General features: G+C 32.7%; 2 protein-coding genes across 2 annotated transcripts; both read left to right on the plus strand.

Moving 5' to 3' along the window:
* The first annotated feature begins 10,401 nt into the window (after window positions 1-10,401).
* On the plus strand, window positions 10,402-14,930 carry LOC144573200 (BEL1-like homeodomain protein 9). Its single transcript, XM_078322916.1, has 4 exons — window positions 10,402-11,311; window positions 12,381-12,754; window positions 13,974-14,034; window positions 14,182-14,930. Exons 1-4 carry the CDS (start codon window positions 10,706-10,708, stop codon window positions 14,743-14,745), a joined length of 1,605 nt encoding a protein of 534 aa, XP_078179042.1. The 5' UTR covers window positions 10,402-10,705; the 3' UTR covers window positions 14,746-14,930.
* Window positions 14,931-49,500: 34,570 nt separating this feature from the next.
* LOC144573168 (transcription factor bHLH115-like) lies at window positions 49,501-52,033 on the plus strand. Its single transcript, XM_078322877.1, has 5 exons — window positions 49,501-49,858; window positions 50,404-50,472; window positions 51,055-51,132; window positions 51,228-51,390; window positions 51,479-52,033. The coding sequence occupies exons 1-5, from the start codon at window positions 49,740-49,742 to the stop codon at window positions 51,761-51,763; spliced, it is 714 nt and encodes a 237-aa protein (XP_078179003.1). The 5' UTR covers window positions 49,501-49,739; the 3' UTR covers window positions 51,764-52,033.
* The last annotated feature ends 208 nt before the right edge of the window (window positions 52,034-52,241 follow it).

Here is a 52,241-nt window from a genome sequence, read left to right on the forward strand (position 1 = left end):
CGTGCAGGTATCAATGACCTCTGCGAGACTGCCTCTTTTTTTCCTTTCCATTTACTATCTCTTTCTTTCTCTAACCTATCTGGATGAGCCCACCACTGGTCACTGGATCATAATAGAGACACTAACTCAAGACCGGAATCGGACCGCACCCAAGCCAAGCCCGGACCCGGACCCAACCGAGAATCCAAATCAGGTTCCCACCACCCACCTCACCTGCAATTTAAAGTGCGAGAACAGTAGAGAACAGTGACCGTACAGTAGACAGGTGGGCCCGGCAGATATTGCATCGTTATCTGTGAATCGACGGGAAACTCGGGCGCTCAAATCTCTCTCTCTCTCCCACCATCTCTCTCTCATTTCCTCCCAAGCAAAAGATCTCCTCTGTCACACCAATGCAATTACCCAAACCAGCAGAAATCCACGCACAAAAGTTTTAAAAAATACATTAATAATAACAAATAGAGAAGAAATCATTCTCTCTCCTTTCCGCCCACAGACCCACAGTAATAAATCCAGACTCAAGCCATACACTTCCCCACGTGAATCTTTTGACTACACCTGGTTTACGTCTCCTTCAATAATTTATTTCACGGAAAATCTAGACCAGAATGTAATAATCTTACGGATGTGACTTGCCAATTAAATGTTGACAAAAATTATGATTTTTCTACCGTAATCATTACTTGTGCAGTTTTACAATGTTTAGTCACAGTCGTTGAGACGTAAGCGTAAGTTACCTTGTCTAATGGCCTAAGAGGCTAAGACCAGGTCTACCTAAAAGATTGAAATCCGGCGGATTTGCAATCAAGCGACGTCACGGTCAGGGAGGAAACCTAAGAATTCGTATCTTCTGAGATATCTCAAACTTTACGTTACTTTATGAAAAATCCCAGTCGTTTAAATACGTTCTGCAAGAATCTCAAAGCACACATAATACTGACCCCTACATCACCTCCGAATAGGCACCCGGACACGTCGGTCACGCAAAAGTTCAGCTATCTTAGAGGGTGGTACGCACTCCAAACCTAACCCGTTTGGTTGCTTTTGCTTGGAATTGAATCGAACAGTGAGAGGGTAGTTTAGGAACAGTGCTAACAGTAGAGCCTAATCATACTAATCACTGAGTTCAGTACGAGAAGGTCTCCTATTGGATATCGACACGTGGCAAATGATGACTATGAACGGATCGCGAAATTAGTCCCAGGATCTCCGGACGCGTCCAGTGGTTTTCGTTCGTTCTCCGTTTTTTTCCCAGAGCAATTAATAACACTGGCTGTAATAATCATAGCTGACATTGATTTACACAATCCCGTACTGGTACTGTGTCTGTGCTTACAGGATTCTCTTTCTTAACGATATAACAGAGATGGTGAGGTAATATGTTGAAAGAGATAAAATTTGATTTACAGCACCATGCGAATTGGGAGGATGTAAGTTGGAGTAACCGAGTCGATTGACCCATTTTTTTATTTTCTAGTTTTACATTTAATTTTCTATATAGTATACAGTAAAATATTATGTTCCGTTAAATTGATTCTTATTTTTTGTATTTTTTATATAATTTTTTATAATCTCAGAGTCTATACTTGTACATATAGTCACAGAACTAGCGGTTAATTCACAAATTATTTGTGTTTTTTTTTTTGACGTTTTCGAACCGAACTCCGAATAAAACGCAAAAAGACATATAATACGTTTTATTCACGAATAAAATGCTAGTCGCGAATTATTTGGGAGACAAATGCGAAAAAAATAATTATAATTTTTTTATTTTTCTTTGGGTTTTTTTTCCTTCTTTATTGTACCGAATTATTTCCAAAATAAACCGACTTATATCCGAATTACGACCTTTTGACCCCACCGAATCGAATATGAACTATTTGTTTGTTACTATGCTTGTACACTAAAGAAGAATAAATGTTTCTTTTCTTTTTTTTCTTTTTTCTTTTTTCTTTTTCCTTTTTTCTTTTCCTCTCGGTATGTTTTTGTTCGATATTATTAAAACCTTAGGTTTCCGACAACTTATCTAGCCATTTTTATTTTATATGATTAATGTAAACGAGACGTTTTTCGTTAGACATAATAAATGAGGTGTTTTCCTCAAATATATATGAAATTTGGTTTATAAACATGTTTAATATGGATACTATGTTAAATAGTTCGAATCAATTGATTAAACTTTAAATTGAAGATGAAATATCTAAAGTATGATGAAGTATGAAAGATACGAGATATTTGAATCCTCATCGATAAGAAATATTAATATTTAAAGTTTATTAAATTTTAAAATAAAATTACACTTACAAACTTTATTACAAATTAAGGGTGTTCATTGCAATTTTTATGATAATGCATATTACTATTGAATTTTTCAATTAGCTTGACCTTTATGACGCTGTATTTATTATATGAGGAACGTTAAAATGCCTCGTCGTGTACGGTTTATAAGCATTACATGATTTCATTCAAACCATTTAACATAATATATGTATTAACATATACTTAGAGATCAAATTTAACTTTTTTTGGAGGTATTTTTTTTTAATTAAGTAGATGTTTATAATTAGTGATTATGTACATATCACAAAAAAATAAAAATAATAAAAAATTTGACCTCCGAGCATGTTAATATGGATATAATGTTTTATTTTTGTGATAAGCAGTGGGGAGCACCCATTTATTTTAATATATGAAATCATGTATCAGAAAACTGGTATCAAACATCTGGTACGCGGCTCCTAAAATGTTCAATCAAAAGTAAACATCACAAAAATTACATAATACCTAATTAGAAAGTACATGGTCTTATCAACAATTCAACACAAATAAAGAGGTCTATAGAAGAAGACAGAAATTTGCTTAAAGGCCCTGCAACTTATACAAAATTAATAAAAGTTTGATAAGAACTGAAATCATTCGAACAACTTAGCAATATTCGTATCACAACAGCTAAGTCGCTCGTTCCTTGATCCGAAGGGCTCCAAGATTTTAGTACTGCCCCTCAATAAATCTGAGAGGACAAAGAAGTTATATCAATGGGTATAATAAAGGATGAGTTGTGGTCTCCGTCTCATACTAACCATAGTAACAAGATTTGTGAATTATTTGTGTTTAATTCTTCTTCTTTTTTACGTTTTCGAATCGAACTTCAAATAAAACGCAAAAAAATGCATAAAACATTTTATTTGCGAATCAAACGGGAGTCATGTATTATTCGTGAGAAAAATATGAAAAAAAGCCAATTTTTATTTATTTTTTTTGCTAAGGATTCATTAGAGATATATTTTTTTGGCTTACTTATTGTACCAAATCATTTTCCGAATTATACTCATATTATGAATTTTTAAACTCGCCGAACTTAACCTGAACTATGATACTAACCACCCAAAAAAAAAACATATTGTTGGACCTTGACAACCCTTGTATGCTAATTTAGCTTTAGTATGAATTTTGCTATCCTTGACCAATCATCAAAACAATCTTATTTTGAGTTGTAGATGGTGTCAAAGTGTGATTTTGTATGCTACCAAAGTCTAGCTATTGATAAAGAGACAATACAGTGAATTTGTCATGATGATTGATGAGTCTATCTCCGTGACAATTTATCCATGTCTGTACAGTCTAATTGTACGAAGAAAATATCACGTAATAATTTCAACCATTCAACTGTATAATTACCTACAAGTTGTCTACATAAAGTTAAATTAGCTCCTTGATTTTGTAGATCAGAGAAAGTATACTAACGGAAGTATCATTGGTAAAATAAACAAGTTTTTAGCATGATGAAACACAAAAGACACACACATTTAAACCCTCTTCATATAATAAATGCATTGCAATATAATGGTCAAACTGACTGTGAAATTCACAGGAACATGCATCGTCGTGAAAAATTGCAATGAACGCCCATAATTTTTAATATAGTTCGTAAGTGTATTTTTTTTCTTTTAAGATTTAATAAATTTTATATATTAATCCTCCTATAGTTTAATATTTGATAAAAACGTGTCACCAGCATTGTCAAATTTTGGGTCCATCAAACCGTGCTTATCTTGCTATCTGAACTAATTGTTCATCAATGCTATGATCACTTAATTAAATTCATCACATTAACGATTAGAATCCTAAATCTATTATCGGAGATAAGTGCTGTAAAAAACGGTATGCGCTTGTTGGACAGACAGGGTACCGCCAAACGATTAATCGGTATGCAGCTGATCAATCAGAATTATGCAGACGATTAATCGTTTTTATTAAAATTATATGTATATATTCATAATTCATTAAAAATAATTTATTTAACCCATCAAACTTATCAAATAAACTTAATTTAACTTGATTCCGTTATTATAACATAACACTATGCTTGCTTCTTTTTAATAACAACACAGAAGCACTTTATATGGATAAGTAACATATTTATATAATAAAAAAAAATTAAAGAATCAAGCTTTTTTAAATACCAATAACATATTGTTTGAAAGAAATGAACAATTCCGATATAAAATCACTAAATTTTGTTTCTGATAACAACTTAATTTCATATATGAACATGGAGTAGAACTAGGGCGTTCTTAAGCTCACCAAAGTGTTGGGTGAGCGTAACTCCAAAATCCATCAAATCGGTTTCAAATGACAAATCCGAACTGTTGAAACCCGCATACCTTACGAGTGATACGCCTACATGTGAAAATTTTAAGCATTTGAATTAATCTAGTATAAAATCAAGTGGTCAAAAAACATTCAAAAAATGAATGCACTAAAATTATTTTATTAACCTTCTAATTTTGACCAATTGACTTTATATTAAATTAATTCGAATGTTAAAAATTTTCACATGTAGACGCATCGCTCGTAAGACAGGCGGGTTCCAACGGTTCAGATTCATCATTTGAAACAGATTTGATAGGTTTTGAAGTTAAACTCACCAAACACCCTGGTGAGCTTAAGAACACTCTAGTTCTACCCATGAACATGTCATACTAATTGAAAAAAATTTAATCAGAAAGTAAGAAAAATATATAATATATAACTAACAAAAGAGTTAGTCAATTCAAGAGTTAGTAATAAGAAAAAATAAATATAAAAAAGATTGGATGTATATCCAAATACAAATAAAACTACAATATATGATTTATAAAACTTATTATCACAAAAAAAAATGTGAAAAAAAAATATTTAATGGAATAAACAGGAATAAACGGATGATTAAATGGAAAACAGCCAATTAATCGTTTACATCTACAAACATGCGTTCGTTAAGTGTACTCGTAACGATTTGGTTGCTATTAACGAATAATGGCAATTTAATTGGCCGTTAAGTCCTTTTTTACAACACTGTTGAGATCAATTGCAGAAACTTTATCAATGAATTTATGTATTTCCAATTAAACTTAATTCCCAAAAAGGGACCAACATAAAATTCAATAATTCATCATCGAGTGAAGAAAATAAATCAATAAACGTTTAAATGTTCTTGTTGAGACTTGGCCCCCAGTTAGACACAGGGGCAATTAATGTGGCGTTTTCCTCCCGGGCCCCACAGATTAAATTAACATAGAATGGGACCCACTCACCAGACTCCATAATTCATTCAACCGCATTGATTAATCCGTACCTTAAATATAGACGGTCAGATAGAATTCACACATGGGGTCTGGGGCAGCTCGGAGAAACATTGAATATATCTTAGGCTGCATTATTAGTGGACTGTACCAGCTCAGTGTTGCGTAACGGAGTATTGGAATGACGAAGGGTAGAGACCCCACTTCACCAATCTCCACTGATTTAAATTACTGGAGATGTCCATTTCTAAGGTAAAGATTTTGTTATGACTTGGGAGTTGTTGGGCGTTGTCTCCCGTTAGTATTGAAATGGAGAGATCTGGCACCTGGCCCATGACACCTGACACGGCTTCAGTGCTTGAGATTCTACGCTACTTTATCTGGTGCGTCATCTAGTCGCCGAATTAGTAACAGGGTTTAGTCCTTAATACTAAGGCTTTATTTAATTACTTTCGGATCTTCTGTTCCCTGTCCCATATATTCATATGTAAAAATAAATCAAGTTTTAGTATTTGGAAAAATTATTAGAGAAATATAATTGCAAAAATTAAATACACATGTATATACAAATAACTCGTAAATAATGAAATTAATACTATGATGATTTGTACAATTTAAGAAACTAAAACAAAAATTATTTATATAATTTATTAGTTTAAGAACTTTCGATTGGTTTTAAAAAATACTAGCACTTTTTTGTATTATTTGCAATGTAATAATAGAATAAGTTTGTTTTTAATAATAATTATAATATTTTCTTAAAAAGAAAAATCTTCATAGAGTTGCGAAGCCCGTGCCCTATGCCCGGGGTACCTGTGCCCGAGCCCAGGTATAGGTCGGGTAAACAGGTACACGGGTAAGGGCAAAATATGGGCCGGTCACAGTTTTTGGGGTAAAAACCCGACCATACCTGGACCGAATTGTACCCGTACCCGACCATACCCGTGCTCGTACCCGTATATCCGTGTACCCTACCCGTTGTACCCTACTCGTATACCCGTTTAAAATTTGAATTTCAAAATTTTTCAAATTGCCCCCGATTCAAGTCACATCCGGACCAGTCAAATCGAACCCGTTTAAAATTTGAATTTCAAAATTTTTAGTTTACAAATACACAAACGGAAATACTTTATTTTATTTTCTTTCATTTTGCTCTTTTCACTTAGTATTTGATACGAACGGTTATGATTAAAGTATAATGGTAATTAATCTTGAGAACACACAACTCATACTTTAATTATGATTGTGCACATCATGAATAGATAAACATATGGATCTTATTGGTGGAAATTTTGATTCAGTTCCTATTTTTTAATGCTAACAAAAAAAAATTCGGGATTTTGCGGTAAATCAAGTATTTTTTTCATACTTTAATCATAATCGTTCATATCATGAATAGATAGACGGATGGACCTTGTTGGTAGGATTTTGATTCGGTTCCTTTTATTTAAAATGCTAACTAAGAAAATTCAGAATTTTGCGTAGAGCATGAGTAGTAAATCAAGTATTTTTCATACTTTAATCATAAACCGGTCAGATCATGAATAGATGGATAGATAGACCTTGTTAGTAGAATTTTGATTCGGTTCTAAAAAAAATGGGGATTTTGCTAGAGCATGAGCAGTACATGTTTCATCGCTCTGATTTTCTTAAATTATATTTTTGGAAAGGAATGAGCAGTATTTAAAAGCACACCCATCCCGCAGCTTATGATTCAAATATATGATATATAGCCGACTCCATTAATGGCAACTTTGGAGCTAATGGAAACGATGTGGTGTTGCTGACTTGAGACCAATTTTATGGTACTTGTAAAGCAATTGCGAAAATTAATAGAAAAATTATAATAAATTATAACCTTGAAATTATATATATATATACAGAGAGAGAGATAGGCTAATGTGTTTTTTGTAGCATATGGGCCGAAATACACACGGTCCAAATTTGAAATTTCAAAATTCAAAAAGTCGATCTGAACCGTTCATCTTGTTCTCCATATTAAGATGTGCTTGGAGACTAAATTTTACATTTTTCTGAATTTTTTTACTATTCATTAAGCCACTTGAAAAATTGTTGATCCAACGGTGGCTTAACAAAACAGTAAAACCGTCGGAATATCGATTTTCAAAGTGGCTTAATAAATAGTAAAAAAATTCAGAAAAATATAAAATTTGGTCTCCAAGCACATATTAATACGGAGAACGAGATGAACAATTTAGATCGACTTTTTGAATTTTGAAATTTCAAATTTGGACCGTGTGTATTTCAGCCCATATGCTACCAAAAACACATTAGCCTATCTCTCTCTCTCTCTCTCTGTATATATATATATAGAGAGAGAGAGAGAGAGAGAGATGGGCTATGGTGCATTGCAATGTATGAAGGGGTTTGTGCATTGGACCATAAATCTAAAATTCAAAATCCAAATGGCCGATCCAAACCGTTCATCTTGTTCTCCGTATTAATATCTGCTTGGAGACCAAATTTTACATTTTTCTGAATTTTTTTACTATTTATTATGTATTTTACAAAATTGTTGATCCAACGGTGGCTTAACAAAATAGTAAAATGAGCAGCCACCGTTGGATCAAAAATTTTGTAAAATACTTAATAAATAGTAAAACAATTCAGAAAAGTGTAAAATTTGGTCTCCAAGCACATATTAATATGGAGAACAAGATGAACGGTTTGGATCGGTCATTTGAATTTTGAATTTTAGATTTATGGTCCAATGCACAAATCCCTCCATGCATTGCAATGCACCATAGCCCATGTCTCTCTCTCTCTCTCTCTCTCTCTCTCTCTATATATATATATATATATACTTTTTTGTATGCACACCTAAACTACTTAATTAGCCTATAATTATTTCATTTTATAATTACAAGGGTACAACTTCATATTAAATTATTTAATAGTCTATAATTAGTGATGGGCTATGGTGCATTGCAATGCATGGAGGGGTTTGTGCATTGGACCATAAATCTAAAATTAAAAATTCAAATGACCGATCCAAACCGTTCATCTTGTTCTCCATATTAATATGTGCTTGGAGACCAAATTTTACACTTTTCTGAATTGTTTTACTATTTATTAAGTATTTTACAAAATTTTTGATCCAACGGTGGCTGCTCATTTTACTATTTTGTTAAGCCACCGTTGGATCAACAATTTTGTAAAATACATAATAAATAGTAAAAAAATTCAGAAAAATGTAAAATTTGGTCTCCAAGCACATATTAATACGGAGAACAAGATGAACGGTTTGGATCGGCCATTTGGATTTTGAATTTTAGATTTATGGTCCAATGCACAAACCCCTTCATACATTGCAATGCACCATAGCCCATCTCCTATAATTATTTCATTTTATAATCCACCCATGAAATTTTAAAATGTTTTAAAAAATCAACGAAGTATATACACTGTTTGTCAGAGTTTTAATTCAAAAACAGAAATTTTAACAAATGTTATAAACTCGTAATACTTCATCAAACAAAATAACAAAACATGATAAATCAAGTAAATGAAAATAAAATAAAATGACTCGGATAAAGAAATAAATAAATACATTTGTACTTAGACAAATAAACATACAAATTTTCGCAAGAATAATTTTTATATATAGGTTACAAATTTTATTTATTTAGGAATTATAAAGATGTGACTTGATAATTTTATGTGTATATATATATACTATTTGATATTGAACTACTCAGATTTTAAAAGTCGAATTATAAACACGTAATAATATCTATACGACACTGTTAAAAAAAGAAAAGAAAAAAAAAAGGGAAAAAAAACTCCGACCGGACCGCCCTGCCCCTCAAGGGTACAACGGGCACGGATATAGGACGGGCACGGATATAGGACAGGCAGGGCACGAATTTAAAAAAAAAATCATCGATACCCGCCCCGAGGTACCCGTCTACCCGTGATACCCGTGCCCAATCTCTACCCGTGTCTGTGCCCGGATTTGCCGTGCCTGCCCGACCCCTACCCGACAGCATAACACTATGTGTAGCTGATGTTTAGGTGTTACGGTCATTTGAATTGTGATGTCTTTTTTTTCTAGCTACCGAATATGATTGTTAAGTATAAAACGATTTCTGAAGTAAAATTATGTCTAAGAACTCTTTTAAAAAAAAAAAAAAATACCTGTAAGGGTATGTTTCTAGAAGAATAAATCATGAAATTATTAAAACATAAATAATTTGGAAATTTCAAGATGCTTTAAATAGTGACACTAACTACAATTAAAAAAGCAGTTTTATGTATTTTTAACAAAATAATGGATTATTATTAGTTCTTATCTTTTACTGAGGCGATAAGTTTCTCATGCCTTAGCTGCTACTCTTGTCTTTGACAGAATTGTTGCAATTGAATTATTGCTATTTTTCATCTATAATCGTTGTGCTGAAACTATTTTTCTTTATTTAACATTTTACTCGTCTTGGAAATTTTTTTTTCTGTAGTCAATATTTTGCATGTAGCCGAATAAAATTGAAATTTAACCTCGTGATTTCTGCTGTCCGACTGACAACGCCTATTAAAATTGAAGTTGAAATAGCCACAGTGCCACACCTGCTTCCACATGAATGCGTCTTCAAAGGGATCGGTATTCGGTAGCTGTTATTTGTTATAAAAAAAAAACAGTCAGCACACCGCAAGAGCAACTGAGCAAGGAACACAGGAACAGTAAACTTCCATCTTTGTAATAATTAATAACAATAAGATAAAGGGTCAATCAAACGAACCGTACCCGTCTCACTCTTCCTGTCCTTCCCGGTTCCCACACGAAAAGTACCTCCACTTCTCTCTCTATCTTACTGTTCCTCCAGCCTCTCTCTCTCTCTAGCCCTAATTATACCATCTCCTCCTACCCATTATTACCCTCCTTTCTCCTTTCGCTTTCACTGCTCCCCTTAACCCTTTGCAGAAAGAAATGAGAAAGAACTGAACATCTCCTCCAAAAAGCCATAGCCTTGCTTCACAGTGCAGAGATTTGATATACCAAAAAGCAAAAGCTCCTTCCATCCCCTCTCTCTCCCTACCTCCCCTAAGTAATTCACTACCTCCACCTTACCCCTTACAAAAGCAAATCATTTCAAAAAAGAAAACAGCCTACACCCCAACACGCCATGTCATCATCCACCACACACCCGTATCTTCCCGGTACCGACCGTGTTCCCGACCACCAGCAATTCCTTTTCCAGCAACAGAACCAGCATGGAAGTCACTTCTACCATGTACCACAACACAGCCGACGCGAGAAACTACGCTTTCACCATGAAGAAACCTCTCTTCCCGTGGCTTCTCTCTACTCACCTCACTTCCTTAACCATCCCGCTCCAGGTGTCCTCCCAGAAGCACTCCCTTTACAGTACAATCCAATAGGCACAAGTCAAACCGGTTTCTCTCTGTCTCTGTCTCCTTCCTCTAACAGTCAGAGGCGCCAGGTCACCAGTGGTGTTCCTGGTCCATATGGACCGTTCACTGGTTATGCGGCTGTATTAGGACGGTCTAGGTTTCTCGGACCGGCCCGAATGCTACTGGAGGAGATCTGTGATGTCGGTCGCCGTGATCTTGCTCAAGAAATGGATACAAGCAGTGGTGATGACGGGTTATTGGATTTGGATCCGAGCGAACGGGATTCGTTATCTGCTGTTGATCGTGGATTGGACAGCACCCGGGAAGGCAGTGAGTTTCACTGGAAGAAAACTAGACTTCTTTCTATGATGGAAGAGGTGATGAATCTCTTCTCTGAATATTTGCTTTTGCTGTTTTGTTTCTTTCTGCTTGATATTTTTATTTTCTTTTCACTGGTTATAATTTTGGAAATGAAAGAAAGAAAGATAGGTATGAGCTTTCATGTCAATGAACTTGTGTTTGTTTGGATGGGAATAATTAATACGGGAATCTGAGTTTACTGTGCATGGGTAAATAGTGGTCACATCATTGTTGCAATCATCGAGGTTTTCTATCATTACTCGCTAGTGTATATATAATCCTTTTTCTTTCTTTACTAGTCATATTTTCAGGGTGTTCCTTCATGTTTCATTGTAGCAAGCATTGTTGGTCCAATATAGATAACACGATATGCACCAATTAGAAAATTTCGAGTCATAGCATGCAAATTATTCAAATGTAAATACATGCTTCAGTTTAAAGAAAGAAACTTTTGTATTTGAGATGAAAATCAGGTGTGTTTTATTTTAGTGTTGCGTGCACATTTGACCTTACTATGGAAAAGCATCTTGGTTTTTGCTCCATCACTTAGATAAGAGGCTATTAATTGTGCACGTTCTAGATTAATTTAGTCATTCAATAAAGTAGCACATTTATGTCTGTCTTACTAGCAAATCTTTGTTGGTTAAAGAGATAGTGAAGCTTATTAAAGGAGATATAAAGTCATGATTCAGTGATAATGCAACTAAGCTAATATCTGTTATTTCTTAGTTAAGTAGACTTTTAAGTTTAGATGATTGGTCTTGACTCTTGATTATGAGGTTATTGTGTTCTTTTCATTGATGGCTGCCAAACTTTTCTAGTTTATCTTTAGAATATTAAAAGTAGAACTGTACCGTCTGCAAAATCATAGTTTTATCATTCTTTATTTTAAAAGGGAAGTACCACTGCATGCAAAAGTCTTAATTCCAAATAAATAATTCTCAAATCATCAAATACAACATGCAATTCCACGTGTGTGGACCTTAGACTTGAAATATATCAGTGTCATCTTGTTTTATTTAATCCATTCCCCCCTCCCCACCCACTTTTTAATATTAAAATTAAATTTTCCAATATTACTTGTAGGTGTGCAAAAGATACAAGCAATACTACCAGCAGGTGCATGCTGTGATCACATCATTTGAATCTGTTGCTGGCCTCAGTAATGCAGCACCTTTTGCATCAGTAGCACTGAAATCAATGTCAAAGCATTTCAAATGTTTGAAAAGTATGATACTTAACCAGTTGAGAAATGCTAATAAGATGAATGGAAAGGAAACCCTTAATCGAGAGGAGATGCCGAGCTTCGGTCTTCTAAGTGGCGGAGGTAGCGGCGGGAGTCAAAGAGGAAATAATATGGCTAGTTTTGGTCAACCACATATATGGCGGCCTCAGAGAGGGCTTCCCGAACGTGCGGTTTCAGTTCTTCGTGCGTGGTTATTCGAGCACTTCTTGCATCCGTGAGTGAATTTTATTTTCATATTCCTGACTATTAGTTTAATTACAGTCATTATGTTATCCACAGCTATCAAAATGATCCTTCAAAATCTAATCTTTGCAGTACTTCATCCAACTTTTATTTTAATTATTTGAATTTCCAGGTTTTATCACGCTTAGTTCCTGTGGGACAGTGGGGTACTACACTAATTGTAATTGGCACAACAAAAGTCATACCCGTTAGCTTTACGTGTAGTTCAAGTTAAAAGACATGAAAATATGATGTATAATAAGGTTATAATAGTGTCCTTTAGCTGAAAATGGAATGGTATCCTATATTGTGTTTATTACCGTCGTCAATTTATCACCCATTAATGGGCTTCCAGTTTCCTCAGCTGTTTCTCCCGTTTTTTCTTTTTACTCAATATGTTCAGTCTGGGCCCAATAGAATGACTGATCTCGTAAAAATCTCACAAGGTAATGAAGATTAATGCTAGTAGCACACAACGCATTAGTTAGTTTGCGTTGTGTACGCATTTTTCCATTATCAAAATCTTGAAAGTTTTATTGGGAAGGCCATCTTAGTTCAAGAATTTGATTTCTTTTAGCGCACATGTGTCTTCTGTTTTGGTCCACAGAATAACGAACAGCTTCTGATATATCTTTGGCAATATGTGTTATGATGCTTATTATGTGTGTCTAAGAGGCTGTCAACTTGGTGTGCTTGTTTTTTTTTTTTTTTTTCCCTTTCTCCCCATTGAGACAACACAGCTAAAAGACACTGTCACAAATGCCACCCGCATTTATAGGAAAAATCATAAAGTGATTCACAGGTCAGATTGTGAAAGACATGACTTGGTTAAAGCAACTCACTTTCTGACAAACTGCTATGGCAGCAAAACCTCCCTGAAAGTTAGTGTGTACTGTGCACTCATCTTCTTTGCAGCTTGCACATGCATCTCTACTATTTACTGCCATATAAAAGCCAACTTATGTTGTACTTCCCTTGCTCCATGCATCTCTCCATTTGTGATGTGCTAAGTGCTAACAGATCTGAGCAAGGTTTAGAACTTTAGATGACCTAGTTATGTCCTTATATGTATTATCACAAGCAGCCTTTTGGAACCAAAAAGTCCGTGCTCTACTATGTAATTAGACTTTATTAAAGTTTCTAAAATCATATGTTATAATTTGTATGTGCTGTTAGAACCCTGTTAACTTTTTATATTTGTAACATTGTAGATATCCGACTGACACTGACAAGCAAATGTTGGCCAAGCAAACTGGCTTAACTCGAAACCAGGTAAACATATGAACTCCTTTATTTTCTTGTTTCTCTCTTTACTCTGCAATATTATTTCCAGAAACCAAAAGGTGACACTGTTTTGTAACAAAGTTCAGTTTATTAAGGTCATTTTTAGTTATATAAATATTGTTTCTTGTCATTTAGGTCTCAAACTGGTTCATCAATGCAAGAGTGAGACTTTGGAAGCCCATGGTTGAGGAAATACACAATCTTGAAATGTGCCAACTACGTAGGCACTCGAGCAATGATAAAAACCCTAATCTAAGCTCTGGTGGCATGCTGCAAACGCAGCAAATGTCTGAATGTAGCGGGTCCAATCCGTCAGATTTGGTACAGGGCCAGAGTAGCCACACTAACCCTAATAAAAGCGCCAACCCTAACACAACATCCAGAAGCATACAAGCTGTTGAGTTGTCTCAAATACCAAACAGCATACAAGAGCCAATTAACTTCTCTTATAACAACAGTCTTGGAGCAGCTGGAATTGGTTACGGTGCTGGGAGTTCCAACCCTAGCGGAGTGTCATTGACACTTGGTCTCCAGCAGAATAACCGTGTCGGTCTTTCTGAAACAATTCCGGCCAACCTTGTTCATAGGTTTGGTCTTGAAGATTGTAACGACCCATATATGATGGGTTCATTCGAGGCGCAAGGACGACATTTCGGGAAAGACGTGAGCGGTCATTTGTTGCACGATTTTGTTGGATGAAATGATTTAGGTTCATTTCCCGGTTAGTACTTGTATCTTTAGAGTACATATGGAATTATGGGGTAATTCTTGGGTTTAATATATCAGGAATCCTTTTCTATATAACTGTATGATGACCATATGTAGTAGTATCATGTTTTGCCCAATTTGTAATACCAACAAGCATTAAAGTATTTCTTAATTTGTAGTTTTCTTCTTTATTTACTGCCATGCTGATCATGTATGCAATCATCTCATTTTGTGCATTTCATGAGATGTCCTAATTAAAAGGAGAAATATTATAAATCTTTATTGTAGTGATAATTCTAACCTGGTTTGGACCGGTACGTACTACCAGTTTGTGTGATAAAAGATTATGTATGAAAATTGTACTGAACGCTATCAAATATATATATTTCATGTGATTAAGTATAGCTTGGGTTAATTATTTATGACAATGAAACAAATCAATTTTCTTATTGACTATTGTTGAATTAATGAACACACAAAAAATGACATCTTTAATTTTATTCTACATTTGTTGAGAATCCTGTAATTTTGTCATATCAGAATGTACAGCTCAAGTATCACTCGTTATAACGGAAAAAACCACTCATGTCTTTTCTATCACGCATGCATGTTGGCTAGGTGCTAAAGTGCTAATTAATAAAGTGTTTTTGGTATATGCGCTTAGAATGAAAGCATCACATGAGATCCATCATTTTGTTATTAAAATATTTAAGCGGATCTCTTTTACTAATTAACTATTGAGTTTTGGGTTTGTAACTTTGTATGATCCCTATACATATGATATAGCTTATTTAATTAACCAGGTTTAATTAATTAATGTTTAATTTAATGACTATCTAATTGGCCTAGTAATGCACCCATCATTTGTGACAGGCTCCTAAAGATGAGACAGGCTAAGGATGTCTTGGCTAATCAAAAGACTTGATATTTTTTGTTTTTTGTTTTTTGTTTTTGAAAGGCTATGACAGTACCTCTAGTGAAATATTAAATTTAGAACCTGCATCTGGATAATGATTAAATATTATGTTAGTGTCTTGGTGAGCTGGATTACAAATGGATCCAATTATTTTACTTTCTTTAATTTTATCTACTTTGTCAGCATTTGCATATTATATTTTGAATATACTGATCATACTATTAATATATATATATATATAGTCCTGCTTAGACCAAGTATTAGATCTATTTTCTAAAGGATGCATCTTGAAATCACCCATCCTAGTACTGGTTATGTTTAAACACGCTTACATGCAAAAGTTACGATGGGATTCGGTGCTTTATATATACTGGTATCAATTTATCATCGCATCTAGAGAGGAAAAAAAGCGTCGTGTTATGCTGTATTGTGACTAATATGCTGCTGTGATTTTGATCTCGTGTCGTACTGTATCGTAACTAAAATATTAGGAGTGGTCACGGTACGCAAATAGTCACGCTACGTAAGTCACGCCTTACCCAATTGTGTCCCACATGACTTAGGTGACACTTTAATAATAATTTAAGTTAGTTTATTTAAAATTTACCATTTAATCAATATTTAATGGTCCTAACTACACATGATTCGCGTGACTACGTGTTGTGTCGTGCCGTAACTAGATTTTTCACGTGATGTGCGGTGTCAAAGTTTCAAAAATAGTCACAGCAAGCGAAAGGTCAGCATGCGAATAATCACGGCACGTAACTAACATGCGCGCCGTGCCGTTCCGTGACGGAACCTCCGCCGTGCCATTTTTCCCACTGTAATTGCATCTTACAAGATTCAAATAGAAAACGATGAAAAACAGTTCACTAGTGGAAAAACAGGAATCAGGATCGGTTATATACACATATCAGTATCGGAATCCAACCGATCCTGATGAAGGCGATACTGATACTATCAGGATCGATTTTATATTTTTCAAGAACCGATCCAAATAGAAACTATTAGGATCGGTTTTTTAATAAAACCGATCTTAATAGTTGTTATCTAGATCGGTTTTTGACTAAGAACCGATCCCGATACGTATTATCAAGATCGGTTTTTATATAAGAACCGATCTTGATAGTATTTTCGAATTTTTTTTTTAAATTACATAACAACCGATCCTGATACGTACTATCAAGATCGGTTTTATATTAAAACCGATCTTGATTGTATTTCAGATCATAATTCCAAAAAAAAAAAAAAAAACTTTTAGGATCGGTTTTTATTTAAAAACCGATCCTAAATTTTTTTTTTTTTTTTTTTTTAATTATGATCTGATAAAAAAAAAAACTTTTAGGATCGGTTTTTATTTAAAAACCGATCCTAAAAGTTTTTTTTTTTTTTTTAGAATTAGGATCGGTTATTTTAAACAACCGATCCTAATAGTAGTAATCTGGATCGGTTGTTTAAAATAACCGATCCTGATGTTTTATTGAAGCTAAAAAAAATATTTTTATTTATTTGACCAGCTTCCATATATATTTTGCTGGCCAGCATCCTAAATTTTTTTTTGTTGCACAGTAAGAAGCAATAATCAATTAAATATCATATACACATTCTAAATTAATTATCATACACATCTTAAACTATTACAAAAAATTCATGTACTTCATAAAAAGTTTTGTGAAGCATTACATGTTATAACAAGAAATTTAAATCCAAAAAAAAATTAATTAACAAACATACAATTGACTAATTGGGCTATTTCTTCAATTAACACACATTTATACAATATACGCATTTATGCAATTAATGTAAAACACAACAATAAAAAAATCAATAATTACCTCTTTTGCAATCACATCACTTGAGATTAAAAAAGACCCTAAAAACAAAAACAAAGGTAACAATTAGATGGAAAAACATTTTCCAATAAAAAATACAAAAAAATGTGTTTTAAAAGTATAATAATGAGAAAATTAGATAAAGCTAATACCATGATAGTTGATCGGCCGGATGATTAAGTAACTTGAGAGAGATGTCATCAAAACTGTAAAACAATATACAAACACCATTAATTAATTTTTGAAACAATAAAACAAATTAAAAACTGGCACAATTGAGTCGGAGGTGCGAGAGGCTCGGATTTGAGAGGAAGAGACGGAGAGAAAGAGAGAGAGAGACACGGAGGAGAGGGAGAGACGGAGACAGAGAGAGAGAGACAGAGTACTGAGGATTTGAGAAGAAGATACGGAGACAGAGACAGAGATGCTAAATTGAAAATGAGAGGCGCGAAATGAAAATAAGAAGAACCCTAGCTAAGCTGGTTATATAGGAATTATCATTAGGATCGGTTGTTTATAAAGAACCGATCCTAATAGTATCAGGATCGGTTTTATAATAAAAAAACCGATCCTGATACTAATTTTTTTGTATAAAAATAGTATCAGGATCGGTTTTTAGCAATAAAACCGATCCAGATAGTTTTTTTCTTTTATTTGGAAACTCTTTTCATATGGTTATGTTTAAATAAATATAAAAAATTACATATTAGAAATATAAGTTAATTATTTAATAGAAATTTTATTTAATTTTCAAATTCTACTTAAATAATATTAAACAGGAGATAGGTACTATTTGACATTGACATTTCATTAATGTAATTTTGATGAAAATTAATGTAATTTATATTATTAAAATTTATGTGATAATATAATTAATTATTTGACATTGATATTTCATTTTGAAGTCATTTTGACTATTGAATTTTTTTATACAATGATGCATGATGCATCAATGACTTGTGCCATATAATAATATACATAGGACTTGAACCCTTGTTGTGTGGTGTTGTGAAGGAACGAATACGAACATTAGCATTTGGTCGATCGGAACCGTTAAAATTAAAGAATGTCATATTAATTTCACCATTATAAAATTTGATACAATTCGGGATTCATTTACTAGTTCATCAAAGCAAAACAATATAGCAACATCGCACGGCCGTAAATAGTTTACGTTGGATCTTAATATTATTTAAGTAGAATTTGAAAATTAAATAAAATTTCTATTAAATAATTAACTTATATTTCTAATATGTAATTTTTTATATTTATTTAAACATAACCATATGAAAAGATTTTCCAAATAAAAGAAAAAAACTATCTGGATCGGTTTTATTGCTAAAAACCGATCCAGATACTATCAGGATCGGTTTTTAGCAATAAAACCGATCCTGATACAATTTTTTTTTTTCAAAATTGATTCTGTAAAAAAAAAAAAAAAATCAGGGTCGGTTTTTTATAAAAAACCGATCCTAATAGTATCAGGATCGGTTTTTTATAAAAAACCGACCCTGATTTTTTATTTTTTTATTTTATTTTTTTTTTTTTTTTTTTTTTACAGAATCAATTTTGAAAAAAAAAAATTGTATCAGGATCGGTTTTTAGCAATAAAACCGATCCAGATAGTTTTTTTCTTTTATTTGGAAACTCTTTTCATATGGTTATGTTTAAATAAATATAAAAAATTACATATTAGAAATATAAGTTAATTATTTAATAGAAATTTTATTTAATTTTCAAATTCTACTTAAATAATATTAAACAGGAGATAGGTACTATTTGACATTGACATTTCATTAATGTAATTTTGATGAAAATTAATGTAATTTATATTATTAAAATTTATGTGATAATATAATTAATTATTTGACATTGATATTTCATTTTGAAGTCATTTTGACTATTGAATTTTTTTTATACAATCATGCATGATGCATCAATGACTTGTGCCATATAATAATATACATAGGACTTGAACCCTTGTTGTGTGGGGTTGTGAAGGAACGAATACGAACATTAGCATTTGGTCGATCGGAACCGTTAAAATGAAAGAATGTCATATTAAATTCACCATTATAAAATTTGATACAATTCGGGATTCATTTACTAGTTCATCAAAGCAAAACAATATAGCAACATCGCACGGCCGTAAATAGTTTACGTTGGATCTTAATATTATTTAAGTAGAATTTGAAAATTAAATAAAATTTCTATTAAATAATTAACTTATATTTCTAATATGTAATTTTTTATATTTATTTAAACATAACCATATGAAAAGATTTTCCAAATAAAAGAAAAAAACTATCAGGATCGGTTTTATTGCTAAAAACCGATCCAGATACTATCAGGATCGGTTTTATTGCTAAAAACCGATCCAGATACTATCAGGATCGGTTTTTAGCAATAAAACCGATCCTGATACAATTTTTTTTTTTCAAAATTGGTTCTGTAAAAAAAAAAAAAAAAAAAAAAAATCAGGGTCGGTTTTTTATAAAAAACCGATCCTAATAGTATCAGGATCGGTTCTTTATAAAAAACCGAACCTGATTTTTTTTTTTTTTTTTTTTTTTTGCAGAACCAATTTTGAAAAAAAAAATTGTATCAGGATCAGTTGTTCTAAACAACCGATCCTAATAGTTTAACTATTAGGATCGGTTTTTTAGAACAACGGATCCTGATACTATCAGGATCGGTTTTTTAGAACAACCGATCCTAATAGTTACAACCGATCCTGATAGTATCAGGATCGGTTTTATAAAAAACCGATCCGGATAGTTCACAAATTAGGATCGGTTGACTAAAAAACCCGATCTAACTAGTTTTTAGGATCGGTTTTGTTCAGAAAACCGATCCAGATAGGTATTAGTATCGGTTGTTTCATATAACCGATCCAGATAGGCCGATCCTGATTCATGTTTTTCCACTAGTGGTTGGAGGCGATGGATCTCAATGATTAAGTTGAAAACAAGTCAGCCGACTACCAAATCGATTAATTAGAGACAATATTTTTTTCTTGTATATTCGTTGATATTTTGCAGCTTTAAACATCAAATTATCATTAAATTTGATTAATCGTATACCACATGATTAGTTGGTCATCAAATCCCACTAACTTTTTTTCAAGATCGATTTGTTCATGTAAAGCTTATATATTGAGTTGTTAAGTGCAAATTTTTACGCGGATAAATGGGTAATGAAATTTTGTGATGATAATATTGCATCTAACAAAAATAGTGTTGCATTCGTTTTCATATTTTTAATTATTATAGCATTACTTTCGAGCTGCATCTAATCCATCTATTACTGTATCTGTCGTGTTCTCTAATTTTCCATTTAGTTTGCAATTTAATAGGCAATTAACGGGGATTATCCTTTTAGAATGGAATCAACTATTGGGGCTCTTCCCCTATCACTCTTTAAATCCAAATCAGCCAGATAGAGTTTATTAGAGATGGACTTCTACGGGTTCTTTTACTGTTAACTCTCTTTATAAATGGTTATCATGTAGGGGTATTCCTAATAATATTTTTAATAATCTCTAGAAAGCAAAGATTCCTCTTAAGATCAAAGTTTTTGTTTGGTTGCTTCGGCAGGATAAAATTCTTACTAAATGCAATTTACTAAATAGAGGTTGGCAAGGCAATGTAGATTGTGTATTTTGTGGTGCCCCGGAGACTGTAGATCATCTATTTATTACTTGTCATTTTATTTCTACTTTGTGGTCTTGGATTGGTAATCATAATAATATTGTTTATAATTGCACGCATGTATCTGATCTATGGAATTTTAAGTATTGGATACCATTAAAGAATGCATTATTGGTTGAATTAATTAGGGCAGCTACTTTGTAGATTGTTTGGTTAACTAGAAATAAAATTTGTTTTCAAAATACCCAAGTACCATCTATTAGTTATGTGGCATCTTCTATTATTGCTATGACATCATATTGGTGTAAAGCGCGTTTAGATAATTCCTATTTCAAGTTATCATTAATTTTGCCTTTTGATGTTTCTTCTTTGCCTCAGATAAGCACTATGATAGTTCTACCAGACCCGAACTCACAGAACATATCTAGTCCTCGGTTGGATTCAGACGTGGACCCTTCTCTTGGTTTCGAAGGATTGTCCCTTCTGAGTGATATTAGTGACATTAGTGACATTTAGTGGATTTTCTTGTGATTTTTGCTCTTATGTTACTTTTGTATCTTAGGGTCTTTTATGTTCTTATGTTTTGTGTTTTGTGGATGATAGTTTCTAGTGGTTGAGGTTCCACTAGTTGGGTCTATATTCAGTGCTTTGCACTAATTTTGTATGAACTTTGTAGTTTCGCAATAAAACTGGTGGAATATTTTCACTTTATAAAAAAAAAAATTATTATAGCATTAGTTAAATAGATTTTAATATTCATGAAGATAACTCAATTATGTGCTCATACAACAGCTCTCGATTTTTTAAAAGAAAATCAAAATATTTATGCTTTTGCAAATTGTTATTACTATCTATATATGCAATGAAGGTGAAATATATAAAAATGTCTAATAAAATAAGACAAATATACTGTCCAATTAATATTATTCAATCAATGCAAATTTAATAAGATAGCTAGATAATCATAAAATTTTATTTAATCAGCCACATGGCAACTAGTTAACATCACCATGTCCAATTCGTCGAATGTATTTCATTTTTACAAAACTGTTAAATTACAGGCTATTATTTGTATAGAGGAGATATTTTGTATGGAAAGGGGAGCAATATGTTCAACGATCAATGAAATATATAATGACGAACTATTTATAATTAATTTTTGTGAGACTTATCCTCGATTTAAAAATCACTATCTATAGTTTATTTATCATCAGGTATCTAATTTAACATTTAATATATATCCACGGAAAATATATTGAAGGGAATGAAAAACTGGCCTATAGTTTATTTGTCATTCTCTTCTAGCTGCATTATATATTGAAAGAAATAAATAATATTTATTTTGAGAATAAATAAGATGGAATCTTCCTCTCTTTTTTCTTTAAAAAAAAGTTGAAATCTTCCTTTGAAGTTTCACAATTCAATTATTTCCCATTACATAAACTTCTTCACTTTTTCAGAAGCAAACCTTTATCTTTCTTGAAAAGCACTTCTCTTATTTTGTGATCATCACCTTTATAGAATCTTAATTTTGAAAATCACATTACCGTTTGAATTTTTTTTTGTCAATTCAATTCTTTTTTGGAGATATTTTGTGATAATCACCTTTATTAAATCTTAAGTATTCATGATGTTTTATAATTAACTGATTTGAATTTATATGCAGCGAGTACTTGTTCATATCCGTAACACTTCTACATTAAACTTCATATCCATATCTTTTCAATTCATTTTATAGGGTCTCAATATATAAACCTTGCAGGAAAGAAAATTTCATGATACAATCAAAGAAATAAAAAATAAACTAATAACCTAATTTTATGTGCATCAGACGTACTTTTGAAATCGATGAGCACCAAATATGTTCGATGTGTTTTAAATTTTGTGCACACAAATACCATTACAGAGTATGCACGAATCTTAAAGCACATCAGAAAATTCTAACGCCCATCAGACCAAAAGTACGTCCGATGTCCATCAGGTTTACAATTATCACATGTCATATTTGGCGGTCCATCAAATAATTTAAAATTAGCAGCAATTCACACGTAATGCAGTCTTTCATGGAATATAAAAATAATATTCGAATTGCAATGATATTTGATAATTACAGTTCTCTATGATTAATTGTGTCTTTCATTCTTTTTTTTAGGAAAATTGTTACTTCATTTGAAAAAAGAGAGAGTTTAAAATATAGAAAGTTAATCATTCTTCAATTGATATTCCAACTGAAAAATAATATAGTTTTGTATATATAGTATTCAACCAAAATACTGTAAATGATCATTTTTATATATATTCATTAGGTATTTCGAGAATGATTCACCATAGGTTGCAAATTGGAACCTTTTCAATATTTAATCATGTATATTGAATTTTTTTTAGTTCTTATATAGTTTAGTTATTCTCGTAAAATATTATGTTTGTTTGTAGTCTAGTGATTATAATTTTGTTTGTAGTCTAGTGATTATAATTTTATTTTATAGTGATTATAATTTTATTTTATAATTGTAGAGACTAACATGGATTGAAATCTCAATAACCACACATTACATATTCTAAAATTTCTAATTTTGTCATTGATTAATCTAATTTTTTATTTTCGTCTACATATTATATATTTTACATTTCAGCTCTCAAATTAAAATTTCTAGTTCGGCTATGATCAAACCAACTAAAACATATAAACTAAATTAATTCTCTTAATATGACCGACAAACCGAAACATCATAATCATTCATGCGAGAAGAAACAAAGAGGAAGAAAAATCTCAATAACCACATTTTATGTTTTAGTCTCAGATCTAAATTTTCTAGTTGTGTCGTGATATATTTTTTTTAAATAACATCAAATTTAATTATTTCAACAAAACAAATATGTTAGATTTGATTGTCATAATTTTTTGCTCCATCATACTTACTGCCTCCACCGATCCACATGATCAATGGCGCTGTTTTTTATAAAAACCAACTCCAGTATACTTGTTTCGTTAAAATATTTAAATTTGATTCTATTTATATAAAAAAAAAATCTTGTCATTGAGTAATCTAAATTTTTAATTTTGTCCCCACATATTATATTTTACATTTTAACCTCCAATCTGAAATTTCTAAGTCGGTCATGATTAAGCCGACTGAAACATATAATTTGAATGAAACTTCAATCTGCCGATAGACATCATGATCATGTGAGAAGAAATAAAGAGCAAGAAAAATGAAACGTCAGTATGTCAGTCGAGTTAAAAAAAGGTAAAGTAAAATTTCAGAATCTCGCTTTCAATCACTCAAGACAAAATTATGAAATAGATTCTTTCTTATAACCTTTTGTGAGATGAAAACAGTTCTTTTTCTTGGAGCTTTAGTAGCATTTCTCTCAAGTCCTTTAATTGCTCTTCTCGAGACATGTCAATTTCAGATTCAATTTTTGTGGGAGCAAATAGAACTGGAAGAAAAGTTCAGAGCTGCTGTAACAGTATTTAATTTAGTAAATAAGCAAAAACAGAGAGATGCAATTAACAAAGTCCAATCAACAACAACAATTCTTGCTTTCTTGTAAACAAACCTCGTAGGGAGCTCGAGAGACGAGAAAATTGAATTTAAATGAAAATTAAAAAGAAAAGAGATCAATGTAGGTGGTAGCTATCTTTCAACCGTTTGTATGGTGTTTGGTTAGTGGAACCGAATCGTCTGTCCCTCCGGGGGCAGGAAATTTCTACCTCCAGAGTCACTGCAGAGTGGGTCCCTATATAATTCTAAACCCAAATTTTTTTAACAGTAACCGGGTCATCCCAGTGACTCTGAGAGCAGAAATTTCCTGCACCCAGGGGCAGGAGATCTGGTTCCTTGGTTAGTTCCATCATTATTTTTTAGTCGTTTGCTTTGATATTTTTGAACAGGTGCAGCAATAAATGTGCAAAGGCAGGTGCTGAGCCCAACGTGTTGTTGTCTGGGAAATGACAAGGAGTACTGTGTTTGCCTAGAATAATTGCTTTTCTCGGAAATGACAGTCACTCAACTGCTACTAGACAATATATACACAGTGCTTTTCTCAAAAGAAAAATATATATATATACACTGTATAGGTAGGGCTGATCCGTATTCGAAAACTTATATAAAGATATCTAATACGTGAATATACGTGTAAATAAAGAGGTAAATATATTAATATGGTTTTATGTTTTAATTATCTGTGTAATAGATAGGTTAATGTGCTTTCGGTAGCATATGGGCCGAAATACACACGGTCCAAATATGAAATTTCAAAATCTAAAAAGTTGATCTGAACCGTTCATCTTGTTCTCCATATTAATATGTGCTTGGAGACCAAATTTTATATTTTTCCGAGTTTTTTTACTATTTATTAAGTCACTTTGAAAATTGCTGATCCAACGGTGGCTTAACAAAATAATAAAACCGTTCGATCACTGATGTGATTTTTACTACACAAGTAATAAATCCTAAATTGCACTCAATTTGGTTGCAAGTGTATAACTTTATCGAGGAGTACTTAGGGATCGTCTCCACAGGGACAAGTCGGAATTTCAAGTCTAACCTAATCAATTTAATTTAGTAAAAGAAAATAAAAGGAATTTGTTTGTTTTTAGGATGGTTTGGTTGTGATTAAATTGAATTAAACTAAAGTCTTAAAGCAAAATCTGAGTTTTTAACAAGTATGAGAAATTAGGGTTTCTTAGGGTTCCTATTCACTAGTGTTACGACTAATTGGTTTATTAAATTTGTTCTTTTATTTATGAAGGCACAGTTGGGTGTTGTAGGTACAAAGGGATATCTCTATATTAATACCATCTTTCGATTAGAATAAACGTCACCTCTCGGTACTTGGCTACTCTAATCTAAAGTCATTAAGTTCTTACTGTCCCAATAAATCTAGAAAACTATCTTTCACCTCTCGGTACTTGGCACAATTCTCTAAACTATTAGGTAAAGCCCGTATAAGACACGCGTCACCTCTCGGTACTTAGCCTATCAAATACCCTATTCCTTATGGTCTGGACCTAATATTCAATTTCTCAATTGCAAATACCAAATCCTAGGGTTTCATGTGATTTCGATTAAGTCCTCACAATCAATTAAAATAAAGAATAAATCATAACAAAGAACAAGAATATATAAAATAAAACCAACTAAATCATAACAAAAGTTTCAAGTACAACCCTAATCAACCCTAGAAAAGCCTTTAGCCAGTCATGGCTAAAGCACAAATGAAATCAAAAGAATAAAAGAGTTCCAAAGGAAAGAAAACAATAAAACCGGTTGATCAATGATCTCTTATTCCTTCTTCTCTCTTCTAGCTTTTCCTTGCTCTTCCTTGTTGAAACCTTAAAAATTCTGCCTAAAAAACGTCCTTAATCTGTTCTACAAGTTTCTATTTATACCATCATCTAAAACCTAGAAATAACCAACCAAAAATAGCAAATTCGGGCTCTGAACCGACCTAATTGCGGGCCGCAATAAAAGTGCAGAAATTAAAGCTCTGACTTGTTTGGTTGCGGCCCGCAATAAAGGTCCTTACGGGCCGTAATAAAGGTCTTTGCGGTCCGCAATAAAGGTTCGAAAAATGCTGTCTGGAAGCTTGCTCTGTCTGATAATGTTGCGGCCTGCAATAACTTCATTTCGGTCCGCAATAAATGTGAAAGATGCTCCAAATTTCGTGTTGACTTGCTACAGATCACCCGTTTTGCTCCGTTAAGCTCCAAGCACTTGATTACCTGCAAAATAAACATAACTAGGGCAGTAACTTGAACTTTTAGACATTTCTAACCTAATCAAACCTAATTTAATCAAAACTTGGCTTAATTTACATAACAAACCCTAGGTTTCAATAGATACAATTTCGGCTTATCAATCACCGATTTTCAAAGTGGCTTAATAAATAGTAAAAAAATTCATAAAAATATAAAATTTGGTCTCCAAGCACATATTAATATGGAGAACAAGATGAATGGTTCAGATTGACTTTTTGGATTTTGAAATTTCAAATTTGGACTGTGTATATTTCAGCCCATATGCTACCAAAAGCACATTAGCCCCCCCCCTCTCTCTCTATATATATATTTTTTAATATATATTATAAAATATTTATGTCATTCACTATTATAAATCGATAAATATTACAAATTTTAATATTTTTTGATATTATTTTAATAAATATTTAATCTAATTCGGATCCGTATACATATTCATATGATATCCGCTCTGTATTCACATCTGAAAAATGAAAAAAGAGATATCAATATAGTTTTACCACTATTCGCTCCGTGTCCGCTTTGTTTCCCTCTCTGTGTGCTGGGTTTTAAATTTTTTAATACTGGATATTAAAAAATTAACTTTTAGAAAACAAAATTAATTATCTTTTTTTATTAATAAATAGATGAAACCGTATCAGTGATTCGATTTCACTAATTTTCATAATTGATTGGATTAATGACCACACGGTTAAAATTTGGCACGACACAATACGCGAAAGATCTGATATCCGCTCCGTATTCGCGTCTGAAAAATGAAAAAAGAGATATCAATATAGTTTTACCATTATTCGCTCCGTGTCCACTCTGTTTCCATCCCTGTGTGTAGGATTTAAAATTTTTTAATACTAGAAATTAAAAAATTAACTTTTAGAAAACAAAATTAATTATCTTTTCTTATTAATAAATAGATTAAACCAATTCGATTTCACTAATTTTCATAATTGATTGCATTAACAGCCAGACGGTTAAAATTTGGCACTACACGATACATGAAAGATCGGATTACAGATCGTCATGACACGTGGCCACACAAGTTAAGTGTAATTAAGACCGTTAGATCTTGATCGAATGGTGAACTTAAATAAACTAACTTAAATTATGAAAAAATAACAAACGTGACTGGTCAAGTTGAGACGTGTCACATGTGGTCTCGGCATGATTAATGTACCACGAGCATTATTTCAAATTAAATCACGGCACGACACAATACGTATAAATTTGATTTGGCCATGATACAACACGTGACTCGAGTCACTCTGTAACTAGTCACGCATAGGGGTGTTCATCGATTTGGTTTGGTTACCAAAGTTATAATTTGATTTTAAAAATAGAACCGAATAGAACCTAATCGAACCGATTAAGCATTGCAATAGAATCAAACTAAACCAAAGTTTGATTTCGGTTTGTTCGGTTCAAACTGAAATATATTATTATTTTTATTTAAAGCACTTGATTTATAACAAATCGAAGGATAATAAACCAAAGTATTTAAAGCAATTGATTAAGAAATAGACTAGGGCATGAAGAAATAAAGCGGGACATTTCGGATCAAATTCATAATATATAAAAGTTCAGTCAATTCGGTTATTTTGGTTTTTAAAATTTTCAAACCGAACCGAATCAAAATTATAATTTAGTTTTAAAAAGCAAACCAAACCGAACTATTAAACCAAAAAAACCAAACCGTTTGATTCAAACTAATTTGGTTCGGTTCAAAACCGATTAAACTAGACCCAACGAGCACCCCTAGTCACACACGACATGTCACGTCAAGTATTTAAACACTAAATGAGGTCCTGGTTTAAAAAGGTTTAGAAAAAATGAGAAGAGTTGACTCGTGAATTTCACGTTGTCTATTAGGATCAAGGTTCTAAATAGCTAGCTATAGCTACGCACTAGCTACGCTATAGTTTTTTCGGATCTAAAAAACTATAATGTTATTAACCGCTTTTCTTTTATAATGATTCTAAATAGTTAGTTATAGCTGTGCTATACCTTTTTCGGACCTTAGCGCTATAATCGCTATTTAGAACCTTGATTAGGATAAGATCAATAGTTAAATTCAAATTATTTGTTAATTTTGTTGAAATAATGATTCTAAATTTGTTAATCAGATCAATAGTTCTACCCATGGAAAAGAGAGTATATTTAATAAATTTGTTAATTGGAAGAAGCCTAGACTAAGTATTTGGTTTAATTAATTGAGAATTTTCTGATATGGCTCTAATCTAACTCAAAACAAACATAAAACAAATTAAAAAAACATTAAACACACTTAATAAATTCGCATAAACCGAATTAAACCTATACGAATTTGTATTGACAAATCAATTCGATGTGAAGTTCGAATTGCATTGTGTCCGTCAATAACTGCAGGTGTTTGTGTTTTTGTATTATCTGTTTCTATATTATTTCTACATTTTGGAATTTGATTTGTTGTATTAAATTGGCAAACACGGATTTTGCCAATAAACCCTGCATAAACATGAAAATTTGCAGTGAATGGCATGTCAGGACAATTGTGATTGATGCATTGTATCTCTGCAATTAATACATGAAACCAGCATGGCGTACTTGATTTGTTTTGCATAAATTGAATTATAATTTCTGCACGACCATCTGGAACATATGTACTGGAAATAATTTTTAAAATATTGCACCTTGGATAATTGTTATGCTTATAAATTATGCAAAAATTTGATTTTAAAGCATTAAAGTCAGTTTTATTTTGACATGGATATGATCATACGAGCCTTGGCCATGGAACACCACTGCGTTGAGGGCTTGTTTGGCTGCCACTGTGTCTGTGGAAAAAAACAAATTCTCTCAGAGTGAATTTTTTTTTTTCCACACGCACAGTGTTTCGACCATTCAAATTGGATCCGAACCCAAGTCTATTTCCGTTTCCACCTGGCAGCCGAACAAGTCCTAAGCTTACGATTCAAACTTATGTGGAGATTGATATGATATGGTGTGCCACTACCAAGTTTTCAAAAAAGAAAAGAAAAGAAGATAGTGAGTCTATGGTACTATGCATATCACGGGTTGTTACCGTGCTACAGCTTTATATTTGAGTTTTTAAATCCTAACGGTCGATCCGAACCGTTCATCTTGTTCTCCATATTAATATGTGTTTGGAGATCAAATTTTACATTTTTTGAAATTTTTTTACTATTTTTTTAGATATTTAGAAAATCACTTGATCTGAAAATTCTGGACCATCCAAAAACAGTTATTTTCAATAAATCTAAAAAAATAGTAAAAAATTTCAAAAAATGTAAAATTTGGTCTCCAAACACATATTAATATGGAGAACAAGATGAACGGTTCGGATGGACCGTTAAGATTTGAAAACTCGAATATAGAACCGTAGCATGATAACAAATCGTAATATGCATAGTACCATAGACTCACTCTATGCATAGTACCATAGACTCACTCTTTAATTTGAACCAGACTAGCGGTTGCATGATTCAATATCAAATATTAGACCAGTCTTAACAGTTACCAAAGTCTCAGTGTAATTAGAAATACCAGATGGTGACCCATGATATCAGGCTTGTAGTTGGTTACCAGGAAAATCAGACTTGTCAGTGCGTACCAATTCACATGTCCTTTCATAAGTTAAATTGGGTAAAAGTACAAAACCTCTGTCTCAAGTCTACATTTAAATGTATTTTCGCAAAAGTGTACTTTTGTAAAAAAATTGAATACATTTTTAGAATTAGCAGCATTAATTATTGTGCCACCAGTTGAAGGTACTTGGAGAATATCTTTGTGGTATGGCTTGTACTAGTTGAAGTGTTATGTTGTTGTATGACATGAAATGTATGCACTACACTAATAAAAAAATTACACTACTAATTAATAATAATTCAAACGTTATAGAACCACACCACAATGGAATATACCATGACAATTTACTGTAAGTTGTGTGATTGGCTAATGCGAATGTAATGTCAAATATCAAAACATATATAAGCTGCACAATATTTGTGTTTGAGCCCTTCTATGACATTGCTAAGACATGTTTAGGCAATATTTGTATTTGGGCCCAGCTATGACATTGCTAAGACTTGTTGAAACCTTGCTAAAAAAGAGAGAAAAACAATAGGATTAAGAGGACTTAAAACTGCTTCTGTTAATGGGTTATTTTTTAATTAAAAAGTTTAATCTTGTTTGTTTTAATATAAAAAATTTGAATAATTTCACTATAAATAACCGTAGGTGTTAAAAATGTGCTATTTTTAAGCTACACAAAATTTTCAAAATTTAATTCTTGAAACATAAATGTACCAAATTGACACTCAAAAACCGAGTACTAGTAGTCAATACTTCTACAAAATTCACAAGGATATATGTAATATGTTACCTGTTGATAAGTATTAGAAGTAATTTGATTTATTTTAATATCTTAGATAACAATTATACATTGGTATGTCGAATAATTCATATTTAAAACATCACACTATGTTTCTGTGAATTTAATTTGATATAAAATTGAGATAGTTTGAAAAGAAGTTCAGAAGCAAGAGTTCAAAAATCGTAACAGAATATGTTCATGCATATTATATTTTTATAACACGCATCGCAAGTTAAATGAGTCACACCTGAAAAAAATAAAAAACATATGTAGAAATAACAAACTTGTGACTTCAATGAGAATATTTAAATGTATGTGTTCAATGTATTTCACAAGCCGTTGAAATAAAAAGTTAACTAAAAACACTTTCAGGTGCTAAAAAATGTCTTCAATGAATTTTAAATTTGTTCCAATCAAATTACGCTATAACTTTTTCATTCAAAATATTAATATAATATAACCTTTTCATTTATTTTGGATAGAATGAGCATATTATGTTAAAATTTTGAATGGAGTAAGCATATTCCGTTATATTTTGGACTATATGAAAATATTCCGTTAATATTTTATATGGAATAGTTATAGGGTGACTTAATTGGAACAAATTAAAAGTTCAATGGCTATAGAATGACAAATCAAACTTGAGTGACTAATTCATGATAAATGACAGTTTAGTGACTTCTAACGAAATTTACCCTTTAAACTAATATTTTATTTAATACTAATTTAATCTAATATTTTATTATATTTAATACTAATTAATTTTTTTTTCTTTAATACTAATTTAATATTTAAACTAACTCTAATTGAGAAGAATCAAATATTTTATTAATATTACCAATCCCACTAGCACTATTCTTGCTAACCCACTATTTCTATGGATTAGCTACGTTAGTAGAATATAGTTATTTTTGAACTAATCTAATTTGCTAATTTGTATTTGGATCTCTAAAGTTTGAAAATAATAGAACTAATTCAAAGTTATCTCTATTCTTAAGTGATCCAAAAGAAAATAACTCGTAAATTTCAGAAAAACAAGACAAATTGGACTACTGAAATTATTTTTGGGCCTAACTGGACCAAATCGCTGAGCGCAATTACTAGGCTAGGCCCATATGCTCAGTAATTAAGTTGCGCTCTTTTATTTTATGGCGGAGAATCAGCCCGGTCTTCCAAAGATTCAAATTAATCTTATATATTTTAATAAGCTAGGTGAGTTTAACCTTAAAATTATTGAATAGTTTTCAAACAATGAATCCAATTTATTAAAATTGATCTACTATAATAGTGATACAACTACATGTTAAATTAAAATAAATAAATAAATTTGATAAAATCAAGAGGTAAAAAAGAATTATAAGTTAATTATGATGCATTTATTTTTTGTTATTTTTTACCACTTGACTATATACTAAATTAATTTCAAAATTTTATGAATTTTTAATGTAAATACATTACTGATGAAAAGATAGTTTCAATGGTTTGAATTCAACAACCTATATCTAGTGGAGTATAAGATACTGTATTGTTTTGTCCGGACTAAGGTTTTAAGTTTTATATTTTAAAATTTAAACGGTCAATTTGAGCTTCTTGATTCATTCTACATAGTGAAATCTATATACATATTTCTATTTTTTAGGTACGAAGAAATTCTTTTTTATTTGACTATCTAAGATTCTTAAAAATATTTTCTGCTCATATAAAAAGTAAAACATTTTAAGAAAATATATGAAATTTATTTTCCTATAAGATTATATGTAGCATCACTGGACGGACTTGTTAGCTTAAATTTACCCAAAGTCTAATTTCATTTGATTAGATTTGGTTCTATTTCCAAAGTCCAAATTAACTACACCGAATATTATACTAAAAAAAAAACTACACCGACTAAAAAAAAAAAGGAGATATATATCGAAAACACACAGCTAGGCATCTTTCTTGTGGGAACTAAATTGCTCTGCATTCCTCGCAATTTACCAAAGAACTGGATATGTCCTTCAACAATCGTGAAACTGACAATTGAAAACCAATGTATCCGAACCGGATCAAACATTAATCCGATAAAGTTTTGAATAAACAGTTTATTGATTAAATCGGTTGATCAACTGATTCAACCATTAATTTATAAAACATTCGAATTTAATATTTAGTTGCAAAGGACTCTGAAAATTAACAAACTTGGAGTACTTTCTTCATAGCAGCATGCTGATTCTTATGAAAGGAACGTAACAATTGCATCTTCCAAATAAAGATTTGCTGACATAGCAACAGAGGAGGGACAATTATGGATGGTACATTGCTGATATTGTTAACTGTTATGTTATGTTATATAGTGTAGTTGTTCACTGTTTATTTTTGTGGTCTGATGTAATTGTAATTTTTAATGGGAATATAATTGCAATTGTGGTGCGATAACACTAACTTGATAGCTTCTATCAGGATTTCAAAAAAAAAGAATTTGACATTTAGCTGCTATCTTTTACATTGTTAAAATGTCAATTCCTATAATATTTTGTAAATACAGTTTAATTTGAACAAAATTCATTACATAAATAATTCAAATGATTATACTTCAATTTTGTCGATTCATATCGGTGCACATCAGGCCTTTTGATATTTTATTATATAAATCACCAAAATAATATTTTTCTTAATTGTTTTCACTTTAGATTTGGGCATGTTTGTATGACCGTGGCATATCATATCTTGTCAGCACAATATTTAAACTCATTATCATATTTAGAGAACTGATAACATTACTCTCGGTACAGTATCTACACTGTACTCATATCGTAACTAAAATAACTACTTGGAGAATTGCAAAAAATTTAGCACTGAATTTTTTTTTCTACAATATTAATATCAATATAAGAAAATATTTATACTTATGAAGTGAATAATTTTTACGTAAATAATTTTCTTCAACAAAATTTTCTAAACGCACCCACACCAGAAATACTTGTGGCCTATGCGGAACCACTCAAACTATATGCGAGGACCATACACGTTTTTAGAGATGAGATTTTTTTCTCCGTTCAATCTCGTTCATATTTCTGACGATATGTGAGAAATTTTGCGAATATAAAACCATAAATGTCTTCTACGTAATTTTCTCCTTCAATTGAGATCCATGATGACGTACTTTTGGACTCGTCGTCACACAAGTATTTATACCTATACTTGTAAGTACTTTTGACATATGACACTGGATGATGTCTAAAAATATTAATATCAAGTACTGCAAGTATTTATACATATACACAAAAGTACTTATACCTATGTGGTCAACTATTTTTGTTAGAGGAAGATTGACGCGGAGACGATTGGAGAAGGTTGATGCGATGATACGGGGTCCCCACTACTTCATTAGAGGAAGGTTGATGCGGAGACAATTAGGGGACTGAAAAAGAGATGATCATAGCAAGTTATGCATTAAAGTATTAATATATTATTTTCCAAGTATTAACATCTTATCTTTCAAGTATTTATATCTATGAAGGTTGACGCAGAGATGAGTGCGGGGATTGAAAAATAGGGAACCATAGAGAAAGAGTGATGCATGGATTTTAAAATAATAATTAATAGAGACATATAATTAATGGGATCATAGTACATAATTTTTCTAAATGAAATGGAGAGATTTTGAAAATACTGAAGTGAGGGTACTCAAATAATTATTCTTATTTTTATTACTTATTGCAAAAAATATATATATATAAAGCCAATACAAGCATATAAAAATTTAAAACAAATGATAACTTTTATAATTGCGACATGACTGTCACTTCTCATTATGTCATGTAAAATTCTTTTTGTTTATCATGTACAATCACATGATTAGGGCTGTCAAAAAAGCTCGTGGCTCGCCTCTAGCTCGCTCGATAGTAAACCGAGCTGTTAACGAGCCAGCTCGGCTCAGCCTCGGATCAAAATAAACAAACTGAGCCAGAGGTCAGCTCAGACCGAGCTAGCTCGGTCCATAACTAGCTCGACCCATTAGCTGATTTTTGTGTTGATTTATATGTTTTTTGGTTGGAAGCCCTTAGGCACATGATATTTCATGAAAAACTAGTTTCAGTACAAGCTTGAAATGAATATCATTATTTCATTCTGAATACCAAAAAGACCAAAAAGGAAAACACAAAATAAGAAAACAAACAGATTCCATTACATCAAGCATTGCACCATGCTAAATACAGCTACATAAAAGGAAAGAGAGAGAATGTATATCCCTTGTAGTTAAACTGATGCAGTCGCGCCAGATTTGCAAGACGGTGGGCCTGTTCGTTCTCTTCCCTCGGTACATAAGCACAGCTGTAAAGCGGGTATTGCTTTAATAATCTTCCGATTTGAGCTAGGAGTGTGTATGATCGCCAGTCAGCAGCTATAAGCGGTCTTAACTTACTAGTTGAGTCGAACGCATCAGCCAGCAGTTGTGAGTCCGTTAAGAAGATGCAGCATTGGATTTGTTGTGCAATGATTCCTTCAATTGCCATTAATAGAGCCATAGCCTCCATGTGGAAGGGTGAAGTTGTTGTAGAAAAGTATTTGAATTCATATCTGATTAGCCTTTGTTGAGACATGAGTAGATAGGCTGCCCCCCCTTTTCATCTTCTTGAAAAGACCCATCAATCCATGCTACGGTATCCCTTTGCCCTACCAAGAATTGACATCTGTCGAATGCATTATTAATTGGTTTATTTACGCTCCATGCATGCTAGCTCCGGCTGACTTGACCATATTGAGATGGATGCACAAATTACATCATCCGGATTGCATTCCTTTTTTTTGAAAGAGATACGCACAACGCCCTTTCCATATATTCCATGCCAGTATCATAAAATTGGCGATCTGAGCTTCATCAAGGTTCTGCCAAAGTAAATTAAGCAAGTCTCTCAAGTTATCCTGTGAATGATTCGAAGAGCGAAGGCCCAACGAAGATCTAAACCAAGTAGCACGTGTATGGGGGCATTCAAAGATTGTATGCAACACCCCTTCGACTGCTGTTTGACACACTGAGCAGCTTGAGTTGATGGAGTGAATTCTTCTAGATAGGGCATGGGCAGTCGGTAAAGCTTCATGCATAGCCCTCCAGAAAAACATACGTACTCGCGGCGGCACTCTTGATGTCTTCCAAATTTTCTTCCAAATCCCCTTCTCTTCTTTAGTTACTACCGGCCTAATGAAATTATTAAGTTGATCCAGCATTTTGTAAGCCGACTTAACCGTGAATTCTCCATTGGTAGCCCATGTGAAAACAATTTTATCATTAACTCTTGGTCTCAAAATGACATCCCTAAGCTCCCCACTAATATTGTTTGCCACATTATTGCCCCCAAACTGAATGAGCTTAGTTATGTTCCATGATTGAGTATGTGCATCAAATAAATGTTGTTCGTACAATAATCTTTTACGTCTATTTGACTAATTTGCAAAAACATACAATTATTAAATTTTACGATTTCTTCTATTTTGATAATATGTAGGTCCAAGAAGAGTAAGAACTGCAGTATAATATGCTTGGACTGAAGAAATCACGAAGACTTTTATCAAGAATACAAATTGTAAAATCAGAAACTTGGTAAAGTATGTGTGAGGTTGATTAAAATGGGATAAAACGTTGGTAACGTTTTCAAAACGTTGTAACGTTTTACATTGGTCTGAAACAATAAACTAATCAAAAGAAGAAACTATGTTACAGCGTTATAACGTTATACAAACGTTGTAATGTTTAACAGCTACAGAACTACTGAAGCACAGCTGTTCAGTACCAACTAGAAACGTTGTAACGTTTTAAGTATATTTAAGTTTCAAATAACTTCTATTTTGATCAAGTTTTTTACAGGATAAAACGTTGTAACGTTTTACTAAACTGTCAGAGAATTAAAACCCTAAAATCGCATTTGAATAAAACGTTAGTAACGTTTTATGTCAAACAGCTCATTTTTGAGCTGACACTATAAATAGAGTGATGGGATCTCTTCCCACACTATCTCAGCCGACCCTAATTAATTTAAAAACGATTTTCTGAGAGCTTAGCCTACTCCATTGTTGTGAGAGCTTAAAACTTCAAAATCCCTCAAGCAACCTCAAACCTACTTCACTAATCTTGATATAGATTAGGTTAGAGTGATCTATTGAGTGTTTCTCTTGTGTTTCTAGACAATCGATACCTTGTTCTCATCTCTTTGAGTTGGCCGTTTGACTTCCCGCTTGGTGTGTAAGGGCTCAACGGTTCACAAGTTGTAATCCTTTCGTATTGGGTAATAGAAAAGCACACCTCACAAGGTTGCGAAGCCCCGGAGACGTAACCCTTTGTTTTGCCGAACTCCGTTATCACCCCGCGTGTCAAATTTCTCTAAACTCATATCTTTACTTTCAATTGCAATTTAATTTCAGTTTTTGAGCAATTAGAGGTGCCCCTAAGTGTAACAATAAAGTCGCTACCTTTATCCGTGTTTGAGCTCTTGTTGGCGCCTCTAAAGTTTTCCAATCACTAAACCACGGCTGCCCATATGCGGGACATGTGAGTCCATCTCCTAACAGCGAGTGGGTGTAATTTGCCATAACACATCTATTTTCTAAAATTGCCCTCCATAGCCTTGTACATTTCTGTGGGTACCGTGCATACTAAAAAGATGTCGATTGATGATACTTCTCAGCTACCAATTGCACCTATAGCGCATCATGGCCAGAAATTAATTTCCACATTGCTTTGAGCACCATTGCTTTATTAAGCATGTGTAAGCACCGAATCCCCAAGCCTTCTTCTGATCTTGGAGCCGTTAGCTTGCTCCATCTGACAAAGCAAATGGATTTCTTCCCGGGTTTTCCCCAAAAAAATTGCACGCACTTGGACTGAATTTGATCCAGCACCGATTTATGTATTGTCGTGTTGCTCATGTGATATAAAGCAAGTGCCTCCATGACTGATTTTATAAGGATAATCTTACCCGCCGGTGAAAGTAGCCTTGCTTTCCAAGCATGCAATTTATTATCCACCTTCTGAAGCAGTGGTTTGAAAGCAGCCGGTCTTGAAACATCTACTGGTCCACCAAGGTATGCCTCAGAAGTATTAGCAAAGTTTGCTCCAAAGATTCGAATTGCAGATCTTATTTGTGCTAGAGTTGTCACCTTTGAGAACCACAATTTGGATTTTTCTCGTGAAATTTTTTGGCCCGACAGCTGACAGAACTGATCTAAGATCAAGTGAATGCGCCACATTTCTCCTTGTTCGGCCTTACCCATTAATAGTAGATCATCTGCATACATCAGACTGACCATCGAAGGTGCGGTTCTTGTAAGTTTAAGCCCTGTAATCATTTCGAGTTGTTGATTTATATGTTGTATGAATTGGCTTGATTGTTGCATGAATTTATAATATTTAGTGGGCTGTTGCATGTATTTATAATATTTAGTGGGCTTAGCTGTTGCATGTATGAATGAGTTTTCTTATTTTATATTTTTGAATTTGTATAATAGGAGCCCAATAAAGCCCAGTGAGCCAGCTTGTCAGCTCGCGAGCTAACTCGGGCTGGCTTGTCACAAGCTAAGCTAAGGCTTTTGACTCGGAAGACCTAGGTCCAGGCTCGGGCCAGAATTAACGAGCTGAGCCAAGACCCAACTCGTTTACAGCCATACACATGGTTAAGTCCCGACGTATTAGTTTATCATGTACATTCACATAATCTGTGGGTTTTTTTAGAGTAGTATTTTTAACTATTGTAAAAAAACCCTACAAATTATAGAGAATTAAAAAAAAATACTAGATCCTCTAATTCAATCTGCGGCTTTATTTTTGGACTGCAGATTGAATTGGAGGCTCCCAAAAAACCTAAATATCAGTATATTACATTGTATTTTTGGGTTTTTGGGAGGCCTTCAATTTAATCTGCAGTCCTCCAAGAATGAGGTCGCAGATTGAATTGGAGGCTCTGATATTTTTCAAATATCCCAATTTATAAAAGAGGAGGGATCAGATGACACCCTTTTTTGGTGACATCGGATGATACCGTCCATTTTCAAAGTCCAAACGGTCGATCCAAACCGTTCAACTTGATGGATATGTTAAAATGTGCTTGCAGATCAAATTTTACATTCTTCTGAATTTTTTTACTATTTATTAAGATGGGTACAAAAAATCAACGGTCTGAATATAGCGATTTTGTTAAATACTTAATAAATAATAAAAAAATTATAAAAAAGATAAAATTTGATCTGAAAGCACATTTTAACATATTCATCAAGTTGAACGGTTTGGATCGATCGTTTGAACTTTAAAAACTTTGAAAATGCACGATGTTATCCGATGTCACCAAAAAAATGTGTCATCTGATCGCTCCTCTTTATAAAATTGGTGTTTTGATTTTTTTTTTTTTTTTTAAATAGTATTAACAAAAATTTCGTTTGATTCAGTCTTAGTCAAATTTCCTGAGAAAATGATGTTACGGAGTCAAATAAAGAAAGAGTACGTGCCCCACACACGAAGTTGAGTAGCCTCCACGCTTTCAAATCCTTTTCTTACCTAAACCGACCCTTCCATGCTCCAAAAGTTGAGTAGACCCAGCTCTAGCTGTCATTGCTCAATTAAACGTGGTCCAGGCTCATTAATTTTAATATTTTTTACGGTTAAGCGTATTAGTTTAATTATGTCATAAGCTAGGAATTAGCCTTAGTTAATATCCAAGTGGGGGCGGTTCAATGGCCGTTGGACAAATTTTGGTACTATGTGTGATGTGAGCTATTCGATCAATGTCAAGATCTACACGATTTTTAAAGTTGTCTGTGTAAATTTTGATGTGTATCAAACGGCTCTAATTAGAAATAAAACCGAATTTAATCGTAAATATTTTATTTCAAGTAGGAAAACTTCTATTGTGAATTGATAAAAATTTAGGTTTTTAGTTTTTGGGGAAATTTCATGTATATTTCTCAAAAATCTCAAAATTATGTATTTTTCATTCAAAAATTCATGATATTATATTTTAAAAACTCACAAATTTATCAAATTTATTGTCATTTATATTAAAACTCATTTAAAATTTTTAAAATTCTCATTTTATCTTTTATTAAGAAATAAAAAATATGTAGCCCGTGTAAAATATTCTCATTTTATCCTTTATTATAATATTCTCATTGTCTTCTAATTAACCGATCTGTTTGTAAAGACTAATAATTTATTTTTCTACTCGTGATGTACACACAAGTTTATATCTTAATTTCATTGCGTATACATTGAGAGTACATAAATGAACCGTTTGTTCTCATAAAATAGTCAATTAGCTAGGTCATTACACATGCTACATATTTTTTATTTTTTAATAAAAGAGAATATTGGCACTTTATAAATTAAAATCAGTTTTAATAAAAAAAAATACAATAAGTTCAGTAAATTTGTAAGTTTTTAAAATTTAGAGGGTAAATATGATACTATAAATTTTAGAAAAAAAAAATATTAAGATTATCAAGGGGTATTCATGAAACTTCCCCTTAATTTTTTTTATTTGAAGGTATATTAATAAATAGATAAATGTTCCGGTACCCCGAGCCATCAAATTCGATCTTGTCCCCGAACTGGTTTAACTGGGTTTAACCGTTCGCTAATAACAGAAATTTGTTAATTTGCCATTAATTAACGAATTGCTGTTTTACGTTGATTGTTTTAAATGTTAGCTTTGCACGATTTTGTCCTACGTTTTAATTTCGTGGACAGTCTGTTAGGAGGAGTTATAATCACTAATCCCCGAGCTAGTCCCCCAGCTTGTTAATAGTCCTATAATCATTAATTAACTACTTAAGTACTTTAACTAGTTAAACTAGTTATAAGTACTTGAACATACTTTAAAGTACAATTTAAACCCAGTTAGCTCGGGGACGCGGTGGGGGATTTGTTCTAATTTTAATTATGCAAATTAACAGCTTTTGATATTTAATAACTAAAAAATAGTCTTCATTTTGAACAATTAATCTATTAAATGAAGATTTTTCAATGTTTGTAAACATATGTTTATATGCTTTAAAATGTGTTTGAAGAATAAGCTTTAAAATGTGTTTGTAAACACAGGTTTATATGTTTGTAAACACAGATTTTTCAATGTTTGTAAACACAGGTTTATATGCTTTAAAATATGTTTGTAAACACATGTTTATATGCACAAATTTTCAATGCTTTGTTTATGTTGTTTGTTTGCGAGTACATATTAGTTTACATGCTTTACTTGTTCACAGATACTGTTCTTCACACATTCGCTACCAGACAATAGCCTTCCTACCTCTGTTACTGAGTGCAGATGTTACCGTTGCGATCTTGGATTTATAAAGCTGCTGTTTGAAGGGCACATTGTTACACTTAGGGGCACCTCTAATTGCTCAAAAACTGAAATTAAATTGCAATTGAAAGTAAATAGATGAGTTTAGAGAAATTTGACACGCGGGATGATAATGGAGTTCGGCAAAACAAAGGCCTACGTCTCCGGGGCTTCGCAACCTTGTGTGGTACGCCTTTCTATTACCCAATACGAAAGGATTACAACTTGTGAACCGTTGAGCCCTTACACACCAAGCGGGAAGTCAAACGGCCAACTCAAAGAGATGAGAACAAGGTCTCGATTGTCTAGAAACACAAGAGAAACACTCAATAGATCACTATAACCTAATCTATATCAAGATTAGTGAAGTAGGTTTGATGTTGCTTGAGGGATTTTGAAGTTTTAAGCTCTCACAACAATGGAGTAGGCTAAGCTCTCAGAAAATTGCTTTTGAATTAATTAGGGTCGGCTGGGATGAGTGGGGAATAAACCCCACTGCTCTATTTATAGTGTCAGCTCAAAAATGAGCTGTTTGGACTAAAACGTTACAACGTTTTAGTTCAAATTGCGATTTAGGGTTTTAATTTTCTGACAGCTCAGCAAAAGCGTTCCAAAACGTTACAACGTTTATACAAACGTTACAACGTTTTATGTTCTGTAAAATCTTGATGAAAACAAGAATTGTTTGAAGTTCTAATTTAATTAAAACGTTGTAACGTTTTAAGTTTAATTTTTGCATTGATACAGACAATCTTGAAACGTTATAACGTTTTACAAAAACCGTAACAACGTTTCAGTTGCCTTGAATACCTGTGCTTCAGCCGTTTTGACAATCCTAAAACATTACAACGTTTGGTAAAAACGTTATAACGTTTTAAGTTGTTTCTGTGTTTTATTCAAGCTTTTACTTCAGTGTTTTTGGCAGAATTAAAACGTTACAACGTTTTATAAACGTTACTAACGTTTTACTTCTGAAAAACAACCTCAAACCTATTTTACCACTTCTGATTTTACAATTTGTATTCTTGATAAAAGTCTTCATGATTTCTTCAGTCCAAGCATATTATACTGCAATTCTCACTCTTCTTGGACCTACATAATCTTAAAATAGAAGAAATCGTAAAATTCAATAATTGTATGTTTTTACAAATTAGTCAAATAGACGAAAATGATTATTGTACGAACAACACACATGAAAGCTTGTCATCAGGTCCGTTCTTCCCAATAGCTTCATGAATGTATTAAGCTGGTACATATTTAAACTCTATTTATGTTCTTTTGTAGTGTCCAGTGTTCGCACAGAATATATGCTACAAAGTTTCGGTATGGGAAGCTATACCTTTTAAACCTTTGTTATACTCTGTCAAATCAGATAGCAAGTGCACTATCCTATCGATGAGTATGCACAGGTATCGATCCACAGGGACGGAAGAAAATGACCGGACTTATCCTAAAATCACTTAAGATTCTAGAAGTAAGAGAAATTGATTTGGTTTAGTTCTAACAATTCTACTGATTTGTGACAAATTTAAAAGACAATAAAAAAGAATTAAAGTTGTTTTCAAATGATAAAAAGGCATTTCCAGGGTTCAGATTTCAATTCTGTTCAACCCCGAGGCATACGGCCCGTACAGATTCCCGTACGGTCCGTATGACACCCCGAGTTGATGTTGCAGCTATTGTTTTATGCGTTGATACTAATGTTTAGGGTTTCTATCGACCAGATCTAGATACCTAACCTCAACTTTCGCATTTTGGCCTAGTACCCGATTACCGGACTCAAATACTTCCCTCTTAGATGCGTTAAACCTCAACTTTCGTATTTTGGCCTAATTTATCTAAGTTACTTGTCGGTTTACTAAAAGTATCGAAGGACTTTCGCCTTAAGGAAAGTTTCACCTTTCGGGTACTCCTTGGTTTCACCCTACTTCATATATTGGCTCCTAACACTTAGATGTGCGCATTCATCTAACGGGATGACTAATCAATTCAAGCAAGCACAAATAAAGCAATCAAAATACTACACAACTGTTAGTTTGTAATAATCTAGAAGTCAATAATACAATAAATTATCATAAAGCTTTGTTCATGAATTGAATGTTTATTTATATATCATTTTGTTGCCTTGAGTATTATTGCATTTATGGATCATTTCGAGTTCATGACTAAAATTGTGAAACCCCATAATATAGATGATATATACTCTTAAAATGTCACTGACCAAGGTAATTAGCAGGAACACTAATTACCGCTATAAGGTTAGTATGTGGATTAAAAGATGGTTAAGTTTTACAAACCACTTGACACGAGATGTCATTTTAATCACATAGATACATGTTCTAGGAACATGGTATTTGACAGACCCCGAATGAGACATTAAATATAATTGTGTTCGTGTCATTTATGTTTTCATTCAGTGTCACGTTCTACAGTATGAGGTATTTATCGTTCCCACTGAGAAATATGTATGTGTGATTGTTATCTACCATTGTCCATAAAAGGCAGTCATAACGGTAGCATTCCCATATGTATAGCTTAGCTGAGGAAGTGATAGTCTACCAAAAGTACTATCTGTCCCTCGTATTTTATACGAGCAATAATATCATTGGGCCCCTTGGTAGAGTTAGATTATCTGCATGCGGTATAATTACAAGAGTAATTATATTTGATAATCTACTCAAGATCAAGAAAAGATTCAGTTAGCAAGGATGACACACATCTACCTTGAAACTGATCTGATAGCTACGAGACAGAAGAACAGACACAAGTAAATAGTTTACTGGATCGTGATATTGTACAGTACAATATCATCTGTGTAATTGGATGGTCATGATGTGTTGCCAGATACCACTCATGATTATAGAAGTTAAAACAGTTTTAACTCTGTTTACCAACATAACACAGATCCTATTGGGTCACACCATATAGGAGCTACTCGGAGAATCTTACTGATTAATTATAAATTGATTATAATTAATATTAAGATGGTTATAATTAATTATACGTGATATAATTAAATTATAAATATCATTTAGAATGACAAGCAGAAACAACGGTTAATTTATAAACGTACACGTTACGTTGTATAAAAGTTACCGAACAACAACCGAAAAGAAATATAATTGTATATGACAATTATATATATTTGATTTGGATTTTAATTTGTTAATTATGGATTTGAATTATGGGTTTAAAAGCCCAAAATAATCAAAGTCTTAATTAAAATTAAAAGCCCAAAGTCAAAGCCCAAAATCAAAGCCTTTTACTATTCATGCCTTAATGGGCCAAGGGCAAAATGGTCATTTCACACCTATGCCACCTTGCATGACACCTTAGGGTGTAGAAGCATGGAGAAGAGTGTGGAAGGGGTATTTTGGTCTTTTCACATATTAAAGGATGAGGTGTCAAGGGTTTTTGGTAAATAGATTTGTTTTGAGGGGTATTTCGGTCTTTTGCGAACCTCCTCAAAACACTATAAATAGAGGGGTGAGGGTAGAGAGAAAACTTACTAATTCACATGTTAATCTGATTACTTCGTTAATCAGAATTTCTCTCTTCCCCGGTTTCGGTTATTACGAGATTCGAAAAAATATATTTTTGCAAACTCTGCGGTATTTCTTGTTTTGCTTTTAAGTGAAACGGAATAACTTGGAGTCTTAAATATATTTAATCTGTCCCTATTTCGGTGAATAGTGTTTCTACAGAATTCCGCGGTTTATAGTATTTCTGGCAGAAGAAATAAACCGCTCTCCGGTTAGTCCTGGTGGATAGCCGATAGAGGTATCACACGTGTGATACTCCGAGTCGATTCCTTCCTTGGTGTAGCTCTTCTCGCTCGGTCTGCATTCCAACTATGATTTGGAAACAAGGTATAAATTGTTATATTAATCTATTTAATTGGTAAATAGATTTAATGCTTTAGAAAATCAATCATGGAGTAGATCTGTAAATAGGATTAAACGGATCTTCTTGATTCATTTAATCCGTAGCTTAAGGTAGATGTAAAATTTTTTGTTTTACTCTTTCCGCACCTTAAGCTAAATCAATGAGTTTGAACCGTCAAAAACCCAACAACAACAAAGTAAAAACTAAAAACAAAGCATTCAACACGAAATCCAAGTAGCATGCAAACAAAGCCAAACTAGAAACTACATCTTAGCCCTAGAAACAAAGTAAATTAGCTACTCATGTTCACAAGATAACACAAATAACAAGGAATGAAAGAGTTCATGACAAAACAGTGAAAAATCCGAAGATTCGTTGCAAACTCTCATTTTTCACCCCTCTTTCTCTTTTCCTCCTCTTGTCTTTTTCTCCAAGAAAAGTTGTCCAAGTCCCAGTTCAATCCCCCCTTTTTTTTGGTGTGGAATATCTCATTTAATGCCCCAGATCACGTCCCCAGAGGCTTCCTTTTCGGCCTCCTTAAATTATGCTCATTTCAGATTCCAGCTGGATTGTTCGAATTAGCGTCGTACGGCCCGTATGAATCTGTGTACGGGCCGTATGCCTGTGCTTTGTCTTGGAGACTTTGTGCCTCTGTTGTGGAACCTTTTGTGTGGTTGGGCAGATCTTGTACGGTCCGTACAGAATGTCATACGGGCCGTATGAAAAGTAGTCAGATCCAGTTTTTTCACTATTTTTCCTGCAAAATACCAAACAAAGCATAGCAGCACCACATTTCAAAGTAAAAAGTCCACATTTATAGGCTTTAAAGCACAGGTTTTAGTGTAAATCAGGACTGTAATTTAGATATAATATGGAGATATCATCCAGATTCAAATTTCATGTGTTTGCTCGACTTATATCCTCTTTTCTTAGTATAATTCTTAAAATTTTAATGCACTCTTAAAATCAGAAATATATTTGTTGATCGATAATAACTTATGATGATGAAGCTGCAGGAGCCTGATGTCTTGTTCAATTAAATTGTAGGAAGCGCATAGGGATATACAAGTCTGCATTTCTTTTTGGCTTACAGAACTGACTCCATCATTTTCGTGCCTTCGACATTTCTTATATTGAATCCATTATTTGGAGGTACATTATTTCCTTTTTCCTTTGTATTTCAATTTTCTTTCTTTTTTGTTCATATTTCCAAAAATATATATATATAGGAGATGAAATTGTCAAAACCCGATAACATTCTTCTTAATGCAAACTTATGTACAAAATTGCAGACTTCTTATTGATACTTGTTCACAAGTATTGGTCTTGGTGTTAGGCATATCTTAGAACCTGAAACAATTCACATGTATTGATATTAATTAGAGAATTTTCAATGCTTTGTTTATGTTGTTTGTTTGCCAGTACATATTGATTTACATGCTTTACTTGTTCACACGTACTGTTCCTGACACATTCTGCACAAATGAAAAAAAAAATGTGCTGGGGGATGCCCTCGGGGATTAGTACAAATTTAGAATTGTAAATTTCGTGCTCGGGAATGCGCTTCGGGATTGGTTCAAATTTAGAGCTGTAAATTTTTGCTCGGGGACGAATTCGGGGATTCATTTTTGTTTTAAAAAATAAAAATTTAACTAATTTACAATGAAAGTTAAACACTTGAATGCAGTTGATTAAACGCTTTCCTTTATATGTTTAAATTATACGATTGTTTCGCTGCATTTGGCTGTGCTTTTGTTAATTTTTTTTAACAGAGCGTTTTTTTCTTCATGCAACGAAATTCTATACAATAAAGAAAGATTGATACTGTTATTGTGTTGTATGAAATAAAACTTGATTTTTTTGTCGCCGACATTCTAAAAAATTGGAGAACGCAGACGGATACTTTGTTTGAAATACAATTATGAGCTTCCTAATAAATACAACTATTGTTGCTTACGTCTCTTACGCATCATATCAACGGTTGAATTATAAAAAATAAAAATAAAAAATCAAGTTGCTCAAAGTGCCCTGGCCCCTTGGCCCTTTGTTCTATTGAAAAGACTAGTGTGACCAACCATGGTAGAAGTAGCACGCAATAATAAATTGGGCACACTAATCAAGTGATTAATATTAAATTAAGGGAACTGCGTGCCCATGTTGGTTTCATATAAAATTATAACATTTGTTGTAGAAGAGCGGATCCTTTATGTACCAGCAAATGTTGCCTAAAAATGAAGCGGATATTATTCAACCAAATTCAAGTTTATACACAAAATGTAAAAAAAATTATTTGAAGAGGATGTTAATAGAATGCGACAAATGTAGTGGTTATTTAGTTTGGTACTTTTTTTCTTTTAATCCCTAAGTATTATCAAATATTATTATTTGTTTTTTTTTAATTTAAAAGGAATATACGATGTTCAATCTGCTTGCTTGTTTAGTTGCTTAACATTCATATTCATTTTCATATCTATTATTGAATTGAAATTGTAAAGACAAGTATGGATGGATTGAAATAAGACGATGCCTTTCAAAACAGCAGCATGAAAAAGGACGAAAAGAAAAAGCAAAATCATGGCAACTCCTTTTCTTCGATTATTAAATTAAAATTTGTAACTCTTTACAATTAATGCAATTGTCTACGGACTTTAAACAAAAAAAAATTGTAAAGACAAGGAAAATCTTGAACAATCAATTATAAATCTTACAAAATTCAAATAAATAAATTAGTATACATCTTGTTAGTCCTTACGAAACCAATGAGGGAATATACCGCATGACAAGCCACATGGTGAAAATAATAATGAAATCGTTCAAAATAAGAAATTAGTTGATTGTCAGCATGCAACACCGTGACGACCTTCCATGATACATTGCTATGTGAACAGTCCTCCATACTAGTTCCGTTTTGTTGCACCTAGGGGTAGATTAAGAAGATAACCTGCTCCAGCACAACTAAACTTCTCTTTGATGAAAAATATAATATTTTTAAAATCTTCCATGTTGCATAGCGCGTGCATAATTTTTAATGCACACTTCTAGAGTGTTGTATCTTTTAAAATGTTATCTCTTTGAGTTACATTTTCGAGATTATAATAAATATTGGATGGTTTATTTATTTATGTTGTCTCTACTTTTATGACTTGAGATGTAGAGTAATTTTACAAAATTATTGAAGTTTTGTTGTATGATTAGAGTTTTAAATTGTATAGATCAATATCTTTATTTTCAAGGTTCAAACAACCAATCTAAATCATTCAACATGATATCTATGTGAAAATATATATGTAGATCAAATTTTATATTTTTTATTAACTTTTTAATTATATAGGCAAAAAATCTCTTGATCTAAATATTCTATACTATTTAAAAGTAGTGGTTTTCTATCTATCTATTTGAAAAATAGTAAAAAGAAATATAAGAAAATGTAAAATTTGATTTACAAGTATATTGTCATACAAAGATTATGTTGAATAATTTAAATTCATTATTTAATAAAAAAATATTTTATAGATATTGACCCCTTTATAAAGAATACAAAAAACTAAAGGGTTAAATCTAAAAATAACATGTCTCTTCGAGAAAAAAAGACACTGGTTTTTCAAATAGGAAAAAAATAGCGTTTTTAAATTAAAAAACATAAATCTGCATATAAACGTTTCACAGTAATTTCATGAGGATTCCAGCTCAGTTTCAACTTTCAAGTGATTTCTTCAGGTTATCAATTAGGTCAGTTTTGATCTAGAAACTTCAATTAGAGTTATTAATTAATTCATGAGAACAGGATAATAAAGTACAATGATCCGCAGGACCATGGCGCGCACACTGAAACTAAAACTAAAAGCATTCCTTCCCTCCCCTCTCTCTTATTCCTCCAAGATATAAATAAAACCTGAACACAAGTCTCAAGTTCAAATTTTACAAACAAAAATCTTGAAAGAAGCAATAGAAAATTACCAAGCACAAGCAGTCCACATCTCACCTTGATCCTTTATTCACCTGTCCAACATTCATACAACGCTGTGCTGTTTGTTGCTTCAACTACTTGAATTTATTACTAAAGCAAGAAAAAGCTCTTACCTTTTTTCTCTATCTTGAAACCCCAGCACTGATATTTCGATTCCCTAGAAAAAGGTTCGAATTTTAGCCCGTGCTTGCGGTACGCACTGGTTTGGATTCTTTCTCTTTTTATTCGATCCCTTGATTCGTACGTATTATAGCTGAAATTTGATCTTTCTGGTGTTGAGAGTTCTATTGGGTGAGAGATGGGTGGTTCTGGTGCACAAAATGGATGGATTTTGGATTATGGGGTTGTCGAAGAGGATTTGCATGGATCCGAGTTTCTTTGGGCTCCTCAATTGGCCGAAGATCCGACTGTTTCAAGGTGATTTGATGCTTTCTCTGAATTTTTTTTTCAGGTTGTTTTGGAGCATGAATTGTTTAATTTTTGCTCTGCTACTTCTAATTTGGTGATTCAAAAGTTTGAAAGTAATTAGGTAATTTAGAGGAAGCTCTATTTGTTTTTGTTTATTTAGAGTTCAGAATTAACCATTGAAGTATCAGATTGTCTGATTTACTTGGTCTCAGAAGAATAAATTGTTTCGATTTACTGGTTTTCTGATTAAAAATTGCTGATCTCTTGATTAACTGTTTTCCTGATTATGGTTGATAAATTTTGAAATTTAATCTGATAGATCGGTTTTGCTTACGAAAAGGAGAAATGAGAAGACAAAAGAGTTATGGACATGATTTGATTGGCGTTAATTAACACGTGTTTTTTAATTCTTTTGTGGTGTTTGGTGGGCCTTGTCCATCCAAATTTTTCAGAGGGAAAATTGGTTGACGCAATCAATCTGATGAAACCCTTGTGGAATCAATTTTGCCAATTCATAATTTGAAATATGACATATTTGAGTATCTCTTTTGCAGCGTGATCTTTGGTTTTGATGGTTCTCAAACGGAGACTAACAACCAAGATAATGGCTGCACTAAGAAACGGTAAATATTCCAGCTTATGTCTCTTTTATGAAGCATGATACCCAAAATTAGTCATTTAATATAGAGCACAATTAAGCACAAAAGCAACCAAGAGAACTTTGCAAAATGAAAGAAATATAATACTTATAGTATAAATGAGTCTGGCTAGTATGATATTGGTGTCATATGACACCAACTTCAAAATTTATCGGATAGATTTCAAACGATAAATCCAAACCGTTCAAACCGATTTACTATATGAGTGATGCGTTTACATGCCAATTTTATATATTTTTGAGTTATTTTAGTATTGAATCAAGCGGTCAAAAATGTTGAAAAATAAATGCATTAAAATTAACTTAAAAACTCTCAGATTTGTCCGCTTGACTTGATACTAAATAAACTCAAAAAATTATAAATTTTGCATGTAAAAGCACAACTAATGAAATAGTTCGGTTTGAACGGTTTGGATTCTTCGTTTAAAGTCGATTCAATAGCTTTTGGAGTTAGTGTTATATAGACTGAAATAACACTGATGTCATACTAGCCGGACTCTATTAAATGCTTGTTGTGTTCCAACTTTTAACCTTAACTTTTGCACAGAGCGAGGCAGGAATCATGTGCCACACCAGGTTCCAAGGCATGTCGTGAAAAACTAAGACGGGATCGACTCAATGAAAGGTTTTTATTAGTGATTACTATGATTCTTCTGTCAGTAGTAAAATTTGTGTTTCCTTTGCATCTACTTACTTATTTTTGTATAATTTCAAATGTAGGTTCAATGAGTTGTGTGCAGTTCTAGAACCCGGCAAACCTCCGAAGGCCGATAAGGTTGCTATTCTCAGTGATGCTACCCGGCTCTTGAACCAGCTACGCTCTGAGGCAGAGAAATTTAAGAAATCAAATGAATCTATCCAAGACAATATTAAAAACCTCAAGGTAATAAAAGTTTACTTTAATTAATGCAATTTTTTCCTTCAGCTATGCACAAGGAGTTAAAATAGAGCCAATTTGACCAATTTGATAGGTGGAGAAGTCGATTCTAAGGGATGAGAAAACAAAACTGAAGGCTGAGAAGGAGAGGATAGAACAAATGCTGAAGAGCACTAGTATCGTCCCACAGTTTGTACCATGTCAATCGGTTCCTGCCACCATTTCTTACTCTGCTCCTGTACCTGTACCTGTATCAGTACCTGCTCCAAACAAATATGTTGCATATCAAAACTACCAGCAAGCTGCTTTCTGGCAATGGATACCACCGGCATCTCTTGATACAACAAAAGATCCTGTGCTCTGGCCCCCTGTTGCTTAACTGTTTGATTATTATAAACCGTTGCTTATCACTTATCCAACTGTATTTTTACTTAGGGTGGTTTACTTGGCTTTCGATTTAATTTAACCATGGTTAATATTGTAATGACCCGTTGAATTACTGGGTCTCTATCTATGTTGAACCAAGGCTTGGTCAGTGGTCACTCCTTAAACAGTGGAGGCGATTCATTTCATGCCGATGATGGTTTATTGTAACCAGCTTTTTTTAGTTAAAAAAATCTTGCTATAATTGTGGTTTTCTTGCAAGAAAGTTATAATTTTATTTGTTCAAAAGAATGATAATTTCATGAGAGCTAGTCTGTTTCCTCAGTTGCCTCGCCTATGTTAGCAGAAAATTTAGGTCATTTATTTTATATATGAACTTTAGATTTATATATTCAAAAGGGGAATACTTGTGAAATGGAAGTTAAATTGAGTTGAGCAAAGCCCAATGTTTTTCTTTTTTCTTTTTCTTTTGG

This window comes from Carex rostrata, chromosome 2, assembly GCF_964058835.1.
Source record: "Carex rostrata chromosome 2, lpCarRost1.2, whole genome shotgun sequence".
Classification (NCBI taxonomy): domain Eukaryota; kingdom Viridiplantae; phylum Streptophyta; class Magnoliopsida; order Poales; family Cyperaceae; genus Carex; species Carex rostrata.

Bases quoted from the DNA above. Each gene is read 5' to 3' on its own strand.
- LOC144573200 (XM_078322916.1), top strand. From the start codon at position 10,706: ATGTCATCATCCACCACACACCCGTATCTTCCCGGTACCGACCGTGTT. The intron at 12,755-13,973 runs GTGAGTGAATTT...GTAACATTGTAG, and splicing joins TTCGAGCACTTCTTGCATCC to ATATCCGACTGACACTGACA. The intron at 14,035-14,181 runs GTAAACATATGA...CTTGTCATTTAG, and splicing joins CTGGCTTAACTCGAAACCAG to GTCTCAAACTGGTTCATCAA.
- LOC144573168 (XM_078322877.1), top strand. From the start codon at position 49,740: ATGGGTGGTTCTGGTGCACAAAATGGATGGATTTTGGATTATGGGGTT. The intron at 51,133-51,227 runs GTTTTTATTAGT...TTTCAAATGTAG, and splicing joins CGGGATCGACTCAATGAAAG to GTTCAATGAGTTGTGTGCAG. The intron at 51,391-51,478 runs GTAATAAAAGTT...CCAATTTGATAG, and splicing joins ACAATATTAAAAACCTCAAG to GTGGAGAAGTCGATTCTAAG.